The sequence below is a fragment of the Megalops cyprinoides genome, chromosome 18, assembly GCF_013368585.1.
Source record: "Megalops cyprinoides isolate fMegCyp1 chromosome 18, fMegCyp1.pri, whole genome shotgun sequence".
In the NCBI taxonomy this organism is placed as follows: domain Eukaryota; kingdom Metazoa; phylum Chordata; class Actinopteri; order Elopiformes; family Megalopidae; genus Megalops; species Megalops cyprinoides.
Window position 1 is genome coordinate 16,264,930 of NC_050600.1, and position 63,508 is coordinate 16,328,437.

At 39.4% G+C, this 63,508-nt stretch overlaps 1 protein-coding gene across 2 annotated transcripts; it reads right to left on the bottom strand.

Annotated features, from left to right (window-relative positions):
• Positions 1-37,167: 37,167 nt before the first annotated feature.
• Positions 37,168-57,620, bottom strand: LOC118793671 (CXXC-type zinc finger protein 4-like). Of its 2 annotated transcripts, none has more exons than XM_036551900.1 (3): positions 57,314-57,620; positions 54,594-55,534; positions 37,168-37,241 (listed from the first exon to the last, which is right to left on the bottom strand). In XM_036551900.1, the coding sequence occupies exons 2-3, from the start codon at positions 55,422-55,424 to the stop codon at positions 37,197-37,199; spliced, it is 876 nt and encodes a 291-aa protein (XP_036407793.1). In that variant the 5' UTR covers positions 55,425-55,534; positions 57,314-57,620; the 3' UTR covers positions 37,168-37,196. The 2 variants fall into 2 exon arrangements, with proteins under 2 accessions (XP_036407793.1, XP_036407794.1); XM_036551901.1 differs by having other exon boundaries at positions 57,534-57,548.
• Between the last annotated feature and the right edge of the window lie 5,888 nt (positions 57,621-63,508).

The following is a 63,508-nucleotide window of genomic DNA, read 5'->3' on the forward strand; positions in this document are numbered from 1 at the left end:
CAAGAAATTTGACAGTTTCACACCTCTAGGTAACTTCCAAACCTCTTTTCTTCTTGTAGAACTCACTCCAATCACCAATGTTGTTACTAGATAACATAAAGGCTATTTGCCCCTAGCTCTATAGTCAATAATGATAGTTAAGTCTCTGAGAGTGACATCACCACTGAAACTACCACCATTTACTGTATTGCCATTACAATGATCTGACAAGCTACTGCTTTCATTTTTGCTTGACCAGTTGGTTCAGATCTCCAACTGTTTCCTTGGGATTTGTGGTTGCCTACCAAACCACTTGTCTCACAGCCTATGGAGACCAGTTAAACAACTATCCTCTTCACGGCAGCAGGGTTGGTATTGTGCCAGAAACCTGAAACTTTATACAGGGAGACTTGCGGGTGCCCAGTTGATCAGCAGGGGTCACTGATATACGGTGAAAGGGAAGAACCCCTGGGTGACCTGCCCACCCTATCTGTCGGCAGACAAAGGCAATATATTTTGCTGTTGTGTGTTCCCAGTCATCATTGGTTGATGATGCTATGGGGGTCGAACCTGGGCCGTACAGTTCAGCTTGTATTGAAAACGAACGCCCTTGCAACTGAGCCACTCAGGAGCCCTGACCTCTATGTTTTTGGAATTAAAATTCATTATTTGTGAACAATCTGAAATTACTATGTGCACTGTTATTACCATCAATTTTTAATCAGGACAACATATCCATTTTGTACACTTTCATTTTTAAACTGTTTTTTGTTCCTATTTAGATAAACATTTATATTTTATATTATATCATAGGTCTCATGAACAGCAGCACATAGAGACAACATCAGAACACATCTGAACAAGTGTCAATTCATACAGTGCTAAAATAACCAGTGCCACACTGAACATATGTACTAAGCAGTACAACAATAAAAATATGTGTCAATGCATACATTTGTGCAATATTACCCCTAAAGTGTTATAAAAAAGGACATAAGCACTACAGCAATTATTTAGGGTTTAATTTATGTTTTACTCTGCTCCCTCTTCCCTGTCTGCATTGTGAAAGCAGACTGCTGAGAAGCAAGCCGCCCAGGCAGGCACCGGGCGGGAAGGGGTTAAACCGAAAACAATAACAAGGGGAGTGGGAGCGTGCTGCTCCTGGAAGTGTCAGGCTCTCTGTTCATTGACAGTGTCGTGCACCCGCCGCCCTGAGAGCGCCGGCAGGCGCACAAAGACAGACAGCTCCAATTAATCCCAGGGGGGAGTGCGTGACAGTTTGGCAGAGCAGAGAATTGAAAAGGAGGAGGATGTTAAAAATGGCGAAGGCGCAAGCATTTGTCAAATCATAATTAAATGATGAATCGCTATTCCATTATTAACGACAGGTTTTTTTTTCCCCTCCAAAAAATAAAAACCAGACCACATGCAATTTGGAGCGAGAAAGGGGTGTAATTTCTGCACATCCCTTCATATTTCCAAATAGGATTTCTGCAGTGTAATGCACGTTTTTAATCCAGCAAAATGTTTACAATAGCTCTCACAGCTGGGAAAATGGAAAATAAACTATTTACAAATTTAATATTTAAGAGACAGGGTAGAGCAGAAATTCTCAGAGACTTTTGGCAACACAGATTCCGCAAAAATACAATATGAAAACATATGAGATATGTATGCTCAGTGACAAGCAAAAAGTGTTTCTACGTATGTGATGAAATTAGATGATTTCAGATCCTAGATCTTCACTCAAGTCCCTACTATTTGTATTTTAGTTACAGCATACTGTGATTAAAGAGCACTTTGTATTATATATGTTGCTTTGATCAATGACATCCAATGTTGAGAATTTTGAATCTCATAGAAGTTCATCACCGCCAATAATATTTCAGTTCCTGTAAAATGGCATAAAGAATTGCAATTTTAGTATTTAATTGATGATGGAAAATTGGCTCACTCCAATAACTCATCAATCCCATATAAACATGGAATATATTGTAATTTATTGAAAAAAATTGTTCAGCCCAACAATATGTTGCTAATACGTTTAAAATACATTAATGAAAAGAGAGAGATTGTCATTGAAGAAAACATAGCAGGCAAAATGTTATTTTGTCCTGTTTCTTCACCATGAGAATACGTAAACTACATCTAGGAATTAATTTGAACATTGAATTAAAGAAAATTTAACTTTTTTTGTTTATTAAATAACATGGAACCCATAACACTGCGCAAGAGCCACAAATGTAGCATCTTGTTTAAATCTTTACTTTACAACAAAGAGCACCGGAATTAGGTTAAGAGGTCTTTTGCATATATCAAACCACCTGGAAGTACCACAATTTTTGATAACAGAAATATTTTTGGCAGGTAACACAATGGTAGAAGAAATCTAACCCCAATGTGCTTTGAGTAATTGTATCAAGCAACTGTTAGAATCGTTTTGCCTCTTACTCAGCATTAAGTTGACAAGTGAAACCATTACCAAAGACATCAGAAAGCATAAAAAATAAGGTACAACAATTAACGTACCACTCAATCACACCAGACTGTATTTAGTTTTAAGGTTGAGTTAATTCGGTTAAATGACTGTTGAACTCATGATGTTGTATTAGTGTTGAAATAAAGCAGCACAGCTTAATTTGATAAGACACCTTGTATGGCACTTGAATGAAAAGCAGCACCTTTTATACAGTGTGCTGTATAAAAGGTAATACAATAGATCATAACTATAGCCCTTTAATGCCAAGACAGGCTGTATTTTCCAGTGCCAGGGCAAAGACAAAGGTAAACACATGCACAGAAGCCACGGTTTCCATGATATACATTTCATGGAAATTAACTGTGAAAGAAACCTAAGAAACCTGGAGATTGATCTCAGCGTGAAGTGGCTAGGATGAGAAGCAGAATCTGAGCTCATGGCTATCTCCAAATCCGAGGTCTTAGTTATCTCCCTCCTGTGTGGGGAAAACAGTTCCCATTAGTGGATGCATGTTCCTCAGGTTATTGTTCTTGAATGGTGGCAAGTAGAAGCACAAGGTCGGCTGGCAGATTGGTGTAGCCTCGTCTGTGTGAGACAAAAAGTTTTGAACAGTACTTTCCATTCACAGGGTGATCTGCATTCCCATTCTCACCTATTGCTATGCACTCTGGGTAATGACAGAAAAGGTAAGACAGTGGATACAAACAATGGAAGTGAAGTTCCTCTGCAGAAATGTGGGGCTTTCATTCTATGACAGGATGAGGAGTTATGGTTTTAAGGGAGCATTGGAGTGGAGTCCCTGGATTGAAAAAAAAATGTGGTTAAAGTGGCTCAGGCATGTGGCAAGCTTGCACACTGGGTGCCTGCTTTATAGTTTTGTCCAAACGGGTAGAGACCACAACGCTGGAGGGATGACATATCTGGGATGGCCTTGGGACCTGCCCATTTCTCCCCACACACCATGCTGCTGGTACAAACCTCACCCAGACATATGTGAACTGAAGAATGGATAGATGGATGAACAGAAGGATAACACATGCTGGGGTCCTCGTTATTCAGTATCTGAGTAAGAATGAATGGTCCATGTTATATATATATATTTTTTTTTCTAAAAGGTGTAAGTGAAGCAACAGCATCATAGCTAAAGAATGTGCAGTGGTGGTAGTGGCCGCGGTATTGATTTTCCATCACACTTGTTGAAAACCATGATCATTGTATTTATCATGGTTGAAATATTATTGACCTATTAAAATAATCAATTTGCATTGATTTAATATAACAATCCATCCATATAATGCTAATGGGTGGCTTAATGTCACCGAATGTCCGATTTAGCAATCACTTTGTGTTTCAGAGGATGGAATTTCTACAGCACCACTTCTACAGTATCATGCAACTGTCTTTCAAACCAATTAAGAACAGAAATTTAATTTTGTCAGGTCAACAGATCTGTATTTTAGTGCACATATGCATTTCAGAAGTTGGTACGACATACGTACATTTACTACAGCAATTCTCCCCAAGACCATTTCAGAATTCATGCAATACTTGTGCAGGCTCTTACATCTGACATCCATCTTTGAATGATGCCCTCTCTCGACCTGTCAATAGCATCCCAGTTTCATTTCCACAAGGCCCCCCTTGCACTGCACCCCCCTCCCCCAAAAACATAGTGAGCGCGCTCAGCTGCGTGGCAGGTGAGTTATGCCCACACTCACAGGAAATGACACAACAAAGCTGAAAAATAGCAGCAGGCCTATTTTAAATCTGCTAAGTAACAGTGCATTTCCATGGTGCCTCTAGAAATTATGGAGTTTTTCTTCACGCGATCGCAAAATACTTTCAATTATGTAAACCGAAAAAATGCAATGTGCATCCTGTTTCAAAAGATTCTCTTGAAGATACAACCGAAGCACTTGCGCCATAGGTGGAAATTTGTAACAAAAGCTGGAGTTTGTCCTGCAGTCAAGGCCAGCAGACTGTGGCTGTGGCTGCCCTGTGATGCTAATGTAGTCAGTGAAAAGAAAAAAAAAAAAACACTTAACTGCTCTTTTGATGGATAGACAGTGTTCCTTGTTAGGCAGCTGAACAATGTGGGGATGCTGGGAGTGGAAAAATCAGGCTTCGCATTTGAAATGAGTCAACATCACAACTGAACCCGAGAACAGAGGAAGGAGGGATTTTTTACAGCACAGAGGCCCAGTGAGAGTTGGAGGCCGCACTTTAGGAGGACATGTCTGAGCTGCTGGTGCAGAGGTGTATATGTGAAAAACATCAGGCTTGGGTTGAACTTGCCAGGTGTTCACTATGGGAAGTGGAGAATCGCCAGATAGAGTATAGTAGTGATGATGCAGGTGTACCCGTCCATACAAAACCATGTGTCCATCTGAGGCCCTGGCAGATGAAAATTATGGGGCTCCAGTTAAGATTTGCCAAACCCAAGCAAACAAAGAGCCTACCACAGATTTTTTTTCAGATAGAGGACCCATATTTCCAACAGTTTGAATCAGACCTTCATGACCTTGTCAGCCAACTGGGAGCTAAGCACATTGATTTTGTGGTATTATTATGTCCCTTATAAAAATGTCCCTTGCATGAATTAATTCTCAAATGTAAGAATGTAATTTGTTTTTGTCCTTCCCTGTTCCTTCTAGTTTAGTATCAAACATATTTTCCACAGACTTAAGAATTAGTTGGATGCAAGAATAATGCATTTTGCCTTAGCCTCTCACAACTCCCACGTTCCTGACTAAGAGAGTACAAATGTTGCATCGGATAAGGGAGTGAAAGCAATTACGGGACCATTAACGGCACCTTGAAAAATCAATTAATCGAGGAGCAGCAAGTCAGACTGCAGCAGCACCATTCTGCTGCTGACAATGAACCCATTACTGTACCCTGTGCTATAGCTACCTCCACATTAAACCAGCCTTGTAGTGTGGGATAGCTTGTATTTTTACTTTTCGGACAAACAAAGGTGATCTAAGGGGAGAATGAAACCACAGTGATTACATTAGTGCAGAGAAAATATGTGCAAAGCTGTTGAGAATCTGTCTAGGTTACTAGTCAGTGCAAAACAGTCACAGTGGTATAGAGTTGTAGTTAATTCATTTGATTCTTAGGGTGTGATTTCAAATCCAGCTATATCCAGGTAGCCTATATAACTTTCATTGCATGAGATCTTCTGGCCATCTTTACCAGACACCTGAAGCCTCTTGCATTGGACCTGTACTCAAACCTGATAATTCCAGCTTCAGAAGGTTGATTTTATTTTCTTTCCTGTTTTATGTTTATTGCTGTCATTTAGTATCATTTATGCAATTATCCATTATTGCAATGAAGCTATTGATGGGAACAGCCCATCAGATGCAATGTATCCACCTTCAACCCCTCATCTAAAATATATTAAATTAGCTAGCTAGGCAATTGTATTTAGTAAATAAAATGCATTTTTCCTTGATGGACGTACTAGCCAGCTCGCTAGCAACAGACTACTGAAAACAAGGCAAATCCATCTTAGGCCTAATATGCAAGGTTACCTTCTAGGTCACTACTAACTATATTTAATTTTTATGTGACGGCTGTAAAACAAAAAAAAAGTGCAGCTAGCTAGCTTTACTGTTGTTAATTATGCGACAAAGCCTATAGTGACCAAAGTAAAAAAACAACAATAAAAGGTTTTTCCACACACTGGATGCAATGTTTGCTTGGTAGATATCAACTGTGTTGCAAAAGCTACATAGCTTTTTTTGTACTAGGAAGGAATAAAAGGTAAGTGACTAGTTCACCACAGTATAGCAACATATATATATAACTATATAGTGTTGCAGCACAAGGGCTTTTCATTGTTTTATATCAATAAAATGCATTTTATACAAATTGTATTGACAGTATGGAAATAAGTGTAATATTCCTGACACACCGATAGATATGCAGTATTATTAATATTACATTAATGACAAGTTCGTCAATTTTCAAGATAAAATAAATAATTACTAATCCTACTGATTTACAGAAATGTAGGCTGGGTCAGCCATTGGGAAAGGGTCACTACAGTTTAGATAATTCAAATTTTCATGCTTTCTATGTCAGATTGTGTGATTATGTAGAGATTATGTAAATAGCAGATTTCTTTTCTTCCTGTTCAAATAATTTAAATGAGAAACCACAGTATCCTCAGTGTGTGTGTGTGTGTGTGTGTTTGGGGGGGGGTTTCACTTTGAAATATTACGACCAATTCTGCTCACTCATTTTCTTCATTTGTTAAACATAAAAGAAGTGCATGTCTAAAATCAGCATAATTATCTCTCTTATGTGAACATGACATTAGCCAAAATGTTATCAGGACTTTGATTATATAATATTTAGAAAAAATACATACATTTTTAAAGAGGTGCTTTTACATCCAAAAAGTAATATGCATTTTGACAAACAGTTCACAGCGTGTTCCTCATCCTCTATACTCAGGATGGATGTCTATTTGTATGCATACGTCTGCCAGTACACCCGTGCTTTATATCCCATTTTGACAGGCCGCCCCGCCCACCCGCTGCAGTGCTCTGAACAACTTCCACGGAGAAAGCTGGACCAAGCCTCCGCTGAACTGTCGCATAGTGCTAAATACACTTCACTCTCGGAATGCTAATGCGCCATCCAGTGCAGTTGTGTGGCAGCACAGACTGAAGCAGTGAATGGCATCTTGTCTCTGTAGACTAATTTGTGACTGGAAGTAAATGTTCTGACCCAAAAGTGCTGCCCTTTTAAAGATAATAAAAAAAAGAAATATGTAGCATATAAAAAACTTTTATGGAGAAAGTCTAGATAGAATTCATTCATTATAGGAGCTGGTAGAAATAACCCAGAGTAACCATTTCATACGAACTGTTTATGGTGTTTTGAATGTTGCCAAATGTATTGCAGTTTATGTATCAATGAAATAAGCTGCATTTGATCTGTTTGATAACAATCTTGGTATTCATTTAGTCAGTGTGAAAATATTCCTGGACATTATCTCTTATATTCAGCTAGGGTTCATGACGACATCAATATTAGGATAACCAGAGACAGTCAACTGTTGACTGACTGTCTAAGAGAAGTGTTGTCTCCACTTCTGTTTCTACACATGTCCTCTCTGTGGTTAATGAGACCTATTTGGCTTATGCTTCACAGTTAACATATAGAACAGGTGCTGGTACACAATGGTACACTGGTATTGCAATATGGTGTGATTTAAAGCTACTTTGTGATTCTTTTTACAACTGCAGTTGTGTCCTAAAGGCAGCGGTTGTTTTATTTCTTTTTCGCCTTGCCCTGTCAGAGAGGGACTGTGCTAGACGTGTCCTGTTACAGGTGTGTTATTACCAGGTAAGTCTCAATGAATGGTGCATTTGAGTAATAGTTCTCACTGGGTGATGACTATTCAAGTCTAAACCATTCTTTAAAAGGGGCACCAGTCAACATCTATGATTTGATGCTGTTATGTCCCATTATATATGGAATAATATGTATGGAATATGTATGGAATATTTCCTTGATTGATGCTTGATGCTTGATTTCCTTGATTGATGCTTCCAAGCGCAGGTTGCCCAGAGTCAAGTCCCTCTCTCTGCTGCTAATGGCACAACTGGAGCAAAGGCTGCTCTGAGCTGCTGCTTTAAGTCAGTTGGAAGAAACAGACAATTTTAAAATGTTCCAATAGAAGCCACTAATGAATATGCGCAGACATATGTTGCAGGGACTACTAGAATCATCATATTGGTGTGATTGTATGCATCAAAGGATTAAATCGAGCATTTATGAAGTGCTTTAGAGGAGATACATATTGTGTCTTGCGATATAGCCTAAAAATATTGCAATATTATTTATAGGCCATATTGCCCAGCCCTACCTGGAACTAGACCATTTTGAACTGACTAAACCATAGGCCAGTCAATCAATGATTATCTTATGTATGTCCACCCTGGCCTACCCTTATTCTCTGCATTCTCTCCTCTCGTGGTTGATGACACCTCAGATTTTCTGATATCTTACAATCCAACAACCTGTCCTCTCCCTTCGTCTTCATACAGTCTCATCATACATTCTCTCGTTCATCACCTCCTCCCTGATCAGCACCTAAATGCTCTCTCTGGCGTCACTTCTGTCTACAAACAGGCCCGTGGTGCATCCCTGCTCAGGAAACCAACTATGTACCCCTCTGCTGTACAGAAATACCACCCAATTTCCCTTCTCCTCTTCCACCCCAGACCCTTAGATGTATAAATTATCACATTTTCTTTCTGAGAATGATATGCAAGACCTCAACCAATCTGAATAAGAATAGGAATAATACATTCTCAGCCTTATTTGCAAGGAAATTGGAATGTAAAATAATGTTCTTTTAAAGTTGAAAATCCTAGAAATTATATCATAGAAATTTTTTGTTTGTTTGTTTGTTTCCATTAGGATTACAGTGCTATTATAGCAAAACTATTGTTTTTTTTTGGTATAATTAGTTCTTAGTGTGAGCTTCAGTGGTTCTCTGCTATTTCCTCACTAAAAAAGTGTGACACAAGTCTATATTTCCACCATTTCCATTAAAAATACCACTATTTCAGGGTCTTGTTGCTATATAATCTTTGCCTTAATTCTTGTCTGTTACTTAAATGCGCTGCAATTAATACATGTTGCTACTGGATGAATAAAGGAAAGAATATATATAAGGTAACATGAATATCAAAGTTATATAGGATCACATCCTGCACATTCATTATTCATCTTCGGGGCATTGCTTTTTTTGTGGTTGGATGACTGAAATTCACCAAACCTATGTTTGTTTTTAAGATCCTCTTAGAGGCTGACATGTTAGATAGTGTAGTAAAGGGGACAATACTGCATACATCTCATCCAATTTGTGCCAAAAAAACTATGGCAACCTCTAGGAAACCCACCTTACTCCATGACTTATCAATTATGTTATCAAATGCCAGTAAGAGAAAAAGGTTTGTGAGTCTCACTGTAAAATAAGCAATCCGTGTCTCACTTTTCCCTTTATCTTTTCTCTCAGGTGGCAATGATTAAGCAACTGTGGCATCCAAACAGCGATCTAATGTGACTGCGAGCCTTCCTTGGCAAAAGATTAAACTTAAATCAATTTGTCCACATACTGACATGCAGATCCATGTGGAGAGTGCAATTATGATTGAACAGCAAAGTGGTACATTTTATTCAGGTTACAGTGAAAACTATTTCAAATCGGAGGAGTGATGGTTTTGGTTTAATGGTTTTGGCAGCAGTGATGACAACGCTAGCTAAGGTAGTGGAAACTACAGCAGCATCTTAATGAAGCTATGTTAAATGCACATTGAACATGCAAGGTGTACCTATATTATGTTACTCATTAAAAAATACAGAGGTTGCAAGAAGAGTTTGATGTAGGTAAAACAGATCACTCCCATACTCTGTAAAGGCAGTGAGGTTACAGCTCTAACAGAGATAAAAGGGGTGTAAAATGGGTTTAGAAGTAGGGGACTAAACTCATTTCTACTGCAGAGTCATTTCATTCCATTTCTATTGTCCATATAAAGAAATTAGCTGAATTTGAACAATGAGGTTGTGTTACCAAATGAAGGTCAAAATGTTTGAATGGTTCAGAAATTGCTTTCTTCAGAAATCCCTGATTCACAGAACTCTTCTCAATCATAGAGTTCATCAATCAAGCAGGGGTTGTTTTTGTTACCTTTCTTCCCCCATCCTCTTTTCAGAACACGGCATTTAAGAACTAAGTTTAAATAGAAACCATCACTCAAGTTTTGTGTGTTACCCCAAAAGGCCTAAGAATTGTTTGTATTGAGAAATTGGCCATCGATGGGAAATGTCAATTCAGGAATGGCCTTCACAGATTTCACAATGTCTTGAGTTTTATCAGAAATAAGACTGGCTACATGTTTTTTCTTTTCTTCATTTTCTTTTTTCTCTTCTCTTCTTAATAATTTGTCTGAAAATATGTTGAATTAGCCAAGGAACTATGCATTGTTGCCCAAAAATTACCCGTTGAAGGACAACGGTACCACACAGCCAGGAATCTCTTTCTTCAGACTGGTTCAGACAGGTTCTTACCTAAAGTGAATTGAAATGTCTTCCTTTTAATTTCAAGTAATTTTTAAATATGAGTTCTAAAATCTGATTTAAATGGCCCGCATGTTCTTTAATATGTGGATAAATTGACTACAGATTAATTTGTTAATTTATCACAAATGTATCTTGTTTTTTTTCCCTGCATTGCATGTAGAATATCTTTATGAAATGTAAGCTTCATCTTTTTTGCCTGAATATTTATGCTGTATTGATGTATATCATATTTTTTGGCAAGACCAATATGACCTGAAGTGGCTGTGTATCTGTACTGTATTTATGCTTACATGCATGTGCGTACACATTGATGTGTATACATGCTCATGTGTACTTGATTAAAAATGGGCATGTCTGATCATTTATGTGTGTAGCTGCATGTGCTCTAACAGGATGGGGAAAAAATACAACTTGGGTGAGGCAGGAATAGTGGGAAATTTGCCACTGCTCCGATATGTCACATACTATACAGACAGTAGCTTGGGTAATAGTGGTTCATAGCAGGAGGGTATACATGGAGCATGATGGCTGATTGGTTGGGGCACATACGAGGGAGAGGAGAATGAGGATGACAAAGTGTAAATAGATGTACCCCTGGTTGTATCCAGATGAGTGATCAGATCAATTGACTCTTTAGCATTATCTTTATATCATGCGACTCTAATTTGTTTAGAGTACTAATAAGTACTAATTTGAACACACGCAAGGATATATGTTTCTTATTAAAAGGCTACCTACCATGATATTTTACAGGTAATTAATAAATATAGGTAGGATTCAGTATTCACATTGAAAACTGTTTCATCTATCCAGATTTCAGATTAAATTGTATGAACTAATTGCTTCTTTTATGCCTCAGGGGTACAAACAAACAAAACAAAAGGAAAGCTTATGTAATGAACTGAAATCTCAATCCCAGGTTTTCCTGGGTTCGAGACATTGTAAAGAGGCTAGACTGTGTTTTTAATGACCATTTAAAAAATAGCTTAATGGGTGTGCATGGTCCCAATGTGTTCAGAATATGCCGAATATTTAAATCCATTGAGTCTTTTGTTACTTTCACTCTGAGTTCTGTCTGACCATTGGTGTGAACATGAATTTGATCCCCAGTGATGTTACAGGTTGATAAAATGGACATGTTTAAAATTCTCAAATAATTGTAACCATTACAGTACTCTGTTTATTTCCTATTTAGGTGCTGTTGATGTATAGAGAGCTTTAAGTCTAGCTACTGAGATACTGACTTTCCTTTGTTCAAGGCTTAAACTATATCATAGAATTGATTTCATATGTACCCTAATCCATTCAGAGATGAATGTCTTTTTCTGTCATTCTTTAATGAAATATTGTTGCAAAATGAATTTTGCTGTAAAGAATTCAAAATTAAATTATAGGATTAATGTAGATTAAACTGTGCTGCTACAGATGACTGTAGAATACTCTGGGATGCAGAGGTTTCATCAAGGACAGTTCTCCAGTTCTACCAGTTCACATTATTTCAAAACAAACTATATCTTAAAAACAGCTAAGTTATAATCAACAACATGCATGAGAATACAGTCAGTCTATTTTTTACAGAATCCACAGTAACTGAATATATAATACAATGACTAAATTCTTTTCTCAATCTGAGTAACACTGAATAACACTGTTAATGAGAGGCCAAATAAGTTGTATTTAATAATTCATGAAATGTTGTATTCATAACCATTTGTAAAATACAGAGTCAATTAGAACTACAGGATGATATTTCATCTGATGTGACCAAAGTTAATATAGGATTCAGTTCTTTACCTCCTGATTAACACTTGTCTAATTGCAAGTGGAATTGATCTGTTTTAACTGTGTATAAAAAGTTACACCAAAACTCAAAAATGATTTCCTTTTAACGCAGGATTCATTTTCAACGACATGAAAGGCTGATGGGGAGGTCCGCTGGTATAGACAGCATATCTCATGTTTTGATCTCTCCTTGGCTTGTTACTGCAGGCTATAATGAAATCATTTAAAAAAAGCATTGTTTTGTAGAGGTGTAAACATGGCCATTTATCTTGCATTAAGAAATGCAAGTGTCCAGCACTATTCTGAGAATCACCCATTTTCTCTAATGTGAACGTAAAATTACACACAAACTCTTTACACAGCTGTTTTTAGCTAAGAAAAGTCAGGCTTGCCTCAGACAGATTGCTTCTCCTAGTAGCTTCAGATGTTTTATCTACCTCTGTAGTTCTGTGGCTTGATGCTGAGCAGGCCTTTGATTGTCTGGAATGGCTGTATTTATGGCCTGTACTTGAGTACAGGAGTTTAGGAGAGGGATTTATAAATATGATAACATGTATATACAAGCACCTCACAGCCATAGTTCTAATGAAAAATAAAGGTTCACCTTATTTTTATATTTTTGGAGGCATCAGCCAAGGTTGACTTCTCTGTCCCCTCTCCAGTGGACAATCTAATCTTTGAACATTAATAATAATAAAATTCAATTGTATACTTTTGCTTTGTATAGGTAATTTAGAGCAAATACAGTGCTCTCTAATTGTAAAAAAACAAAAAATACTGTTATCAAAATCAAGTATATATAGTGATCAAAAACACTGGGACTGAATCATTCCTATACTAACACCATTTTAATTTGTAAGAAGCAAACTGCTTTTAGAATCTCTTTGGGCTCACTTACACCGTGTAATATGGTACTCAATGGCACACAATGGTGCATAATTAATGAGAAAAAGTTAAACATTTCAGTACAGTGTTTCTTATTACATTGATATTACTATTTTACACTATCTACCACACTACCACAGAAATCTGGAAAACACCCTTGAATTAAACTCTCAACATTACAACACAAGACAAGAGATGGAGTCCTGTCATTATCTAATTCAAAACATTTTTTTTTACCTTAATACAGTTTTTTTTACCTTAACTCAACAGCTTTTCCTTAAATAGCTCTTACATTCTGCAGTTCCTATGGTTTGGGCTGATTGGGTTCTAGTTAATAGAGCAAAATTTGGTTGAGAAATTTGATTTGAAATGACACTTTTCTCATTGTGTACACATTTCATGTTTATTGTTCTCACTTATTATAATGATGTGTCTTTTGTTTGATGCAACTTGTTCTGTAGACTTGATATAGAGAGGACTGGCACTTGCAATATGCAATGTAACTAATAGCATGCTGTTGCTTATCCACGTGTGGGAACTCCAAACTTCGGAGCCGTCAACTTCGGTGCTGATGCCATAGCCTAAAGAACAGCCCACAACTTGCAGAAAGCTTAAAGTATTTGGTCAGGCAGTGACCTTACTTTGATGAGGAGTTCATACCAAGGTGCGTTTTGGATAGATTTGACCTGTCCTCTAGTAAAAACAATGATTGATTTTGCCATGGAAGACTTGGCTGACTGGCTAGCAAGTGAAATGATACAGCAAATATTCTAAGATGACGTTAGTGGATGAATGGTCATTTGCCATTCTAACATAAATATGCGTGCAATGCTTCACATGGGGAAACTAGATGTTGCTTGAAGATTGTTAACTTTAATACTTCAGATATTAACTAATATCCAGCTATTTGCCTGTCCCAGTGGGTAATGTGTATGTAATACACATTTTAAAAAAGAAAAAAAAAAATTTCATTCATGCCAACACTAACTTACCAAGGTTTCTCAAAAATGTCTGTAAACATAAAATTAATGGAGGAGGAAGGAGGATGGAAATGGAGAAGGACAGTTTGAAATGATACTGCTGGAACTTTTGACTCCAACTGAACAATATTATTCTACTACCTAACAAGTAGCCTTCTAAGCTTGGTGCTGCATGGAATTATGCATCTTGTCAGTGGGTCCACCAACACAAAATGAGTTGTAATTTCTTCTCTGATTTCTGAGACTAATTTCAGCATTCAATAATTGTTTGGGAGCATATACCTTTCATTTATTCAGAGCTGAAGCCTACACTTTGAAGAAAGGGGGTTTGGAGTCAAAGAAAGCAGACCTCACCTCCAATCTAATGGTGTTATTCCTTGTTATTCCTGTCATGAGCTGTAACGTGGTACAGGTCGACAGACACGTTCAGCTGTCAAAAGAGGAAAATACAAAGGCTTTCAAGCGGTAAAGCCAATTGTCTGTTCTCTCCTTATTTCCATTCTTCTAGTTAGCCAACAGTCCTACAATATTTATTCTCAATGTCTTGTTCTTTGGTAAACTTCCATTGTGCACAAAGATTTTAATGTGATTTACATAGCAGTTAATCTAGCTTTATTTCTGAGGAACAAGATTATTAATTTGTCAGATAAAAGTAAACACTGACTGACTGAATCATTGAGGAATTTTATTTTGAGAACGTGATGTGGTATTCAAAAGGGAATAATATTAATAAAAATAAAAATATTTTTTTCTGGACATCCTGATTTTGTCAGCTTCAGAAAAAAAGGATCAGTAATTTTACTGTAACCCCCTCATTCTTTCTCCCCTCCTCTCTGCTCCATCCCACGTGCGGACTGCATTTGGCAAAATTGTCCAGGAGCAGTTGTAATTTCTGGAGAGGCTGCCAAGTGCTACACTGAAGAACTGTTAAAAACAGGATGTCGATGTCATTGCGCATGCAGGCCGTCTGAGGGAGGCGAGGTGAGAGGAGAAAGTGGTGTTAAGAGCTCTCACCGAGATGTCAAGCCATCCCCCAGTTGGTCGAAGCTGTGCTCTTGGCAGTCGCGTTTCCTTTTAAGCAATTACCCTTTCACCTGGACAAGCTCATTGGAGCGGCGCATCCCAAACATGTTAAGCAGAGGACTCAGACACGCCGAGCTGGAGGCAGCAAACAAAACAAAGGGCAGCCGAGCCTCCTCAGAGCCCGCAAATGTACACATCTTTCCCTCTGGTGGAAGAGAGGGTTTTTTAAGGGAAGCGAGGACCACATAAAATAGATTTAACCTCATCTATCCAAATGATTTAGCCTCATCTATCCAAAAGTAAAGCTTTATTATTAGATTCATGATTCATTATTATTATTATTATTATTAATATTATTATTATTATGAATACAACTAGCTGTTAGCGCTGCTCTTTTAGACAAGAAGAGCTTAGATTACACAAAAGTCTTGAGAAACAAATACATTCTTTTATGAAGTTCAAAGCCAGTGAGATGGAATTGTTTTATAAAGCAGAACCTTCAGCCTTCAGCATACCTTGGAGATAAACTCATAAACACAAGATGTGTCACATGTTTCCCTCCTGACAGCTCTGATGCAACAGAGACATCTGTAGGCTTTCTGTGCTGTTGTTGTTGTGTTTTTTTTTTTCCTCCAAGGAGGAGCTTGGGATTTCTTAGCACACACATGCGTCTTTAATGAAAATAATGTGTGATGTGGAAAACACACAGAAATATGTATGTATGTACGTCTGGAATTTGGCTCACACACTGTCCTGTCCGGGTCTTCTGAAGCTAATCTTTATGCTCTCTGTGACCTCCCCACTGCAAACCCTGCTAAATATATTATTCCCGAGGGCCTTTCATTGCTGCTTGGTGTCAGAAATCAATATGTATGAGGCGCGTAGATGGGAATTTCTAATAGATCTCCGCGGCCCTACGCTGCTCTTCAATATCTGCCTTGGACTATTAGTGCCGGCTCAGTGCCGGTGAAATAACCGAGATAATCTTTTAAGGTACTTTTCTTAAGGTGGAACTGTAATTCCAGTTTTCAACCGCCCTCTTCTGCCATACATATCATTGGTGGCAGCTTGGTTACTTTCATGACAGTTTTCCTTGCACGAGTCTTCATTTTTGTACTACTATACTCGGTTTTTGAAGGGATAATCATTTTTATTTTGTATTGGTTCAGACATCTTCAGTCTTTTTGCTCTTAATTGGAACATGTTCATTCAACACCACTTAAACTGTGAGATGGAAGTTACCCTCAAATCACAAAGCAGACCATAACATTGGACAAAGAATTTATATTGGATCATATCAGCCTAAGGATATGATTTATATTATTGTTTGGCCTTGTAGCCAAATACAGGCAAAAAAGAAAACCTGTTTTTCAAAATTACAATGCATTTGCCAATTTTGAAAGAGAAGGACCTTCTAGCTAATAGGCATTTCAAAGCCATTGCTGGATAGCTTGCAGGTGTGCTGAAATATGCCTCTATCAAAAAACACAAAAAAGCCACAATATAACACAAGGTATCTTGGGTAATAAAGCCATCTGCAATTAGATCATTTCCATACGCAGAAAATAGGCTTTTCCTCAGCCCTATTAGAATATGGCCTATATAAAAACAGGCTTATCTGGGCATTTAAAGCCAGTTTGCCAGCTTTGGTTTCAAGGCGTTATATATGTAACATTATTTACCATTGGATAAACCGTGTTTGGTTGTTTTTTTCCATTAAACCTAATATGGGAAATGGAAATTTTGACAGCATACATTTGATAGCAGGGGACATCCATTGTTCATCCATTGTTCTTTATACCCGTACGCATCCTCTTGCTACCATTCTACATAGATACTGCAGTCTCGCTTGGTAGAGATCCCTTCTTCTAAAAGCATGCTTCTCAGAGAAAAGGACGGCATGAATAGAAAAATCCTATGGTTGCTCTGCATTTGTCATGAAGAACTCACAGAATTAATTGCCCGTCCTCCTAATATGGAGGCAGAGTGGAGTGTACTGGCAGCCCTGAGCTGAAGTCTCTCTGGCTGCGGTGCTGATGTCTCTCTACTTTCAGTCGGAAAGACATCCGGCATCAGACGGCAGTTATACAGAAGGGAAGGGAAGGGAAGGGAAGGGGGGGGGGGCAGTCCCAGGGGAGGCAGAGGCTGAAATTATTCTATGGACATTTGCTGTTTTTCCCTTTCTCTGTCGCACACCAAGGGCCTCCAAGTGTGGTCTGCGTTTGCGGTTATCATAGCGGCTGGACGATCCTTATCCCTGCGACCGATCTCTCCATATATTCAGGCCATTGAATACGCATATATTCCCTTCAACTTCACTGTGTGAAGTGCTTAACATGTGGAAATCTGTACAGTACCTGAATATTATTATTATTATTATCATTATTATTTTTATCATCATCATTGTTATTGTTAATAATAATAATAATAATAATAATAATAATAATAATAGTAGCAGTAGTAGTAGTAGTAGTAGTTTATATCTAATGTCCATTTCCTGCAATTAGATAAATGGCAATTAGATAAATGATTCATCTGCATTAATACTGGGTTCTGTAAAGCATACTGTGGCTGGCAGGAGTTTGTACTTTCTTTGAATACCTCCTCAGCCCCTTCCCCCTTATCACTTTACAAATGTTAAAAAGTGTAAAAAGCTGAAAAAAGATTCCAACTCTCCTCTTCATTTTCACAGTGAGACATCGTTGAGTTTACTGGTTAAAATCAGTGACTGTAAAATAATGCTTCACTTTTGTATAAACTGGAAATAATACATCTTACTCTGATATCATTTTTGAGGAGGTAGGAGTTGGCACTATTTCTGTAATAAACTGAAGTGATAAAGTAAAAAATGGCTTTTTACAAATGAATTTTGTTCCTGAAATTGCATGTCTTGTGACTGCCATAGTCACTAAGTAACAAAAGCTTTCCAGCTACGTTGCTTGAACAGAGTTGGAAAGATTACACTCTAAAGCCAATTATAACAGGATAAACTAAACCATGCAGTGCCAGGGACGAGTGAGGAAAAGGAGAAGACAAACCCATTGCACTGGGCTGTGTATTAACAGGACTAATCAGTAAAGGGAAATGAGCAACGTAGACAGGGTGAATAAAAATATTTGCACACTGAAAGGAGCATAGCTGGCTGACTGAGGCGTCTGACTAACTTAGTTTGGGATTGCAGCATATATTGGGAGAGTGGCCAGGCTCGTCACTTGCTAAAACCTGGATAATTACCTCCCTCAGGTATAAATGCACAAACATCCTCAGTTCCCCCTCCAACAGGGAATTTCTGCCAGAGAGAGCAGAAGGCAATCATTTAGGAAGCAACACAGCAAGGGGTGGCAGACAACCTGAGAGGCAGGTGCCACTGTAAGGGACTGGCATGCTTTCACACAACCACCATGGCTCTCTTCTGTGTGTGTGTGTGTGTGTGTGTGTGTGTGTGTGTGTGCATAAATGTAAACTGAAAGGCATTAAGAATGCAACAAATGATTTTGGCTCCAATGTCTTTTTTTAAACAAGAATAAAATGCAGATTGATTGATCATGCTAGTTTATTTCAACGCCAGAAAAAAATGGAATGCACATAATAGTGGGCCACACATCAACTTATTAATTTCCAAACCTATTACCAAATCAAAGGGGAGTAAATGCCAAGGTGGTCCAGTTTTTCGATGAAGGGGTCCGGTGTTTCACGTTGTTGTACGTTTACACCATGCAAAACACAACACTGACACTACAAGGGCATTTCTGTCACACTGTTAGGCCCTGTTCTATACAGAGTGATACGTACAGCCCAGCAAGTGCATAGTGTGGAGTCAGGGATCCAGAATATGAACATTCGATCCACAGCATCCCTGAGGTGATCCACCAGGGTCACAGCAGGTGAGTAGGGTGTGCCCGGAAAGCCTGTTGACTGGGTTTGATGTGTGGCTGTTTGTTGTCAGGTGTAAGTGCAAGGCTGTTAATTTTAATGTGTGTAAAGTGCAGTGTGCAAGGCGAGGCTCTCGTGCCTTCAGCCCAAAGTTGTCATGGTGATGTCATGGTGTCTCTGCGGCTGTTTGTAACCTCCGAGGATGCCAACCCTAGAATTGTCTCAATCAGAAACCTCACTCTTGCAAAGGGGAGGTGACACGTGGCTTCCGTTGCTATTGCCAGGCAGAGGAACCAGTGTAAATGAATTGTTGCGATGCCATTGACCTGTGCACACCAACATGCCTGGCAATCCTGGACAGTGATATTCCTGCTCTCATCCCAACATGCTCCTCCTATCTACCTAATGGCAGTCATGACATTTTAGTTCAGTCATAATTAGCGCAAGATTTCCCTGGCTTTATGTACCTACAGTCACAAGTGCTGAAACATGCTATAATCACACGCAAAGGAAGCAAGAACAAAATAGAATAAAACAGCCTGTCTGTTTTCAATAAGCCATATATTATTTGTAGCTACTGTCATTATGCCATGAAATAAATATATTCATTAAAACTGCATTCACTTTTTCTTAATTTCTAAAATTGCACATTATATAATTTACTATATTGTGGAGTGATTTTACATGCCAGATTATTTTATAGTGTTGTGTGAAATTGAATGAAGTCTGCAATTGAGTAAAGGAGATGTGTGTCTTAAGATGTGCTTCTTTCTTTGTTTTTTCCTGATTTCGCCTATTTATGTGGCTCCTTCCTCCTATTGAGTGATCTCACAAGTCGACTGCTCATGTGATGTACGCTCACCAAATTTAGATAGCTGAGATGTTAATACTAAATATCAATGACTGCTTCTTTTCTAATACTGCCCCGCATGTCCCAGATAAACCAGGATGTACAAAAGGGACTGCACAAAATGTAATGTCATGCTTAATGAACTCTCTCTTTTCAAATATCATATCTTACCAGAAAAATGAATCAATTTTCACAGTGTACTTATGACTCAGAATTATTTTAGAACTTCTTCCCCTTTGAAACTTCTGATCAATTAGCTGGCTTAACAGGGCAACATTTTTGCTACTTACAGCTACTACAAAATATCTGCTACAAGCCAAGTTGCTACTATGGATGGCCACAGGAATGGTGAATGTGCAGTGTTTTGCAAAGCCAGGCACGGCTCATACAGCGTGACTGTGTTCAAGGTAGCTTCACCATCTGAGAGTGCCTCTGTGAGGTGATATTTGGGAGGTTACAAACCCACTACATTGTTAAGACAAATCCCCTTGCCTGAAGCTCAGGCTATCGGATTGGGTTAATTAATTCATCATTTGGATGATTGCATTTCTGCATAACAGCCTTCGTTAGATTGTTGTAAATGCTAACGAGAACAGGGTATTGTTTATTGATGAACATGAGTGTTGACGCTCCCTAGCAGGAGACGATGTTGTCCAACGGTTGAGGGAATTCAAATTCTGTCAACCTCATTGTTTCCCGTTTGACACGAGCACTGTGGTGTGAGGCTTGATGATTATGTCTTGTGTGTGATAACACGGCCAGTTTGCCCATATCTGAATCATACAATAATTGCTCCAGACAAAAGTAAAGGAAATAGGTTACCACAGAAAGCAAGGGGCAATAAATTAAGAGGAATATTATCTATAAAGTCTACCTCAAAGAACCTGGTGAAGCTTTGGGATTTTAACTGGGTTCATCTGTAAATAATCCTCTTCCCCCAGGGAACATGATCGCAGCCCCGGGAAATGTATCACTTTCTCAAATGACAAGAGGTAGCCATTTTGAGGGGGGGAGAAAGTAAGAAAGATGCGTGCTGAACCGCAAATAGAGTAGCGTTTATCTCTCCTCCTCCCTCCTCCCTCCTCCCCCTCCCTCCCCCCCAGTTGAGACACCGCGAGGCTCCCCGCTGTGCGGAATCCGCACTGTGGCAGAGAGGGCCCTGCCTCTACAGGCTGTGATGGCGAGAGGGCTCGCTCCATTGTGCTGCCGGGGGGACGCCGCGGCAGCTGGAGCCGGGAGCCGGAAAACCGTGGCGTTTCAAGGCCTGGCGACCCTCCAGCACAGCCTGGGGGGAGCGTAGGAAGGCACCTACAGGGCTGTACATCTGCACTGCCGCACCTGTTCACATCAGCTGCACAGCACACAAAGAGCAGGGACAATGCTTCTCTGCTGCGTACAATAAACGAGAGAGAAAGAGGGGAGAGAGACAGAGAGGGAGAGAGACAGAGAGAAAAAGAGAGAAAGGTGGCATGTATATCTAGGCATGGGCAGCAGTGTAGCATAGTGGTAAAGAGCAGGACTCATAACTGTAAGGTTGCCACTGAGGGCACTGCTGTTGTACCCTTGAGCAAGGTACTTAACCCACAATTGCCTCAGTAAATATCCACCTGTATAAATGGGTGAAATGCAAGAAATTTGTAATGCATTGTAATGCATGTTCACAAAATCCAATGAGTCAGGACTATGGAATGACCGTGATTACAAAGGAATATTATCTCAATGGTGGTGGTGGAAACCAATTGCTTTCCCCGCAGCGTTGAACACAAGTTTGGCACGCTGGACAACATTATGGACAAAATAGCTGCCCCACAGTCCTCTGTGAGAGCATGTGGATCATGATGCTGTCTGTAAAACCAAGCTGCCAGCAGCTCTTAACAGTGTGTCAGGTGATTCCTGCTGCTTCCTCACCTCGGAGACCAGGGATAAGCGTGCGTGTGGCTTAATTATCCCGCTGGAAACACAGTCGGGAGAAAAGCCTGCAGAAGGCACACAGTGGAATCTGATCTCAGAAGGACTCACTGCTCTCGGAACGGATGTTGTATTGACTGTATTTAGGTTTAAAGCATGAAAAGCAGAAATATGCAGAGGAAGCATTCCTCATACATAGGATTGCATCTGTTATCAGTGAGGTAATATTTGTAGCAGTACTTATACTTGGAAACAGGAAGCAAGCCATAAGTGCATTTAAAGTGCATTCTTCCCTGGATCAGCCGCCGGAAAATAATGAGGTAGAGATCTGAGATGTATGTCTGTACATGGTTTCTTCTCCCAAAAGCAAAGCTCCTGTTTTGGATCGAAACAGTGTTTTTGTAATGCGTGAGTGAGACACTTTGGGAGAAAAAAAACTCAGTGCAGACCTAATTTTATTGACTATATTTCAGACCACCAGGAAAAGAGACTTTGGGTATCTGTATACTTCCTTCCCCTTTGCCTGAGCACTATAAAATAATAACACTGACATATTCAATCAGATTCAACAGGCACATGATGTAAAAAGATGTTGTTGCAATGAGGTTTAACAACTTACAGTACAACCATCAATGAGTGTACACAGGATTTCAATTAGTTGGCTGTATATATTTTTTTAAGATTTGTCTTTATTTATGTATAAATAGGTGATTAAGGTGTTAAGGTGCGTGCTTCTTGCTCACATTAGCTGACATGATAAGAACATGACTATTTTACTTTTATCATAATTATACATTAAATGAACAAATAAGTTCTCTTGTAATAATCTCTTGTAAAAGTACAAAAAGGTCGGCTACATTGGTGAATGATATTTGGATGAAACTAAGAAAGTTGCTTACATCAACCTGTATTTACCAACTTCCATATTATTACTGTGCCTATTGAAAAAAACTGTGCATAATAGTTTAGTTCAAGATAAACTTTAGTTTAACATAAACACGTTTGAATTCTCTAACAATTCATGTAACATTTACATTTCAGTGCAATTTGAATCAGTTATTTATTTATTCTGTGCTCAATACAATTTGTCTTCTGACATTTCCATTATAATATGAGACATCATTCTGCAGAATTTCTGCATTGAGACTCCATTCTACTGCAAGTATTAGGGTGCGCACTGTACTGTTTGAAATGAGTGGAGCCTGCACAAAGCCAGGTGTCAATGTGGGGTTAGTGTGAAAGTGAATCATTTGTCCTCAGAGAGGCGTGGTTTCGGGATCCATCATTTAGGGGCTATTGGAGGGTGTGAGGATGAGCTGGATTTAATTGAAAATTAGATCTACTGAATTATTCTGGCATGACCCCAACTAATTTGTGTGGGATTACATAATCATCCTCTGACAGACCTTTAGGTTCAACATGGCAACTATTTAAAGATGTATGTGTAAGAGCAATGGAACAGCCATCTGACTTTTGTATCTTCTTGGTTGATTTTCTGGTCTTTTCCGATGAGTCAAAAGGCATTGATGGACAAGTTCAGACCATCCAATGTTAAAGTAAAAACGTTATAAAATGACTATGGCGTTTGTAGCAGAGGTGAATATGAAAAAAATAATTTCAGCTACTTGTCTTACACAGTTACCTGAGAAAATGAGAAAGTCTTTACTACAGTTTTTTTATTTATTTTTTTAATGCTTTCACATGATAAAATAGACTAGTGACTAAGTTTTGTGTATGTGCTGTTCTTCATGTTTTGCTTTCAGAAAGTAACCAGCTCCTCATACAGCTTTTGACTTAAACACCTTTACTGATATTATTTCTAGAGTGAGGTTTAGCAAGCCTAACTCAGTCATTATCTGGACAGCTGTCTCCAGTAATGCACAATAGAACCAGTGTATAAAAAGTCATCTTTGCAATGCTGTTAAATAGAAAAAGAATTGTATATACATCGATAAAGGCCTTTCAACATAAATGAAAATTGTCTACCTGAGATGATTCTGAGGTTGTGTGTTCTGATCCATGGCACATACCATACAGTCTCTAAACTGGGCAATGCAACATGGGCCTTTATGGATAAAACTTGAAAAGATTTCAATACTAGTACTGTTCCATTTAAAAGTCCTGACACTAACTCATATGACATAGCTGTGAGTAAAAACCCAAATATAGTTGATAACCAGGAAGTGCGTACCTGTAACACATCCTCTGGATGTGTTTGAAGCTGTGCAAAGAGGCTGCCCGATAAGCACTTTGTTTAGACAGATTCTGATCAAAGGCTCTTATTACTGAATATGACAGTAAGAAATGAGTGGAGCTACATGACTAGACAGCAGCAGGTCTGTGTTTATGCCCAGAGACAATTGGGCAACTTAAAATAAATAAATAAATAAAAATCATACAGAAAATGAAACACCAACAAACTCTACTAATATCTGCCTGGTACCTTATGAAAAAAAAAAAGAATTATGCATTTTGTAATAAGCACAAACATTTTCACAGCAATAGCAAACACAAATACTAAATATTTTCATAGTGAACAATCCAAATTGCCCACTTGTAGCTAGAAAAGTGCAGTTCTAATTGAAAATTACTTTTCCCACCACACAATATAGTATATAGTAACTTTGGTTCACAACCCTTCAAAAGGGGCAAATTCAGTTGTGCATATGTTGCTACAACTGAGAATCAACCAACTGTTGACTGGCTAGTGATCAACAATAGTGAGTATAAGCTAAAATCTGTCTTGATATAATGCTTAATGTAATAAATAGTAAACCATATGTCCTTCATCCTTGATGGGCATGTCAGCTAAGCCTGTGACACTGAACCCAACCTTTAATTTAATTTCATTGGGGAGCGTTATAATGTGGTTGCCAAATACCCTTCATATGAAACTGCAGTCAATAACATGCAGGGTAGGATTTGTGTCATTTAACTGCTAATTATCTTGCCAACAAGAAGGACAAAAAAGGAGGCTTCATCTGAAGTGCAGTTGTTATATGGCAATACAGCTGAGGTCAGAGTGCTGCTTTCACTCTGAGCAGAATTGCATCTCCGCCTGTTTCTCCCTCCTTATTGCAGTTTTGACAATCAGATTTATTGGCTACGTCATGTGCCTTCTCCCTTTTAATCAAACCCTGGGCCGGAGGGACTGACTTTTGCTCAGATTAATACAGCAATTGATGAAATTGGATTGAGGTGTCCTCCATCCTTGCACGTTTTTTTTTTTCCCGTCTAGAAAATCTAAGGGTCGTGTTTCTCCATGAGAATTCCAATAATGTGTTCTCCGGCAGATCTTCCCAGAGCCTTGGTTCTTATGTGCGCTTTGTGTGTGTATGTGTGTGTGTATTTTTATGTGTATATCCTCTGCGTACTCTGTATATATATATATATATATATATATGTGTGTGTGTGTGTGTGTGTGTGTGTGTGTGTGTATGTGTGAGTATGCATCTGTGCGTGCATATCTGCGTGCATGCATGTGTGTGTGTGTGCACCTATGTGTATTTTTATGTGTATGTGCTATGTGTGCTCTGTACGTATATGTGTGTGCGTGCTCTGTGTGTATACGTGTATGTGTGTGTGTGTGTGTTCTGTGTGTGTGGGGGTGGATCTGTTTGTGAAGCGCGAGAGAGAGCAGGCGGGAGAGAGAGCAGGTGCAGCCGAGAGCCTGACAATGCAGCAGGAAGTCGTTTTAACAAATGCACAGGAGCGTCTGGGGTTAGTGGCAGCCTTCAGCATCTCTGCGCCTCCGCGCCGCCCCCCCCAGTCCCCGTCCTGCCACTCAGGCTGCACCGCCGCCGCGTGCTTCCACACCTCCATCACGCGTGACACGAGGGTCAGTCTCCTTGGCGGGCGAGGTTAGAGCGCGGCCCCCGAGGGGGGACGACGGACAGGGGGGAAATTACCGCGCATCTTTTGTTGCTAAGTGCACGGCTGGATGATGAACAGAAGTGGCCTCAGGCAGACGCCGACTGCAGGGGGAGTCGTGTGTGTGTGTGCGGGGGATCCGTAGCCGAGAGGAACAGGACACTGGCGGAGGATGGAAGCCACAGCCTCCCAGATTGAAGTGAAAGACTGACAGCGGGGGGGGGGGGGGGGGCAGGAGACATTTTCACAAAGACGCAGAGCCTCTGCCATCTCAAAAGGTTGAAGAAGGAGGTGCAGTGGGGAGATGTATTAGCAGCACTATTGTGTATCTCCTTGCATTTCCTCCCCCTTGAAAGGTTATTTTATATCTGCATATTAAAGAAAATAAGCTATGATTAATCACAAATTTACATGCCTTTTTGACAATTTAATATATATATATCTATATCATTCTCATGTCAGTCCTGTAAGATATACAAGACACATATACAGTATGTCACTATATAACAACAACATGTACACATTCACTACAGGCACAGAAACAAATGTAAAATATATGTATTATGATTCTTTCAGTGTGATTTAGTGAAGGTTTACAGTGCACTGTATGGAGGATAGCAGATTTAGGTACATTTTGAGGTGTACAAAGAAATCCACATAAATCATTATGCGCTGTGAAACGGTGACGTCAAAATCCACACAATCAAAGACAAGGTTTGGCTCTAAAGTTGGACTGAAATAGCAGCTATTTAACTCGCAGAGATGAGCAGACAGCCTCCTGCACCACCATGAAAGCATGAGCATCTGTGTCATTGTTATGCCTGTTGCCTGGTAACCACAATCTTCATGGAGAGACACACTTGTCTATGCAGTGAGTGAAAGCCAGGCATTAAAGGGTAACTATACCAAAAATCTTCAGCTTATTTTTTCATCCTATACAGCACTCATAATTATTATTAGCATTAACAATCAGAATTCTGCATTAATAATCAGACGTTGACAGGAAGACTAATGCTCTCAAACCTCCCATGTTTTCTTTCCATATTCACACATTTTTTTTTGTGCAACAGCAATTGTGGGTCCCAATTACAAAATGTCCTTGTACGACCCATGAAAGAATTCATTTTGAATAAATCTATTCATGATCAATCAAAAAGACTATTTAGTGCCATTCATTTTTTAATTGACATGTGTTGTCCATGTTCCATTGAACACTTCAAGCCTGTAGGCAGTTCTGAGGCCCTAAAATGTGCTCATCTATCTCTACTGGTTTGAAATCATTTTGGAATAATATTAAGGTGTGAAAACACAAAGCCAGAATAACCTGAATGAAAGAATCCAGAATGAAAGAATGTGATTGTACATGATTTTAATATATTAACAGTTACAGAATGTATACATGGTGTGCTCCCGGCTGTGCATTTGTCATTATGCTGAAGCGAATACCGGGGACAGGTGACCTGTACATGAACCGCGAGGTGCAAATGCCCTCAGCTGCCCTGCTTGCAGACTGATGTCTTCAGCTATAATTATGCAGAGAAGGAGTCCAATGTGTGTCTAGCCTATGATTTACGCCTCTCTCCCCCAGCAGCAGATATTGAAGGCATCAGACTTTTAACTCTGCGCCTCTTGAATGTGATAAGGTGGGTCAGGCTCCGATGCTGTGCTCCCCATGGGAATCTTGATTGTGCTTCTGGGCCAGGGCCATGACTCTTTTCAATTAATTTATCAGTCCCCTCGGTAAAGATGTGGCACAAGCCTCATTTGTGGACGTACAATATGGAGTGCGTTTTAATAGTCCCCAGTTTCTCCTCTGGCTGGTAATTGAATCAGGTGCACTGGCATATTTAGTGAAAAACATGCAAATTAATTTTGGCCCAGAGTGGATCTTTTTTTTTCAGGGGTTTAGATTACTCTGAGCCAGACCATATTCCAGTAGCTAGGACACCACCAACAAAATACATGTCATTAGTACAAGTCAGTAACCAAATTGGCTAATAGGTGCATTAATTGATGGGCCATAAGAGCTATATCTTTAGAGAGATTAAAAAAACTTCTTTAAGTTCCATTGAAAATTCTTCAGAATTTAGAAACATGGTCTACCAGGATAACGGACATGAGTCAAGCGTGTTCCACTCTCCGTAAACTTTAATCTTTTCAGCACGTTTTTAAAAAATCCTTTAGCTTTGTACAGAAGAAGAAAAATCAATACTTAATGGAAACACAAAATGGCTAACAAAACAAAAATGAGCTGGTGAAATGATGCAAATTATTTCCGCAAGTCAGTTTAGCAAGGAGAGGTTCAAATTTCACTAACGAACGAGGCACCAAATATTCAGATGAGAAAAAGATTTGTTTATTTGTTGCGGAAACAGTCACGCCCCTAAATTCTTGTTTGTTTGCCACCAAGCGGGTATTGTTCTTAACTCCTATCTCGACTCGCAGGGCAGCTACGCACAGCTCTGTGGAGAGATGTGTCCACGGCAGAGGAATTGATTTTAAATGCTCTCTGCAGAAGTGATGTTTACCTCCCTCTCTGGTTGGTCTCTGACAGCACCAGCATCAAAAACAAAATTTGTTTTCCCCTTTTCGAAAGAAATCCCTTTGCAGCCGGTGGGGAATGAAAATCTGACTCTCCTTTTTATCCAATGACTTCACAGTGTGATCCTGCCGCTGACCTTATGATAACATGGCGTGCAATTACAAGTTTTTGGCCGTGACTAAGCATCTTCAGGAAAGGAGGCGTCCCCTACTGAGTGTACCACCCAAGGAAATGGCAGAATCTCTATTTTTGTTTTACCTCTTTGGCACCAATGATGTGGCCTCTGAAAGAATCTTCTGGTCTGGTCTGTTCTGTTCAACTATTAATCAATTGGTGAGTGGCTTGACCCTAATAAATTGAATACTAAACCTAACATGGCCCCATATACCACTACTAGTCTTATTAAATAATTTGTTTTCATTGTTTATGAGTTCATCATGACAAGAACTTCAAATACTATTTCCCCGTCTGCTTTATGAGCCTAGGCTATCTCTGAGAATTAGGGCTTGACTGGAGTTATACATATGCTTGTTGTTTGTCTATTTATTACAAAAAAATAAATCTAGAGGAAGCTCAAGACTTCATCCACGATCACTTTCTTAACCTCCAATGTGCTTGAGAAAAAGTACAGTTGACTTGGCAGGTGACTTTTTTGCCTTCAGCTCTATAAAGAGGGAATAATATTCTATTCTATTATAAAATATCCTGTACAAAGCATTTTGGAAAAAAAACAATTACTGTACATTACAAGAATGCTTAGCAAGCTAGCCTTTGGTACTCTAATGAATCTCATCTGCTCTGACTGCTGTGCATTAGAAAAAAAAGGGAAAATAATGGGAGCATGATTTTCAGGGACAGTAAGATATGCCAGAGACGGAACATACAGGGCATTCTCGTCTTGGCCTGTCATCATGTTGACAGAGCCACGCTCAGAATCGAAAGTCAAACACATGCTGATCAACCGCTGAAGTCCCGTATGTGGACAGCACGTGGCCCCTGGGCAGGTCAGGATTGAAAGTGCCTCGTCAAACAGCCCAGACGTGCAGAGGAGTCAGTCCTGTGAGTATAAGCACAGTGCAGCTTCATTTTTCTGCGTTTAGAGGAATATGAGCGTTCATGCGGTTTGGAATTATCCCTCCATAACAAAGAGCATACACACATTTCATCAATAATCAACCATTCAGCAATATCGGAAGGAAAATTATTCATCTGTGTGATTTTGCACCATGTCAATGTATGGCTCCTGAACAGGAAACCAGTCCATCATGGCAAAATCATTTTTTAACTACCAACTTAAATGTTTTCAAAACAGCCTGAAGGCTTCACTGGAAATGGGAAAACCTGAAGAGTTACTCAAAGCTTTTGAAATGTGTGAACACTGTGCTCCACCCTGTCAAAGCCACTGTTGTCAATAGGCCACCTGTATAGGAAATGTAACCTCCCTGATCCTCCAGCCAGCACATTAATAATTAACAGCGCAGGTCCCTCTTATCATTTGGTGCTTGCATTAGAGACTGTGGATAGAACATTTTCTCAGTATGTGAAAATGCACATTTGTTGGATGTTTTGAATTTGAATGTAAAAATCAATGGCACCATTGTAGGCACAGTTATTAAGAAGTGCCCTAAATATTTTGTTACTTGTAGGCCAAATGTCATTTCATTATTTAACTAATATTTCTGTTTTCCCATCCCGAGATGAAGCAGCCTACACATGGTCATTCAGCAGCGGGAGAGCGTGTTGAAATACATTATGCATGCACACATATATTCCCACGTTGCTGTAAGGAAATGAAGTTGCAGCATAAACAAAACACCAAATATGTCTTATTCTAATTAAGTTTGAGAAAACAATCGTTACATGTCTGCTTACATTTCAGTTCTAGTTAATTAGCTGAATTAATCTGACATTAATTGTTGTTAAAATATTGAATTTGTTTTTCAAAGATATTGACATATTTTTGAAAATAATTTAGAAGGTGCTAAATGTTGTCAAAACAATACAGTGTATAACTTATAGCCAAGGACATTAAATATCTGTTTGTGTAGACTGCGTTTTTTCTACAGTATAAGGGCCTTATTACTCTCCAATTATATACACACATAAAGTTTTGAAGGCTAGTTTTCATTTTCTCCAATGTTAAATCCATTCAGATGTTTGAAGAACAGTAACAAACAGCTCATCAGACTACATAACTTTCTTTCACTGCTCAGATGTCTAGGTTGTATTTTCATTACAACAGCTTATGCATTGTTGTATATTAGAAACAGGCAGTTTCCAAAAGGCAGCTCTACCATAAATTTCAGCTTTGAGAAGCTGACAACATAGTTTTGTTTAGGTTGGGTCACAGAGGTGTAGATTCAGTTTTGTGATAATTTTTGAGGGCATTTTTTGTGGTTTTTAGAAGCTATCCTGTTAAGTGTCTTTCTATCAGTGAGCTTCGATTTCCAACCACTGCCCCTCTTTGCTGATGAAGTTTTTCCTTGTTTGGCACATGCCATCATGATTTTTGACATGTTCTCCTCGACACATTCCATAGTTTTGCCGTTCCTATGACTGACTCACCTGCAATTCAGGCACCCACTGTTTGACCTTGTTCAAAATCTGTTGGGTTTTTTCAGTTTGGTTTAGGAAATAACATTAAAGTGGTGATTTGAATTTTTTTATATAACAGGAATATATTGGTAATTAGTATTGATATTAACATTAAACATTAAACATATATATATATATATATATATATATATATATATATATATATATAGACAAAAAATGAAACAAAATGAAATGAAACAAAATACAAGTTTCATTTGGGGTTCATTTGGTGTTTCCATTATTTTGTTAATGTTTTATTGTACATATAAAGGCTATACAATCGTATTGTTCATCTTGATGTTCCAGTCATGCTTATTATTCAATAAATTTACCTAAACGCTTTATGTATTAATTTGCAACCCAGAACAATCGGTCATTCTCTGAGATATAAAGTAAGGATGCCAGGTACTGTTAGCTAGCAGCGCATGAACAGAGCAATGATTCCACACATTTAAAAACTTATCTAAGTGCACCAGCTGCACTAATACTGAACATGTGCTGCTCTTAGTTAGCTATACACTTCTCCTTCGCTGACCACATTTCTAACTACATTTCTAAATTTGAAGAATCAGTGCTTAGAAATTGACTTAAAAGGCTTTGCGTAGCTACTGACCATTATTGTGGAAAAAAAGCACACAAAAGATGTCACAATAATTTACTCCATATAAACAATAAAACTACTTTCTTGTTTCTTGTTGGATCCTATAGCCTATAAGGTAAGCATAAATAGATATCTCTTTAGGGTTTTTGAACTCTTGTCAGAATGCTTTTTAATGGGATACTGAGTTTATTCCAGAAAGTGGATCTAGGTCACATTGAAGGCTTGCAAGCTAGCTGAACACACATCACTCAAACTTTGCTCGACAGTTGGATAATTTACATAGATGATGGAGTGATTACATGGCTTTGGGTCATTAATCACGATACTATACAGAAGACCCAGCATTATCTTTCGGGGCGCGTTGCTATTTAAAGTCTTCCATTTTGATGTAAGCCTCAGTGAGGGTTGTTTTTTCGCTTTGTGCCTGTCAAGAAGGATAAAGTAGAGTGAGTGAGAATTTGCCTTGTTAATTTTGTCTGCCGACATCAGTCATGAGGAATGAGACGTTTTTAAAAAGAAAAACTTCATTTATTATTCCTCCTCTTGAAGCCTCCCTTTTTATATAACTGGTCCGAATCACTTTCCTCCTTTTATGAATTTTGAATAGCTGGCTGTTATTCAACCTGACTTCTGAACTCTCTTGGCTGGAGGGGTGTTTTAACTTTCTTTTCACTTTTACTTTCAACATGAAGAATGTAGAGCAGCAAGAGATCCCAAAGCACCGATACCCACTGAAGTACCTGCGTCGTTCACCTTCGCCACACTGGTGCTGAGCTCACACACAGCTGGTGAGATACACCCTGACACAGCAACTTTCAGCATCCCGTTAGGACAAAAACACACACACATTTTTGCCTTTAGGATGTTTCACAGTTTCATGCTACAATGATGTACTTGAAGGCAAGTACAGTAGGCATTTTTTGTATTTCACAGTTAACAAAGTTTAACCAACTTGCATAATAAACATTGGTGAATATCCTTGTATACAGACATGAATCATGCATAATTAATTTCAAATAGACCATTGCTTTACAGAGCTGCCAGTTCTTAGTCCACTTTTTAAGGTCATAGAGGAGCATGAAACATGCTAACTGGTTTGCACTTCTCAATGTCTCCGTTATGCATTGCAGTGACACGCTGTGTGTCTGTGTGTCTTTCATTGCAGAAATGCTTGTGACGTGTCTAGAGGAGAATGCCAATCAATCAGGCATCGCTGCCCTGTTGCTGTGAGCGTTTGGGGCGATGGAACGCTAAATGTATAAATCTCCCCCCTCATCAATTATCTTGAAAGCTGCAGCTGAAGCCTGTCCCGTCACCGAGGGGCTGCACGGCATGGCCCAGCGCACACACCCTGGGTGCTATGGCGACTGATTCAGGACAACCAATCAATCTGAACTGGCTGCCTTTTGCATGATAGGAAGAAACCAGAGAAGCCAGGAAGGAGCAGGACAGATATATGGGAGGAATCACACTTGTCAGGTTTTGATTCCAGCCCTGAGTGTTTACCTAAGACCCTGGAGTTCCTGCCCAGCATGATAGTTCAAGCTTTCTGTCGTAATGTAAAGAATAACCTTAATGTATATCTATTCCAATGTAGATCCTCAGACATGCCATCAAAAAATGTAACCAATATGGTGAAATAAATATTTAACTCCAGATTCTAAAAGTATCTCATGTCATCTTACCTCAAACGCACATTGTGTAAGCTATCAGTCATTGCATGTGTTTTAACAGAGTTGTGTTTTGCTCAGAATAATTTACGAGGATTGTGTGAAACAGTATCGGTCTCTTACCTGTGCCGCTTTCACTCGAAATGAAGCATGTGCAGTATATGTGTCTCTGGTGACGTGGTGGATATATGCATATGTTTAGAGAAGTATTAGTAATTTATAGCAAAGAGCTTAATTCATCACCAATGCAGTTCTACCTATGTGTATATTTTCCCTTACAGAAAGCTTGCTAAAAGCTAAAAACCAAAATAAAGAATTAATCAGTAAACCTAATTCAAAAGCATGGGATCTACATTTGCTGATGTGTAGCTTTCAACAACAGCACCATTTTTCATTAAGATTTTTAGCTATTCAAATTAAGGTATCTTTATAAAATAGTTTTTAGAAGAGGTGAAAAAATTACAAATAAGTGATGGTGGAATGTTTTATGTAATCAGTTATGTCTTTGTCCATAATCATGACATGTAGTTTAATAAATGGATGTTTTGTAACTGTGAGGTCTTCAGCATCAATTCAACCAGTTTTGGAAAGACCTGCAAATGACACTAATATTTATTGTCTAGTGGGTTTCAGGGACGCAGCATGGAACATAAGGGCAACACCTGCATTTGTGGATTTACAATCATCAGACATACAACTTCAAAGATTTCCCCTCCCCATTACCCACATTTGTAAAACTTCCGCCTGCTCTTATTCTGTGTAAAGGTTTTTCTTAAATTGTCATATTGCATTAGAGCCTCCCTGATTACTTCCGCCCTGCATTCTTAAGCAGGAAATGACCTGACACTGCAGCTTTTCTATTGCAGGCACATTGATGTGGAGAAAGTGGGTGTGAGACAGACTGTCAATAAATAATGAAAGGGGGAATACAGTATGTGTTTCTGTGTCTGCTGCTTTGCTGGTGCCACTCAGAAGTGGCTAGGTGCTTGGATGAGATATTGATTATAATACATAGACATAACTGTCATACCTGTCCCAGCTGGTACAAATCTGTTGAATATAACCAGTCCAAACTATTGAGAAAGGGTCTATGTTACATTACATTATTTTCATTTAGCAGATGCTCTTCTCCAGAGTGACATACAGAGCTTACAATTATTACATGTTATTCATTTATACAGCTGGACATTTTTACTGAGGAAATTCTGGGTTAAGTACCTTGCCCAAGGGTACAGAAACAGTGCCCCTGCGCAGAATCAAACCAACAACCTTCCTGTTACGAACCATGTTAAAAGCAGTTGTATAACATTTGCTAATACGATCCTGAAAGTGAGGAAGAGTGTGTGGAAACCTCTGCTTTTCAACATTTAGAATCCTCTGTGCAGCTGGAGACTCATTCTTCTAGCACCAGATTTCAGTTCTGAGTCCACATTCCTCTCTGTGCAGTCAGGGGAGGTAGCTCCTCCTGGTCTGTATGCTAGAGGCAAGGTCAGCAATACAGAAGCGTCCCCATAAATATCCCAATGAGGGCTGTAACTGAGAGTTCAGGACATAGGTGAGCATGGCTTAATTAGCTAGGCCTACTTGAGCGCAGAGTTCTGGCTCACAGCTGGCATGGAAACCAGACTAATGGTGCAGCGTGCTTACCTTGCTCTTAACCCAGGGCATCAAATGGCATGAGGAGTTTTCATCATAATAGTTTGTTTCACCCAATTTATTTTATGAAAGTAATCTTAAATGTATATAGTATTGTCATGAGCAATATGGGCATATTGAAAACTACATGCTCTGGTAAAACCATTGTTTACTAACATGCTGCACATGTTGCTTGTAGCTTTCTGTGGTAATTTTCTTTTTATATAATGTATGGGCTAAGACCCACAGAACAGTTCACACCATATACCCTTCATGAGAAGGCAGACGGAAACATCAATGTGATCATGAAATACATCTTTTTTATTGTATTGTACAGTATACAGTATGTATGCCTTTTTCCTCTGCATATCCTTCTCTTTACCTATTTTGACCATTTCTGTTGATATTATATGATAATTGATTATATTTAAATGTAATCAATATGTCTCCAAAGGAGACATTTTTGTGGAGCAATTTTGCATCAAGATGAACAAGAACAGTTTCTACCGAAATGCTTAGCACCGTACACCATCTTCCATTTCTTTAACTTTTTCTGGGAGCCTTATTTCAGCTACATTTCTGCTCTGCAACACTGAATGGAAGATAAGAGCTGTTCTCTGATGTTCTGTAATCTGAGCATGCAGCCAAGTTCTGCTTCGCGTTCTCATGGTCTGATCCCCAGAGGAGCAACTGGGCTCAAACCTGCTCTTCCCTCGCCTCGTCCAGCTAGATCAGGCAAGGTTACGATGCCGTATTTGTCTTTTGCATATTGACTGGGTAATTTATTTGCCTGACAAACACCTTTATCTGGGGCAAATGGTACATTTAAAATGCCGTCCATTTTCCACAGCCTGATATTTTTAAGGGGCTCTTTAGGGGGAAAGTACCTTGGTCAACAGCCAACAGCAGTAGCCCTCCTGGGAATGAAACCCACAAGCTCCCACTTACAGGCCCGGTTCGCTAACCACTGAGCCACAAGGCCATGTGATGCCAGCCACAGTTGATTTTCCCCCTTTGACCTCAATATCCTGAAAATTCCAGACAAGCCACCAGGGGTACATCATACAGAGATTCCCCCACTCCCTCCTCAGTTCAATGTTTGGTGGAAGATGAGGAAACAATTTTTTTTCTAATTAAAACACAATCTCACCAAAATGATGGAAAGGAAATATGCTGGTGATCAAGGTCAATGTTTAATTGTACATGAGTAAAAATTTCCATTATTAATTGACATCAAATTATTTTTTTTAGCTGTCTTTTTTATTTAACACATAAAAGCATCACAACAACAATATACAAATTCTTAATAATCTTTAAAACCAAAACACATTTATACATGCAACAATAGGGTTTAAGACAATGAGTAACTTATTGAATAATTGATTTGGAATGTGTACTTTAGTTTCACTTTTAAGACATTTCTTCATATCATGTAAATCTGTGCAGTGAAAAGACACAATCCATTCTACTGCACTGTTAGAGAATGCTAAATTTGAATACTTCCATGTAAAATAAAATAAAGAAATACTTTTAGTGGTATCTCTACCTACATTTCAACAGCTTAATTGAAACAACAACAAAAAAAAAAGCTTAAAGGGCCAACTGGCTATTTCACGTTCGTCATGTAATCATTATACTAATTAAACCACCTAAAGCATAATTACAACAATTTCCTCTCAAGTCTCTCCTTTCGCAAACGCCTGATGAATTGAAAGAATTCTTAGCATCTCCACCAGATGTAGACAATACAATAAAATATATCTTAGACCGTAAGTCTTGTGCTCAGAGGAGGGATAATTATGTTTCCTCTGCAAAATTGCAACGTGCTACGCAAGACAATGTGCCCTGTTCTGCAGCATGCTGGGAAACAAGAAAAATAAACAAACTGGATCACTGTAGTTGTCCTCTCACACTGTTTCAATTATGAAGCAGCTCATTAATTAAAGAGGACTCGCTCTCGTAGTACTCTCAAATCAGTGGCAACGCGCAAAAGGGGGAAACCATGAAATACTCATTTCTAAATTGACGTATAAATCAATAAGTTAATGGGCAAAGGGTACAGTAGTCACCTCAAAGATTATTGCTCCAGACCGATGGTGTTTAATGATATAATTGGTTGCTAATCCGTGTGGCCTTTTTTTTTTTTTTAATTAGGTTTCTTTGTCTTGATTGTCTTTTTGTGTCCTTTATATAAGAATGACTGTTCTCTGTACAGTCACAACACTAAAACACGTTTATTGACACCAAAATATACATTATGATACTGTCAAAAGGTACATTATTACACAGGAAAAGAAATTACAGTTAAACCAACACCATGTTTTTCCTTTACATTTTTTTTCTTCTCAAAAGCTGGATTTAGGGACTTCAAGGCCCTCAAGTGCTTCCTATGTGGTGCTGCGGCAGTTAGCAGTTCTAGAAGAACCACCGGAATGCTTCACCACCATTGGCCGGAGTCCTCTAGAGAAAAACACACAAAACAAGAGTTGGAGAAAAGAAAAAGGTTAGCAAAGGCAAGAGGTTACAGTCCACAATCAGCCAATATTTAAACTTTGACACATTTTGTGAATGTTCATTTTGCTATTATTTTGTTTTGTTTTCTATGTTTCCCAGATATCAGCCAGACTTTTCAAAAAAAAAAAGGACCACAATAACTACAGACAGTTACAACTTCAATAGATGGCATAATATTGCAACCAAAATGAAGCATTAAATTACACTAGCACCTGCAGCCTCTACAGAGGGGAATATCACCATCATTAGAAGATAAGCCAGGTCTGAAGTCTGAAGGCACCTCTTTTTAAAACTCATCACTCAGAACTTTAATGACAAATTATCACATTTCCTTTTTTTCTATTTCAACAGTACATTGATTTCAACTCAAAAGAACCTCCTTCTCTGAACAAAACCATGCATGTCCTATTCGACACTGTACTCATAGTTAAACAATAACAATTCCAGTAGACTTTTCCCATTAGACATCTGGCACAAGCATGCACACTGGGCCAAAAGGAGCAGATAACATCTAGACCTGGGACTGGAGCAGTTTTCTTCAGTATACAACTTTCACCCAAACCGTTTTAATGAATTCCCATAATTCCATAGTACTTTTCCTTTGGCAGCAGAGGTGTATTCGTGAGGGCACAAGGTGTGGTTGGCTGCGTGCATCGTGTGACCAGCACCACACAGTGACTCACCGCCCTGTTAACACCAGCGCCATGTGGTCTCACACATGACAGAGGCAGAAGCCAGCAGTCTTTCAGTGCTCCGAGCGCTTTGAGATGGGTTTTTTGTTATGCTGCCCACACACACACACACACACACACACACACACACACACACACACACAGACACACACACACACACACACAGACACACTCGCTATGCACTTCCTGGTGCGCAGTGAAGCACACTTTAATATTACAAACTTCTGTTGACCACAGTTATGAACAAGCCAGTCCATATGAGTTGTAGTATGTAAGAATAATACAAGAAAAAGCAGATCCCTGAACAAGCAATTACAGTTATTACATTCTGTATTTTTAAAAGCTTTCTGTAAAACTAGATTGTGTTTAATACAACTCTAACACAATAATACAGCAAAGCCAAGATCACATATTCTGAAATATTCTTTCAAGTGGTTACTCACAGAAAAAATTAAAAAGCACACAAAAAGCAAAAACCAGACAAACATGTGAATAAATTCAGAACTAGTTAATAAACAGAACTAGTTGTGCTACTGTAGTAATCTGTAGAATTAGTAGTGATAGAGCTGTGTTTAATGAATATTATGAAGTGACATTGCTTTTTGGCTATATTTTCCCCCCTTTATTCACTACATAACACCTCACCTTCTTTGTTCCGCTAGTGTGTGACTCTGACACCTGTCAGTCTCCATCATCTTCAATGAGCAGGCGCTGTAAGAACTGGGTCTACAAGAGGCCTTTATTTGGTTTGAGGACATTTCTAACACATGAACTACAGCAAAAACACGACGGAATGACTTAGAGACCAAAGGAGAAGCGTATTATAAGATTGTAGGCACAATGGATTTGGATATCGGACTTCAGACGCATACTGGGGTGAAAAAGTTCTGTCTCAAGCTCATCTGCAGTGCGAGCACATTTCCATGTTCAGCAGCAATTAAGAGCTGACTGTGAGAGACGAGGGCTGCAGAGCGTATTTCCCTCAAATTAAATCAAATTGAGCCTTACCCTATAAGAAGCAACTGTGGCACATTGCCATCTTTGGTAGAAGTCATAAGCCAGCTACTCTAGGAGCAATTGATAATCCCAACAGAAGAACTGGATGAGAGAAGGGTAGACCACATACATCTAGGTATTTGGTCCTAATCAGTGTGAGCAGACGTGTGGCTCACTGCGGTAAGTAATGACCCTGACGTGCACTCTGAGCGTTTCGCTGTTGTTCAGTGCTGGAGTATTGATCCGGACGCTCCGGAGAGCTGCTTGGCTTCACACCTGCCCCAGCTCACAGCGGCACACTGCAGGGACCTGGCACCCCGAGCGCGCGGTAAACACAGCGTGTCAGCTCCTGCACAGCCGCCCGTGTGCACCGTCGGGAACTGCTCCACCGCCAGGCAGACGCCCTGCCAGAGGGCCACGCTGATATTTCAGCTGAGACCGACGCCAGGCGCGGCGCCAAGCCTGGCTAAACTGGCACTCCGAAGCTGAGTGTTCGTTCACCTCAGACCGGAGGACTCGCGCACTATGCAAAACAGCCAAGCTGTAACCGGGCGCCTGCGTTTTAGCAAGCCTTCCTGCTCACAAACTTCAGCGAGCCGGCGATGAGCCCTCTGGCGCTGTGAGATCCGGGGGAGGTCGTCTCGGCCGGGTTGGCTGAGTGCACTCCTCCTCCCTCAGCCGCGGTTACTGGCAGGCCCCCCGCGCGCCCCGCGCACGTCGCAGAGGGGAAGTGTGCCTCACTGAGCTGCTGACTCATAATCACAGGCTAATCCACCAGTTGTCAGGGACACAGTCGCAGGCTGGGCCCCCCCCCCCCCCCGAAGCCTCCCCTCTCTCCGCTCCTTCAGCCCTGCGGTTGCGTTGTGCCTCCGCATGCCCCCGGGGGTACGCCGCCGATAAACCGCCGCAGCGCGAAGAGGATGGTAATGAGCAGCGCTGCAGTGCCGAAAATTCAATCAATGCAGGGATATCAATGCGACCGCGCAAGATGTGCTTCCCCGACCGACGCTGCAGACGGCACATGTGGCTCAAGAGCACCGCAAACAAATATAAAAAAATCCTTCCCCTGCTCGTTTTCTCCTCAAAATCCCACCTGCATTTAAATTGCTCTAACCACAGATGCAAAGAAATGATCCTTTTGCATCCAAGGTGATTACAAATTCATTGATCTACAAATAAGAAACGCTTGGGGTTCAGGTTAGCATCTTAGCATAATTTTGCAGTATTTTCCTGCTATCATAAAAGTTCCAATGCTCCTGTAATCCTGCCAGACAATTCACGGGTAAAAAAAATTAATGTTTTTTTGTTTGAGAAATAATGTCTCATGGACGTTAAAGAATCAGATTTTAAAAAGCTTTGGGGGAAAAAAAAGCTGGCCTTAAAAATAGCATGCTGAGGTGTAGGCACGAGAAAGAGAGATGTGTGTGCGTGTGGGGGGGTCTCATTGTCACTGGGCAGACCTTCCGCTCCTCGCTGGGGGAGGATGAATGACAGCCTGGGGACCATGGTGATGGGCTCCAGAATGCTCATTATAACGCATGGCCCATACGTTACCCTGACATACCCATTATTTATTAACGTATGGACTGGGAAGCAGGCCACCATTCCACAACTGCAATTCTTTGGAGGCGACGCTGACAGCTTTCAAAATAAATAAATAATTTCAGCCCTGACACCAGACTCCCGGTATGCTCGCGCACTGGCTCTGTGCCGTAATTACAAAGCCGTTTCGCACACCATCCTGCCAGTAACAAAGCAAAAACCGCTCAAGAACACAATAAGGTCATCCCACGCCCACAGCCTGACCACCCTCCCCTTACCTGTACCTTTACGTTTAACATTTAAACACAATCCAATGAGTTCTAAAAGATGAGGCCATACAATTTTGGTAGAGGGTTTTATGTTAGAATACAGTCCTTAATGAAACCAAATAACAGACAAAGAACAGGGAGCAATAAAAGGGAAATAACAAAGCCTAAACCTGCAACCACTGCAGCAGGCCAGGTTAGAGCTACTTTCAGGCCTCTGGGAGAAAGTTCCACAGGAGCAACCATCCTTAACTGATGTGCTGTGTACAGCTTGCCACTTATCCTGGCAATATATTGGGGGTGCTGCAGAGCTCAAACCTGCAAGGTGTAACAATCAATCACCTGTACTCAGAGGGGAGAGATCTTATCTGGCTGCTTGTACAAAATATTCCTGCCACCAAAACTGGACACTCAGTACTGAGGAGCCCACTTACAGATGAAGTCATGGGCAGTGCCCTCATCTGTTAATCCAAGCTTGATTGCTTTAGTCAGGCTTAGGGGGATGAAAAGAAAGTCACAGAAAACTAAATAGCACGCGAGGTGACAGTCACAAATACAGCCATTTGAATCATTAATTTGCTTCGAAGCAGCATGTCTTTCAGGAAACTAGTAACGGTACAGAGAGTGATTAAATCACTTTCTACCCACACTGTATAATCGTCTCATGGATTTCCGGTTCGTGTGTGTCTGTCTGCAGATGCCTGACTCTGCAGCCACCAGACAAATTTATATTGCAGATAAAAGTGTCACCCACACCTGCAGTAAATTGTAAGCCACAGGGTGTAAATATGTAGGGATTTTTTTTGGAATTCTTTACTTCATCCACTAATAGCTGTTTTCTATTATAGCACTGTGCCAGTTCCAGCAATATAAATTTCTACATATAATCTGATTTACATGACATCAAAACAAGATTGGACGGACAGGGACTTTAGAAGTTCGCCAGTGTTGGAAACAGTGTTTGTGGTGGTGTCCATCAATGCCAGAAGAAATTGTGGTATATAACAAGGTATGTGAAGCACAAACTATGCGAAGAATGTGGAGGAGTAGCTGGAGGTGGGCAGGTATTCAAACATAAAAAAACATGCAACTGTGCATCCTCATTGCCTTCTAAAAAGAGAGAGCAAGTTCAGAAAAGTATATCCTGGTCTGTAATTTTATTCTCTATCCAGTGTAAACTAATCTTGCCCTTGGTGTGGTTCAGTGGGGCCAACACAAAAATGCTGGCCTCTTCTCAGGTGGCCCAGAGAAACACACAGTCAACATATGCCTAGGCCGAGACCAAAGAGATTCCCAGAATGCCATAGTACATGCATTACTTTACTGGTAGCCCTTTTTTAAGCACATATACAACTAACACAGTAAACCACCACATTTTGAGCATGAGTGGAAGGTGGGTACTATTTCTCTTCACTGAAAACAGGTTTTTCTATAGCCTGTACTATCTTTTGAAGACACACATTCAATTTCATGATAAGGATAGGGTATTAAATTATTACCATGGTTACAAGTTATGGTGGCATTTTTGAATACAGACACATTTGAAATCCTTGATTATTGATGTTTTTGACAGAATAAATCACATATCATTGCGGTTGAATAAAATGCTGTAGTTCGACACTAATTAGATTTTGTATGAATGGGCAAGCTCAAAGGGCTTTGAGCTTGCGTGGTGGTGATCAAGTCATTTAAAAAGCATGAGAGAATGTTTAATTTTTAATGATTACTGGAGTCATGTACTGTTGTATAGCTAGGCTGTAAATGTTAGCTTGTAATGCTACTACCAATGCAAGGGCCTGCTGAGAATAAAAAAAAATATTCCATTCATGAGAACTAGTATGGTAAACAACTTACTGTACATTTAAATCAACAAGCAAATGATAGTCAATGTTGACCTGGTCTTTGACTCCACCCCCAGGGGACAGGCACAGAGTTGCTGCCAATTGACTCTCTGGTGAGGTCAAAACACAGGTAATGGAAGGGACTATAAACACAGCAAGCAATGTACATTTAACAACAAGCAGGGTTAGTTTCAACAGTCTGCTATATGTAACCACTGGAAGATCACAATACATGGTTAATATACAGTAAATGAAAGCAGATACTGCATGGTAGCATTGCACCATGTCTGTGCTTATAATGAAGCTGAGGTTTCATGCCATCTACCATGGTGTCTCCTCAAGGATTTTGGCATTCATCAGGTTGAGCCCCAGGCTATTCTGTATTTCTTTTCTGAAGCTGAATGTAAATAAAACTGACAATGACAGTGAAGCCAGTGATTACTGTATTCTTGTGAACCTTATATTTTGTGTTGAGATATGGTGGATACACATGCTATATTCTCGAAAGACAGAACATGAAATGGAGATATAAACAGTAGGCTACTACCAGGCCATAGCTGGCAAAATCCACATTAAACTTCATTCTGTTTCAGACCGTTTATATGTAACATATTTGAAAAGGGCTTTTTATACCTGAGAAGGACTACCAAAATATGGCACACACTGATACAGCTTTTCTACAGCGTGAAAATTAAGATGCATTGAATTCAGGGTGGTGTAAAGAATGAGTGGGGTGTGGCATTGAAAACTGGAATATGAGTACAGTCAGGGCCTTCATCATTAAGGAAAGCCACCAGAATTAACTACAAAATCAGCCTAATTCCTTTATCCTGGATATATCACAATAGCCACATTAAACCTGCCATACCTGGTCTCAGAATTGTAACCACAGCACTGCGACACTGACTGATGCTCAAAGGATTGAAAGAAGCTTTAACTTCATGACTGTTTATCAACCAAGTCATACCAGGTGTGCAGTAGTTAAACTGAATGCCCCAGTTAGTAGAGGATGATGACACGCACAGACATCTAAGGTTATATTCTCCATCCGATATACACTATATGGACAAAAGTATTTGGACTCCTGACCGTTACATTGTAATGACATTGTATTTAAATACATATACTTTAATATGGAGTTGGTCCCCCTTTTGCAGCTATAACAGCTTCCACTCTTCTTGGAAGAGTTGGGGCCAGTCAAGTTCTTCCACACCGAACTCATCAAACCATGTCTTTATTGTCCTTGCTTTGTGCACTGGGGCACAGTCTTGTTGGAATAGAAAAGGGCCTTCCCCAAACTGTTGCCACAAAGTTGGAAGCATAGCATTGTCCAAAATGTCTTGGTATGCTGAAGCATTAAGATTGCCCTTCACTGGAGGTAAGGGGCCTAGCCCAAACCCTAAAAAAAAGACGTGGCCAAATACTTTTGTCCATACAGTGTATTATATCCTCCTTGCTGCATTCAGTAGATGATGGTCATAGAATTGGAAGCACATGACCTCTGGGTGTCCCCTCATTCACTGATTCAACCTCAGCATCTGTTTTACCACTGTACCATCCACCAAATGTCACACCCGCCACACCAAAGACTTATGTCATCAGCACTTCTGGGAACTGAGAGAGTGATGGGAATGTAATTAGTTCCTTAAACACACAACCTGAATCACACTGAAGTTTTCATTTACAGTTCTACTGTAGCCAACACTGTTGAAACTAAACCGCATTTAAAGTTATTTCCAAAAGCCTCAGACACAAAAGTATCAGTTCAGTAATTCTGTGTCACTCAGTCATTCAAAATAATTTCGACACAACGATTTATATCTTCACCAGTGATGAATATGATCACTCATATGCTTGAATATCCACGGTGGAGACTCATGACCCAGAATGAATTCAATTTCAAGTCAGTTAGATTATTCCAGTCATGGCACAAAAATATCACAATGCATCACCTCCAATCCCAGCCTCTTAAGTGAAACAAAAGGATTCAACAAAGATGCACAGGTGCTTATAAAGTGAGTGATAGAAGCATTTATTGTACCTTAGAAATATAGATATTATTTGTGGGCATTCAGAAATGTATGAATTTTGCTGACTTGTTGAAAAAAAGAATTATTCTGTTGTGGAGGCACAGCCCTGCATAAGAGGTGTGGTTTAGGGGTGGGGGGATTAGTCTGGGAAGCGCTGAGGGAGAAAGGAATCTATCCCTTCTGAAACATCTTAAAGCAGATTACTTTTTCAGAGTGCACCAAGCGCAGCTACAATAAACACACACACACACACACACACACACACACACACACACACACACACACACACACACACACACACATACACACACACACACTCTCTCCTCACATGATATTTGACCTTCAGCAAGGAAGTTTGAAAAGAGAATTTCAAGAAAAATGCCACTTACTCTATTGAAATCTGGCATTGCAGGTCTTGGGATTCTAAATCTTTACACAAATAATATATTGAAGTATATTAATAAAAGTTAAGTTTAAGTTAAAAAATACTTCACATCTGCCAAAAGACAATACAATAAATGCTAACACCTTCACCGTTCACCTTGAAGACAAGGCTGGAAAAACGGTTCAGATCTTTCCGGATGCATGTCTAAAATTAAATAAACCTTGCCAGTCTGACGAAAATTAGGGGACACAGATCTGATATAAACAGAGGTCTTGTTTCAAATTCTGTATGGCAATCTGCTGACACAGAACCTAGAAATAATTGTGTAAGGTCACCTGTGAGGAAAGGCCAAATGGATCAATGCAATGCCATGCCATGGTTTGTCTCAGATGGAGCTTTAAAAAAAGTACTAATTATAATGCTTTAGTTTAAGATGTCTACACTTGTTAGGTTGATTCTCCCACAGATTGACGGCATAACATGGCTTGCCTCGCCATCAATGTGCCAACATGTTCTATTTTTGACTGACGACGCACAAAACTACGCACCAAACCACCTTTCACATCATTGGTCGCATCGCACTTTCTCTCTCTCCCTGTCTCCTGCAGTAGCAGAAAGGCATGCGTGGGTCAACAGACCAGTCACTATGGAGAAATGGGCAAATTAATTGTTACAAGTGCAGAAGTGCCCTTTTATGCATAACTGTTGCCAAAATAATGTAAAGAACACTGTCGAAAGCCTGCATTTAAATACGTTGTGAAAATTTTGGACACAGACTTAACCCTTAGTACTCCTTTCCCCTTCAACCCTGGCTCTTGGGTTTTCTGAAAGTTACTACAACTAACCTATGCCTCTAAATACCAAATGCTGTCAACTGATGAATCCACAGGTATAGCCACTGAGTCCTGTTCATCATCTAATATCTGGGGTTGCGAGTCTTAGAGAAGTTAGAATGATGCATTAGAAAAGTATATTTTTCTGATGGATGGACGGCCCAGTGTAGTGTGCAGGGTGGGTATAGGGTATAATGTCACTAGCTAATTGTTTGTATAGATAGCTAGCTGTGAAGACCAAATAGCTCACAAAAGAGTACAATGCCCATTGATAACCTGTCTCAGATAGTCACTAAGGTTTATACAGGATAGCTTTTGCAACACACCTGGTGAATCAACATAAAGCAATTTTTCAAAATTAGTTTTTATACCTTTGAAGGACTACAAAAAATATGGGTCATATGAATGGAGCTTTTCCAAACCATACATATTAAGATCATGTTATAAATGCAGCACGGTAGAGTGAATTCAACATGAGTGAGGTGTGGGAGTGAAGAGTGGTGTATGAGTAGGGTCAGAGCCTTCACCTTGAAGGAAAATGCTAGAATTAACTATCAACTGAACATAACTCAAATTCATCTGTGGAATTAACTCAACTCCTTTATTCTGGTCCCTGACAAAACATCTGTTCAGTCATTTTGCAATACCTGCTATGCATTTTTCCTATTCGTTTTTCCTGTTAGGTCATGTTTGCCTTCCAGTGGAAAATTACCATGAAATAGAACCATGGAACATACTCTGGAATGGGGGCAAATAACGCCTACAACAAACTGTGCAATATATTTTGAGAGCTGCTGAAGTGAAATCAACAGATGCAAAAAAATAAATACGTAGAGGAGCAATAAAGGGCTTCACTGTGGTAAAATGGTGAACTGTTCCTTTTTCACATGTATGGGTTATATCAGTCCCCTGTGACATTATCTGTAAGCAGTTCCAGGTTTCTATCCCCTACTGTCTTGTCTCAGGCTGTTGCATTTTATTTCACCACGACTGGTTGTTCCACTATGATAGGCCCACTGCTGGCTTACTTGGATGTTTGGTTGAATCACGTAGTGTTTCCACAGCTGCAAAGCAACCACTAAAAAAGCTTGACCACCGGGGTGAGGATACTTAAAAGAAAAAGCCATATTTGGAATTTTAGATACTGTACAGTGTGTGGTCATTGTAACTATAAAATGTGAAATTATGGCTGGTGAGGAGACTATGGGACATACAGTGAATGTATCTGGGACTCATTTAGTGCCTCAGCCAAATCTGAAAAGATGCATCACTGTATACCAGGAGGAGCCACGTGGGAGTACTGGAGCGAAGGGTAAATGAGGCAACATATTGCAAGTTCTCTGAAATGTTAAAACAAAATGCAAAGTAACATCAGGACTCTTGGTTCTGAGCATATTTCTTGGCATATGGGCAGGAGCCCTCCAATACTTGAGCCCTGCTCCCAGGCTCTGAATTAAGCATACTCTCCACTGATTTTGAATGTGATTAAAATATACCCCATAAACCTGTTTTTATGTTAAAATTATGTATTTTCTTGATACGTACAGTGAGAGCATATCTCATAATGTTTTAAATGGGGCTAAATAGAAGTGAACTTACATTTTAATTTTAAAACACCTTTATAGCACAAATGTCAGCTTTCAGTCAAACTGAGACACTCCATTTGCACAGGTGCTACATTTGTGCAGAGGTACCCTTCAAAGAATAGTTTTTATTACATTACATTAGGTGCTCCCAAACTTTCGTATGACTTTGGACCTTGGACCCAAGTATCAAAGCTAATGCATTAAGAAATAATATTCATTACTTAGCACACCTGAAAACAGTGTGTGTGTGTGTGTGTGTTTGTATGTATTACATACAATAATAGCAGGAATTCAGTATTTGCCTGAATATTAACCACTGCAAGACGGGAGGCATATGCTGATGTTAATTATTAGATACTGATGGCAATCAGTACTTGGATACATCCTCCTGTATAACTGGCTCTGCCGAGATTGGAATTAATGAAATAAACAGGTTTCAAGCTGGATATTGATCATGCCAGTAATAATCCTGGAAAAAAACTGTATTACAGACTGAATCATCTCAAACCACTTTCAGACATGGACTGTGCAGTGCATGTATGTACTCTATATATAGCTGCAGAGGATGTGTTTATGTTACATGACTAGCTTTAGCTTGCTAGATAATTTAATCATGCGTTTAAGCCATACAATGTTTTTGTTTGCCCTTGTGAAAAATGAACAATTACTTTTCAATTTCAAACCTTTGCAGGAAATATGTTTATTTCAAACTGTAGGTGAGCTGCATGCTATCTGTTAAATGCATAAGTTAAAATCATAACAAGACTTGCACTTGCTCAGTGCTGATGTTTTTTTTTTTCTCAGTTTCCTCCGTGAAGAGGATATACCTTTCAACTCCTCAGCCAGAGCCACCATCAATAATTGATACTCATCTATTTAGAAATGTAAAGTGCAACACACTAACACCGTCTGCACCAGCACTCTCACACCATCCTTCCTCCACTGGGCACCTCTCTGCTTCCTTCTGCTTCCCTTCTACAACGCAGTCTGCAACTGTGTATTCCCTTGCGCTGCTAAACCATAGAATGTGAACTCAAAAAAGGGCACAGAGGGCTACAGCCCACACCAGGCAAGGGCACGGTCCACACGCTTCTGGTTACGCCCTCTTAATTGGTGGCAGCAGCAAAAACGGTGAATTCTTTAACAGTTCCTGTGTCCTTCTGACCGACTGAGGCCAAAGGAATAAGACGTTGTAAATTGGAACTGACAGAAAATCCACAGTGCACGACACAAGCAGGACCTGCTCTTCTGAGTAGCCTTGAGTTCCTCGCCGGGAGGTGTGTATAATTAAGCGGTCTGTGTGCAGCTCGGATGGCAAAAACCTATTGTCTTGACAGGAGCTTAAGTTTGCCCTTAAGGCTGAGACAAATTGTGTGGGGAGGCTTTTTACAAACCCAGTCAAATTAATCAGCTGTTTTAAAAGCTTGTAAAAATCCAGCAACTTAGAAATCTGGGGGGCTACTGTAAAGGCTATCAGTCGCTCTGGTTTTTCACCCCTGCCCCATCCCCCCCAACCGCCTGCCCCACAGAGACTGGCTGGGGCACTTTCTGTTATCTGCAAAGGTTAGGGGAGGGGGGAATGAGGCCACCAAATCATCCTTATCTATTCTGAGCACACTTTATCTCACTGGTGACATGCAATCTAGCTTGTGTTATTTGGCCCTCTATCCCTCATTATGGAACGGCTGCTACCACTTCTTCAAGGTCCTCTCTTCTTCCGTTTTGTATGATACAGTTTTCCAGTGGCCTACCGTTCACACAATTATTTCACCCTTTCATTATTACACAAAAGAACACATTTTGCACACCTTTCTCCATATAGTGGCATTTTCTCTGAGGTGACAGTGGACTGACAGGCTGCGACATCTGTTAATTGAGATTCTATGGATGTTGCAGTTCAATGGAAAGCATTTGCTTTTTCTTCCACAATGTTATAACAGCCAACAATGTCAGTACCACCTTGGTCAGATCATGTCAATAGGGCATCTGTACTTCGAGCAGGCAGGAAATGCAGTGCTTATTTTGCTATAATAGAGAGAAAAACCATACTGCTACTTCACATATATATAATATTTTTTTAAACAAATACAATGCCATCTTCATATATTCTTTGTCTTTAGTGTGCATTACTCTGGATTATTTTTTACTATACAAGTGTCTGTGTACGTAAGCAAATCTAGCTGTCATGTTCATATGGGTAACATGAACCTGACATGCTACAGTCTCAACACCCATGGAGGTATAATGCAAAGGCTTCTCTCAATCTTATAGACAATTGCACTACATTATGGTTCCCCCCATGTGTGAGCTGTTTAAGCTGAAGAAGGAAGTATGAGTTTGAGTAATGAGTGATTTTGTGTCTACATACACCCAATGCATTAAACTGACCAGATGTTTTCCACCTTTCCTCTTCAGAGAAACCAAGTATGCACTTATAGACATGAGAACTGTATACATGATGTTGGAATTTAAGATTCTGAGCAAGAATAGAGAAGTTGTAATAATTTTTATTCTAAGAAGTCAGTTGTAATAATTTGTTTGGTTGACATATGCAGCTGAGATGTTTAACTAGCTACAACTATCACAAGCAAGACAGCACACTATTGCTAAGAAAATCTTGACCTTATGTAAATCCTACTCCTTTCAACATGGGTTGTTAAAATATTTCACTATCATAGTTATCCAACATATTAATGTAACATATGCAAAATACATGGCAATCCAGTTTAGTCTAAAATAAATCCATCACATTTTCATTTATTCCCTTCCAAGAATGAAGGTGTGAAAGAATGATAATGTGTTAAGGTGCAAGGCACTACCATTTAATAGAATGCACCATTGTTACAACACATTATATCACTTCCCAAGTTTAACATACTACATACAATGCTAAATATAATACTAAAATAACAAATGATAAATGATGTTGCAGGCATTTTGGAGTTTCTCTGCAATTAATTTCAGGTCAACCAGAGAAAGGTTGCCATCTCTGAAAATGGTATGGCAAACGCTACACCTCTACCACATCACATCTACTTCATGGGGTCTGTAAGAGAGGGGCATGCAGAACAGTGATACTGGGTAGCCCTCTGAGGTACCATATAAGCGAGCTAAATTAAAGGGGGTATTAGACTAAATTGACTCTCCCATTTCAGAGGTGTGAGTAAAATTGTGATTTGCATTTTTTCCGCTTCTACTTAAGATATAATTAGTTCAGGGTTATTCCCCAGTGGAAACGCTGACAGCCAAACATGAATGGCTGCCAGTGGGTTATCACATCTTCCAAGGCAGGAGGAATGCATGGGCATACAAAGATTGTTGAGCTTGTGTTTGTGTGCGCACATGTGTACGTGGTGTGCAAATCCCTCGGGAAAAGTGTGCATACACTTCCCTTACACTATAGGTACTATATCTGGTCTTTTTAGACCTTCTTAAAAACTTTTTCATTATATGAATCAGATTTTTCAGTGTGCATTTGTATCGGCTATCCTTTTTCCCGAACAGACTATTGCCTCCAAAGCAACAATATATTAATATATTTTCATGTCTGGAATGGTGGTCTTAGATGTGGTCTCAGTATCTGGTGTAATATTATATAAATAACTTACCTTTATGTATAAAACTCCTCGATGGTTATACAAATTTAGCCTTAGAATTATATAATAAACCTAACTCTATTCATTGATGCAGGACTAATCCCAAAACTTTATACAGCTGGAACATTTCTATAATTGCTGTGTATTCAATGTGTATTTACTGTCTGCTTAAAGTGGACTGGCCTCATAAGAGATAAGCGAGAAACATCAAATTTGCTGTCTAATGACCCAGCTGGGGGATAATTCATTTAGAAAAAAAATCTTTTCACCATTACTTTCCAAATGACAGAAATGTTTTCATGCAAGATACAACCTTTTCCATGTGTATCTGAAACTTAAATTTGATTAATAACTGTCTGATGGAAGTAGATATGAAAATACATAACATTACACGGTTATATATTATCTAACTCCTGTGTATTTCCACCTGAGTCACATTATCGACACAATATTTGGGACTGGTGGAAACCTGTACTATTGAGCCAGTACTAGCACACATTTATGTAAAGTTTACACAAAAGAGAGTTACCCTACTTGCAGGGCTTGTATTCACTTTTCAAAGCATTGGACTCTTCTGTACATCCTTGTATTTCCCTGTGGAAATTCCTTCTGTAGTGATTCACCAAAAGTCTTAAGACACCATAACCTTTGACCCCTTTCTGAAATTAAAGTAAAATGCACATTCTATGACAAAATAACAAAAATGACATTTGATGGGGCTAAACAAAATTAAGCTGTATGAGTAGCCAAAGGCTCACAGAATTTAAAAAATGCAGGACAACACATTACTGCTGGTCCTTGGTCCCAAAGCTATTTTTACACTTGTTGGGCCAAACTAATCCCACCTCCCTACCTCAAAAACATGTGAATGGTAATCTAAATGTTCTCTCTCTTCCTATTGGATGTCTGTGCTAGTTGAATGGAACTCAATTACATGCATAAAAATACACAAGACATCTAGTACATAACAGCATCTCTGGCTGCAGGCTATTAATTGACTATTTTAGAACACAGGATATGATGCAAAATGCCAATGTTTACACTACATATTTCATATGAAGTGATAAATTAGATAATATGTGAAATTACATGAATTGAAGTTAGTAAGCTAGGTCCTCTAACCTCAAACAAACCCTACTCACCCTCTGCTAAGTAGCTAGCTACCGACATCATTTTCATTTCATTCTATTCAAGTTTATGTATAGCCACTCAAAAATAAAATGTACACATCAATTTAAGGTCAATGAATCTAGCTAACAATCTACTGTAGCTATATTCTTCACAAATGCTGCGTAAATTTCTCTAGCTAAACGGACTAACAAGGTTGCATGGTTTTCATACACACTAGGAGGCCCACGTAGCCATGTTTTCATACTGCCAAGTTAGAATTTTATCAAAAATGCAGCTCAGATCCCACTAGGTCATCATTAAGTTATCTTCACAAAATAATGAAATAGAAAGCTTGCTAACTGCATAAACTGAGTCTATAAGCACAAACATATATTTTATTATAAGCATAATGGCGATCTTTGGAAACTACCCACCAGGTGAATGCTACCCAGGTGACTGTGGGAGGCCTTCCCTTGGCAAAACATTAAACAGAAAGTCCTTTCTCTAGATACTTCAGATTGTACAAGACAAGGAGGGTAGAATGTATTAGGATATCTGACACCAAAAACTATTTTAAATCAACCACAAAGGTGAAGACTTCAGTAGAATTTGTACAATTACAGGAAACAGAGCTAACCCCAGGACAGGCCCAATGGATCTCTGCGTGGCGAGAATAAATCACGCAGCAAACACACCTCAATCAAACTAATTATCAACAGTCATTTTACACTGTACTGTAATGACACTATGCTATATTCAGGTGCACAGAAATTCACTTTGGGCAAGTACATTTCTGACCCACTTTCCTGACTGGAAAAGTGAGGAATAATAAATAAATAAATAAAATTTAATGTTGAACTGAATTAAACTATGTTACATTCAACATTAAATTGTCTACCCGTTTACCTTTGTAGTCTAATAAAGAGGAGCTCAACACCTCTTTGACTGTCCACAACCTTACTTGTGCTCTTCTCTGAGGCTTCTGTGTATATAAATTACTGCAAAAATAATGTGTGGGGAAAAATGTTAGGGACAACACACATCAGTCAGTATGTGACCTGGTTTTTCATCCACAATGTTTTATATACATTTTTAGCACAACACATGGTTTTAGAGTTAAATTTGATATCAGGCATTCTACTGCCTTTGACCATGCAAAAATGGCAGCCAAATACTTTATGACAGAAATGTTGACATACCCACAGAACATTTAGAACAGGGACTGGCATCACTTATAATGTTCATCTCTTTGTACTGAAGAGAACACAGACTCAGAACTACAAAATAAGACATGGAAAACCACTCAGAACACACTACATTGCTCTGATTTATCAACAATATAAGGCAATGTATGTTTAATTAGTTTTAGATACATATTGGTTTGAAATGATATATCCTATCTTGTACTTTTGGAGTGCTGTTGGTCTAATTAAAGAGAATGTGATCCCTCTGTAGTTTCAGTAAGGCCTGTGCAGAATACACGTATGATGCGTCTTCATAACTCACCATTAGTATTCCACCAAAGGTGCACAATATTAATAAATATCATTTGGCACACAGTCAAATGTATTCAGGAGAGGTTTGAATGTAACATGGCCAGACCAGGCACAACTCAATTAAAAGCATATGAAAATCATCTGTGAGAGGGCAGTTAAATAAATGATTTAACAAATACAATTAATCCACCTATATTGGCATGCATTTTATTTACAATGCAATTTTATTGTATTTTTTTACAAGACATGTTGCACCATTATTAATAGTAACCTATTGTTTGGAGACTCCTATTCTGACCTATATTAACTGCAACACTTGGTTTTTGAAGTAAGTGCAAAAGGTACCATCTTAGGGTTGATGTGCAGTCTATGATGCAGTGTGATTGGAGATGGAACTTAAAACTCAGGCTCATCACTATGCAGTCCATCTTAAATCATCACCACGAAAACCGTTTTTTTTTCACTCATAACTTTGGAGTGTTCTGAAGATGCGTCTGGGATCACTGCATCACTCTATGCCTTGTGGTGAGGACTTATATGGGATATTGATTAGCCCATCCAAGGTGAGTTTACATAATTGGTTAAAATGATCACGTGTAGAGAGGGATAGCTCACTGCTAAAAAACCACTTCCCAGCTCAGCTTGGAGCCAAGCCAAGCCTGGGGTTGTTCGGATGTATTCCAGCCCCAGCCTGACTGGCAGCAATTAGGGGTGTCTGAGCCAAGCTCAGCTTGTGTTCCGCGCAAACACCCCTAATTACTGCCAATTAGGCTAGGTGGGTAGGCAGATTTGAGAAGCCCAGGATGTTCAGGCATGGGTGGGCATGGAGAAAAAAAAAAGCTGAAGAGCTTAAACGTGACTAAATGAAAAGGTTAATGCTTTGGAGTGCAGCAACAATAACAAAGAGAGAGAGAACCCGTCTCACCTCGAGTGACGAACCAGGCTTTTTCTTCAACTCTTCACATTTCCTAAATTTGCAGATCTGGTGGCCAGTTTTGCGGTTCCGACAACTGCTGCACACTCCACAGTTGATTAGCCTCCTACATGGTGCACAGACCCCACACCTTTTCCTCTTCTTCTTCGCAGGGTTTCCGCTGGACGCCGAGGAATTATTCTGTGGGCAGTCTGCCAGATTGGCAATTTGAAACGCACTGTCTGTAACGGCTGCCGAGGCTGCGGGGGAGTGAAGGGCTGTCATGACGATGACCCCGGGAGGTAATGAGATGCCCCCTAAAGCCGGAATAGCGGAAAAAGTTCCAACGCGTTCTGGGAGATTCATTATCTCTGCTTCAGCTGCGCCGCATTTCAGCTTGTCCATGCATTCTCCTGCTAAAGGTCTGCAGTGTTCAGGGGATAAGGTAGTGAGGAAATTATTATTTGCCATTTGCAACGTCTCTGGCGGCACGCCAGGCTTCCCCGGCCTCTGGGACTCATTTCTATGCATGCTGGTCCTATTAGGGTTTATTGCCGCTGATTTCCTTCCCCAGAGCATAGCATTATCACAGTTCCAAGGGGACACGCCGATTCTGGCGCTGGGAAAAATCGGCGTTGTTATGCGAGCAATCTTGGCAGTCTGTGGAAATGCCCCGTTCGTTTTGTAAAAGTTCGCAAAAGACCTGTACCTCTCCATTTCCGCATTATAATCCAAAACCTGGTTTAATCCACTTGAATCCACCTGAAGGTTATCCTTTTGCAAGAGAGACACGTCAGCACCCTGTCCATTCTCAACACAAAGAGCATTGTTTATATTTGACATGGCCGGAACTGTTCTGAGGTTTCACAAGAAAGTCTGGGGTCGTGTTCGCCTTTGTTGAGCTGAAGCCAGTTACAAACAAGACTTTATCCTCCAGGTCATCGTCTCTCATGCTAGAACAAGAAACAACCAGCATTTGTATAAAATACCATCCTGATTCCATTACATTTCCACAACCAAGTTATTTTGAAAAAATAAAAGCAAAGTAGTCCTTTTCGATATGTCTGCTGGCATTTCATTTATTATTTTCTGACAGGACTTCTAATGAAAGAGATTTCAGATTCAAAGAGCTGATCACTGTCTGGTGACAAATATATGATAGTTGGGACACACTAGAATGTCTTTATAATAAGAAACAAACATCAGCATGCATGAGGAGACAGTTTCATGACGGAAATGCAACATACTATTTCTGTTACGAATTCAGCACTTTGAAGGGAAGTTTGGCCTCTAGTCAATATAAGTTTTAACAAATGTAATATCACAAATACAAATAGTAGGTCAACCCCTCGAAGTGCATGTTATTTTGAATTGAATCAAACACTTGTCAATAGCTTGTGGAAATTCAGTAACATCATGATGTATAATATTCTATTTCAAGACAAAAACAAACCAAGCATTTCAATCCTTAAGTGATACCACATACACAATATTACTGTTAAGCACACAAGGCCTTTATGAAGAAAAATAAAACAGAAATGTCACTGTCCATTGTACTGTAGTTGAAGACTGAAGACCCATGTGCCAAAATGTGTCAGAATTAAAATGCTCTTCTGTAAAAACTTATAATGGCACCCAGTATCCTTTTAATTCCCAGGCCTATTACATTTACTCAATGACAGCAAGATAGCCATAGGTAGTGACTTTAAACCCAATGAAATCAAAGACCCTGCAAGTGTATTGTCAGCTGCCTTAGGGGACTGTATTTCCTCTCTCAAGTCCATCTGGATTCTGTTCCCATTGATAAAAGCCTATTAGACACATCCATTACCTTCACTTGGATTTTCTTTTTAATTGCCAAACCCCATGCATTTCAGGAACACTAAAGCACTCAGAAAAATTCAGGAGTAAAACAGCAACAAGCTGGAAAATCAATTACAAATATGCACACTTCAGCCTGTGGCCTCAACAGTGTTTGCAAATATCCATATTATAAAAGCATTATAAAAATAAAAACTATTTATATGTCCTGAGTAGTCATGTATTGATCTGCTTCCAAAATTAATTGAACTAAGTGCTATAAAAATCAAGTTAAAAACAAGATATAATTATTACATACTTTTCTCACTTGTAATGCATTAACAATTAGCAGGGCCCTCTTTATTTAGTCCATCTGAAGCACATTCAGTTTTATTTTTGTATGACAAAACTAGACAAAAAAACGAGAAACCTTATGCATGTGTATAATTTAACAAAGGAAAATGTATAACGTCTTCAATTAAACATCACGAAGCCCATAATACAATATTTATGCACAAACCATATTAAGTGTTATTATTACTTAATTAATCCGTCTCCTTTAGTTTTAAAAAAAACGAACAGTCAAAGGTAATTAATTCACAACGATTGATTTTCAATTTCGAAACAAAGTTTAGTGAAACAGAAACATCCGCTGATTGGTAAGCGGGGGAAAGTACTGGATATTCATTGACGAGCCCTAGCGCCGCTGCACCATGGTGCCATTAATTACTCCCTGTCTGGTCTGTCGGAGACACTCGGATCAAAGGTCATGCTTGGAGAATCGGAGGAGGGTACCGGACGGTGCAATTAAAACACATTAATCCGCCTTCGCATGAATCACTTGGCACCAGCACTAACCAACGTAACACCGCGTTGTGAGAAAGCATGCAAATATAATATGTGGGGGAGGAAAATGGAAGAGCATCACCTACCAGTTTCCTGACGAAAAAGAGATTCCAGACGCTACCAGTCTGCGAATATAGAGCAGCACATCACTGCACGACGGAGAGGGGGAAAAGAACGCAAGATCTCGGAAGGAACAACGTAAGCGCTCAAAACAAAAGGCTCATTTTATTGACGCCTGTACACACAGTGAAGTAAGAAAGAAGTACAGAAATTAAAGAGGGTAAACGACAAGGATAAGCCGTGTACCTCGGAGCCGAGTATGTTACGCAAGGTTAGGTGTTTCCTCTAGGTCCAGGGTGTATTGTGTAGCAGCCGAGTGTTAGCTCGGTCCGCGTCTCCTGTCGCTGTGTGTGGCTGATTGGTGCTGAGGTGAGGAAGCTGGGATGTGGACACCTACTGATCATTGGCTGGAAATTACTATAGAAACATGAGGAGCACTGGGAGGGGGGATGGCTTCGGGCTCTCTTTTGGGAAATAGCTGTGGGAAGCTGCGTCTTCGCGTCTTAACCTTTCTCTCTCCCCCTTTCTATTTTTTCCCCACATTCTGACACGAAGCAGCATTTAGAGACGCTTATAATATCCGAGGATACGTTTCCTAATATGGATTTCTTGGTTCATTGAAAACTTGTCAAATTAATTACAATCCAGGCGCACAGTGATTAAGATAAAATGCTCCGACCACGGTGGTGCATTTTTTTCCCGGAGAAAGGCAGCCATAATTAGAGACCTGAATGCACGACCGCGGAGACTCAGCATTAGCTGAAATTTTTCGACTGACGTCAGAGAGATAATTGACAATACGTCTATGCGTGCGTGTCTGAAATAGTTTTAAGAACACGAAAAAAATGTGTATAAACTGGAATAATGTGATTACATAAACATGACGATTGTCCACTCTTTAATGTAAATTAATGAAAAAAATGTGTTTCACTTAGAGTCATGCGCCATCAGAATATACACACAACAACAGGCTTAGGTTTGTAGCTGTTTCCATTAGTGTAAATATATTTATAGCATTCAGTCATTATTGTTATTATCTAGAAAACTGTTATACTGCTGTACTTTACATGGCAGGGGCACCGTGAGACAAGGAATTAGGTGAAGTTCCTTACAGAACAATCAGTTCCAGATTTTCAATCATCACAAACTGTCAGGAGTGCCAGTTGTGGTTTGCTGTAAGTTGTACATGCATGCAGTTATGAAGTTCACAAATACACAAATAGACATTGTCTTTTTTCTGGTAGTGTCGTGCCCTTTTTTCATTAAAAAAAAAATTATGGTCCAAATGGAAGCCATATTCTGTCATGGTAGTCCTTTAAATACTTTCTGACCACCTGCTGTAATTCTTGCTGTTCCATAGTGCTGTATACACTGCTGTTTGCCATAGTCTACACTAAAAATGAAGTGATAATATCATTCAACTATAAGACCACTCATAAAATCCTAGAGTATTCTAGTCACTCAGGGATCCTGTATGTCCTTCCTTCTATTCTTCCTTTTTGTAGATTACCTTCCACAATAATGACCTGCCTGTGAATCAATCAGTTTTACTTCAGAAAAGCTTTAATGGACGGCTTGCCACACAGTGGTTCACATAGTGCATTATAGGGGGAAAAAAAAAAAAAAAAAAACTTCTGTTTCGACTGATACAGCTAACATGAAATAAGTGGAAATTGAGGAGTCATCATAAGTACAATGAGTGCATAAATATGCAATACAATGAAATGTCTAGTAGTATGAATAGACTGTATGAGGAAAAAAGGGTCAAATGTAAATTTGAAAGTCAAAACCAAGGAAACAACCTTCATATAACAAAGTCATCGCACAGAAGCAGTCAATATACCCAGATGATCTAGTTCTTCTTCACATTGCCACTTGTCCTCCAGGGGGTTGGCCGTTGGGACAGCTCTGCCATTCACTGAGTATAGCCATTCGGTATTCTGACATAATTTTCTGAAGGTGCTGATGTCACATTTGCTTAAATCTGTCTTCAGCTTGCAAAGGCCACAGGTTGAGGAGAAAATAAATATATGGGTTAAACTGTTACAGTCAGTTGGAACTGATGGATTATTGGGGCTCTGCATAGACCTGTCATTTTTCACACGTCAGATGTGACTCCCACTATCACTAGGTTCTGTACATTACATTGTCAGTCATATCAAGCAGGTTTATTGAAGGTAACAGCACAGCTTTGTGTCATTGTGCATGTTTGATAGGTATGTTAGTTTCAGGCTTTCCCACAAGAATCTACATTAGATTAATGAAGTTCCATATACCTTCTCAGACCTCTTGAGACCTCAGACTTCCAGATACTGTATCTTTCACTCTCCTCCTTGGGCAGGTTATTGGTGGGCTGGCCATATTTGTATTTCCCAGTCATTTTTTGAATATGGAAACATATTAACATCTACAGATTCCCTTTCTGCCGACTGTAAAACTGTGTTGCTACAAACTGAAATTCTGCATCTTGTAATATCGGAATTATTCCCCTTTCATAATTGCAGAGATGCAAAACAGTTATATACTTCCCAAGTCCCAAGGCTTTGGATTGGTTTTGGAATTATTTATTTTACAACAGTTTTGTGTCAAGACATGTACATTTCAAGATCTGACAAACCAGTGAAATAAGTCTTTATTGATTTTCACATAGTCCTTTTGCTCATCATATAATGAGCTAACCAAGCTAAGGGGTGACACAGATGATTGCTGGACAAATCCCATTCAATGACCTAAAATCTCACTCATTTTGACTGTAAATCTAAGGCCAGCTAACCTTGACAGCTCTGACCATGCAATTTATATGCTCTTTTGTCTGCTAGCACGTGGACAGTGTAAAGGTATAGACTTTCTATGTCTGTAGGGCTGTGAAAAAGGCAGCATAGAAACGAAGCAATATGTTATTTTAATTTTTCAATAACCTACAGTTAATATTAGCTCATATTAGGCTGTAAATCTGCCATGTTGGAAGAAAATGAGAGTCAAAAGTGAATAGTGAATATGTTGACCAGATTAATGCACTGCGGTATCTGCAGACCCTATACATGTGCACATTCAAATCTGTTAAAGCCTTAGTGACAGAAAATCATTCTGTTTTGAAAGTGTCCATCTCTCCCTTGGTGGTCTTATCCTCCTTGGCAAGTTGCCTGAGTTTGCATCTTAAGACCTGGCCCGAATTGGACTCTTTGTTCCTGACCATGTACACTTTTCCCTCCTTTTTTTCCCCTCATCTCAATGAATTTTAATTGAGCTCAAAGTTATTCATAACCCCAAATGAAAGTGTGGCCAGCCAATGGAAATAAGATCGTAAAGGAGTAAGGTCATGAAATGCAAGCATGTGTGAGTCTTGGTGGCAAGGATAGATTACTCCAAGCCACCTGATCTCAGTTCTTCTGCAGGCATCTACAGCCTTGCACTGTTTCCATGTTCTCAGAGCATTTTACACCTTCTCATTGCTCAGTTACCTTTCAGACATAATCAAACTTATAAAATAAAATGTGCATTTTGGCAAACAGAGGGCTTCCTTACAACATTACAAGAACATGGAAAATAGTGTTAAGAGAGTTTGAATATGCATAAGAAAGAGCAATGCACCTTATACTTCTCATATGTAAAAAAGAGTTTAGTTACTGTAAAGACACTAGAAAAAGAGAGTTGGTCTTTTCAGGGAGTGACAGTTTCCTTCTAAAAGAGAGCTTGTTGGTTCCAAGCCAGTGTGTTTTAAACATTTACCATGGGGAACAGAACGCACATGTATGTATCTACCAATGACCATCATGAAGTGCACTTTATATCATATATTAAAAAATATCTGTTGTTTTATGAATATTTAATTGTCATAAACATTTATAAAATATTGAATGCAACAAAGACACGTTTCCGGTTGTTCTTTTACATTTGTGTTAATTTCAGTGAACACTAAACTCATGTTCTTTAAGAACTTGAAGTGGAAACTAACACCAGCTTTAATTTGTTTTTGAATGAATTAATTGAGTCTCTATTAACAGGGCCATGATAACTCTGTGAATTGAAAATCGATTCATCTTTCCGCAAGCCATTTCCTCCAAAAATTGATTTGTAATTTTCCTAAGCAGGTATTAAATACTCCAATTTCTTGTTCAGTTTGCATTTCCCGGCTATGCTCATCAAGAGCGGACTGGTGCTGTCTGCTTCCTAATTGGAAGGGACCTTGTTGATTCATACCCTTTGCTATGGAACATTATTTGTCTTGAAAAATGGGCAGTTATTCCCTCATACTAGAACGAATCAAGGCCATTTCTTTTTGTTCGTATTGGACACCTTTCTTGGGGTGCTTTTTATTGCAGGCATCTCTACTGGAACATGGATGCCCAATGAAGATTCAGGGCTCTTTTTTTCCTTTCCAAAGCATGTCTTAAAACCCGCCCGTGCTATTGTTTGGGTAGGAGCTCAGATCACCTCTTGTTGCAGGGTTCAGTCGGCCTCTGATTGAGAGGCATTTCTATAACCCTTCAGACCATGGATCTCTAGGATCGGGAGTGGACAACAGTGCTCTGGAGGAAGGGCAGGCAGCTTTTTTATGCACATGGCTGTACTAACAGTGAGCTCCATTACCATGAGGCATCCCCAGAGATTGCTTACTTGAAAGTACATAATCTACTGTACTGTGTATTTGTTTACTTTGTGAATGTCAGTCAAAATCATTTTGTATTGCATTTCAGAAAATAGCTTGATGGGAAGCTCTATAATATTTGACCTTGTTGTCTCCTATTTTGAGGTATGTCTTCAAACACGTTTCATGAAATGACATAAACAGATTTTCCTAAGAAGGATGCCATTTAGGTTTGGAAAGTTTGAATGTAAAAATGTGTAAAAGTACACAGTTGGAATAAAAAATGTCACTAATTCTCCATAGGCTGTGGTTTGATTCCAGATTTTCATTACGTTACATTATTATCATTTAGTAGATGCTCTTATCCAGAGTCTTACTTACTTAGGTTACAGTTTTTACATATTATCCATCTGCACAGGTAGATATTTGCTAAAAAAGGTGTGGGTTAAGTACCTTGCCCAAGGGTAGAGCAGCAGTGCCCCAGTGGGGAATGAACCAGCAGACCATTGATTACAAGCCCTGCTCCATACCACTATGCTACACTGCCACCCAACATATATAACAACTTTTCAAACTGTGCATTAGCCTAGTCAAACACTGTTTTATAAATCAAGACAAAAGATTGTGGCACATAAAAGACAAAGTCACACCTTGTCAGGGAAAATCATCTAATATTAGCCTAGCGTGACACAAGCCAGCACAAAATATAGAAAAACGCACATTGAAAAAAAAAGACTTGAAACAGGCTCCATTTACTATAGTGAATAAAATCATTGTAACTGTTGAATTTGTGTCTTTTAAGATGCTTGTTATGTGAGATTTATGGCTCCATTTACCTCTCTCAAGGTAGCACTTTGTCTAACCACTGCTCTTGCAAGTGATTTACTCACACCAGATTTAAAGTGAGGTCTAATTTTTAAATCTGAATTATACTAATTTCCTTATTGTCATTCTTAATCAGTTTACTGGCAATGAAAGCATAGTTCTTTATTAAAAGAATATTAAAAGAATATATTATTGCCCCCATTTGACTCATCAAAAACATGCTAGGCAAGATAAAGTGAAGCCTCATTTGATCCTGGGCCTTTGCAGAGTTTTCCTGGAAATCCCAAGCTTACACTTGTTATTAAGGGAAATTGTGCTGTGTTAGGGGTTTTTAATGGTGATGTAAATTTTGGGAGATACCCATTAACTGTTTTGCTAACCTGAGATTTCAGCTAAGAAGGAAAACAATTATGTTCATGGGGCAGTGTGATAGTTTTTTTAATGTATATCCTCTCCTGAATTATATGCTTTGGTTTTGTTTATCTTAATTTATTATCACCTCTCATTGATGTGACTAACCTGTACTAGACTTGTAAATATGAATATCTGCGGAAGGAGGTTAGTATGTGGAACAGTGCGGTGATCTTTACACTGAGTTCTATAGAATGCTGGGTCCACATACTGTAGCTCGTGGGGGGGATCACTGAAGTCACAGATTGATTGCACATTATGTGATGCAACCATAGAAATGTCCATGGTCACTCAGCTGGACCATAGTTAAGTTGTAAGGTTTTGTCTCATGAGGGTGCTCTAAATCTGTGCACAACTTCAAAAGGTACATAACGATGCAGAGCGAATAATTCAAATA

What these genes read in the sequence shown, in the direction of transcription:
- LOC118793671 (XM_036551900.1), bottom strand. Translation starts at nt 55,424, where the DNA reads ATGTCAAATATAAACAATGCTCTTTGTGTTGAGAATGGACAGGGTGCT. An exon ending in AGCCTGGTTCGTCACTCGAG is followed by an intron (nt 37,242 to 54,593) that starts GTGAGACGGGTT and finishes GTTTTTCTCTAG; the next exon opens with AGGACTCCGGCCAATGGTGG.